The 72,089-nt window shown below is 37.1% G+C and overlaps 1 protein-coding gene across 1 annotated transcript; it reads left to right on the forward strand.

The window, feature by feature from the left end:
* Window positions 1-22,404: 22,404 nt before the first annotated feature.
* On the forward strand, window positions 22,405-47,997 carry LOC149802260 (interferon alpha-inducible protein 27-like protein 1). Its single transcript, XM_089954414.1, has 2 exons — window positions 22,405-22,537; window positions 47,412-47,997. Exons 1-2 carry the CDS (start codon window positions 22,480-22,482, stop codon window positions 47,759-47,761), a joined length of 408 nt encoding a protein of 135 aa, XP_089810540.1. The 5' UTR covers window positions 22,405-22,479; the 3' UTR covers window positions 47,762-47,997.
* Window positions 47,998-72,089: the final 24,092 nt, after the last annotated feature.

The raw sequence follows: 72,089 nt of genomic DNA on the forward strand, positions 1-72,089 counted from the left end.
AAAAAAGATAACAACATGAAACGTTGCATAGTATTGAGGTAATATCACATTCAATATATGGATGTTATATGAAATTAACAAATAATAGTTAATATTAATTACAAGAAAATGTTTCATTTTCATCAGTTCAAATTTAGAAAATTATATTGTAAAGAATGAAACGACACTGCGCCCACACTCTACTGTTATAAAAAAAGTTACATGTAGCATGTGTGTCCGTGTTTGGGTTATTCGCGGGTAATTAGAGATCAGAGTCACTATCGTATATAACTCTCAGTCTCTTTGGACGTGCTGAAACTGTTTGTGACATACTTGTGTGCAATTAATATTGATTATAAAATTACCACCCTGTATGAAAGCCCCTCCAAATACAGACCCTAGCTGATAACCATGTGATGAATTTTCAATTTCAAAATTTCTTGGAAAATTTATATTCTCTGTCGTGGATATATGGCAAGTGTTCCCACTAGTAGTGGAAGGATCTGGTACAGGAAAATTTGTTTTTGGAATAACGTGTGGATTGATAAACGATTCCCTCTGGCTGGTAAGTGCATTATTTGTCCTCAAATATGCATGCACATGTTGGATTCAACTGAGGCATAATGGGGATGTTTAACAAAATTAGAAGAAAGGATGCTTGACATAACATATTTCTGGCTATTACTAAGTTTTCTGTAATTGTTGAGAGAGTTGGGATTTTTGTGGCCAGTGATGTGTATAGCGTGAGTGTCTGGAACATTGTTTTCTATTAGTTTCTGACAGATATATGTTCTTACGCTAGAGTTTGTAATGCGTTTAGAAGCCAAATCGGGCAAGTTTGCTTTCAAAGTCATTTTTTTCATTAGCGAGTTAAGCTTTCGGGCACCAACTGGTGCACGTAAAAACCATTGATCATTTTGCCCAGGTGAATGCACGTAAGTTACAAGGGCAAGGTAAAATGGATGGTCAGGGTTACAAAAATCACTTAAACGTTTGTTCATGAAACATTTGTAGATAGCGGACATTTATCTAGAAATAGAGGGTTAGCGTACATCCTTGGCTTTTCATTTCTCGTGTTTTTTATGTCCTTTCCTGTTCTCGTCTTCGTCTTTCTCTCGTTAAACTCTAACTATTCTAGGTTAAGTTCTCAATCTTGCTTTAATGATATGTCTCCCCACTGTATGTTTCTGTGTTCTTCTCCCCCTCCCCGTACCCAAAGTGTAAAGTATTATTAAACCATAAAGTGTTCAGCAAACTTGACGGTGTGCTGAGGCCCAAAAGCGAGTATTCATACAGTTTTTTTTTATGTCATCATCACTTACGGCATCAGCAGTATTGGGTTTGTTTCCTTTTCCTTTCTTCTTCAGATCTTTCTGTTTACTTTTTAGGGCCTGTCTTGCTTGATAAAATTCAGGGCCATGAAGCAAGCTGCAATTGTATCTGTTTCGTCTCAGATATCGTTCAAAACTTCCCATCATACCTAATAATAAATAATAATTAATTATAAAAAGCCATGTACCTAGGGTAACAAATCTCTCTCTCTCTCTCTCTCTCTGTGTTTTTTTATCATGTGTCAACCATGTTGGCGAGGGCCTAAATTGCTTCATCAGTCAAGTCTTTAATTTGTAAGGTAATAATTTACCTTTTAAAACTATAAATACAATTCTTGTTCATTACATAATATTTTTTGGGTAATTAGTTATTCGTTCTTGCACTCATTTAAAACTTCATTTATATTTCAAACAAATTGAATGTATATCAGTTGCGCTACGCATAATTTTATTTGCCCGTAAATTATTCTTCAAATTTAGTTTATGTGTAATCAGTCAGTGTGTATGCCCTTTTTTACCTCTCAATGTTGTCGGCGCATATTCACTTCCATCATTCTGATGAATTGAAAGGAAAAATCTTGAGAGAATGATGTTCAGGGCAGGTGCCGACACTTGATGTATAGGGCGAGTCTCGTTGTTTTTCTCAAGATATTCATCTAGTAGTTTATTGTGTCCCACTGTCTTGCGTTTGGCATTTACATTTTCGTGCTCTAAAACAAAATTTGTGACAAATTGATCGTCCACTTCTGTAAATCTACTCTCTTTGACCGTTTCAGTGTTTTTTATTTCCACTCCTGACTTTGTTATTTTCTCCGACGATAGATGGTTCGGTTTCAGAGACACATTTATTTCATTTGTTTCCCAGTTACCAAAAAGAAAGGAAAGATCATCTGACTCATGCTTTGGTGAATTTTTTGAAATTACTAGTTCATGTTTAGCATAATTTGCGAAACTTCCATCGGCCAAAAAGCGTACTGTATACATGGAATAGGTACCTAGTGGGTGGTGAACATTTACGATTTTTGGTCTTCTACCTTTAAGAGTTAATATGTTTCCTAGCTTGTAGTTCATTTTCTTTTTGTCTTATCTTTATCGTTTTCTTTCTAAATCTTCTTTTTGTAAGTTATTTTGTCTCTCTACTCCATAAAAATTACTTTGTTAAATGTACCAAAGTGTTAGCGGTTGTTTGATCCGAAATAACTCCATCAGGCCAAGTATAAGACAACTATGGTTGCGTCCCTTGATAAAGTAGTCCGTAGCGCGTGGACACCTTGACTGAGACGACTGGTCTGAGATGACTAGACTGAGATAAGAAAAGTAAGGTTAGCAAAACAGCTAGATTTCTCTGAAGCACATACTAAATCAAACTATAAAAAGTGTAGGGTCGCTAACAAAAAGGAGGAAAGAGAAGCCAGCTACATTCCCAAGTTTGATGCCGACGTACGTAACGTCTGTATATACCATAGCATTGGCTGGGTGGTTGGTTTTAACGGCACTTTCAACACAATATTGACTCTATCATGCCCACGAAATTACACCCGAGTGCCATTCTCTATTGACACACCAGGGAAGCGGAGGACATGTTTGTGCTCTTCTTCCACGACTTCCTGATGCATTTAAAGTTTTAAATTTAAATCTTTACATTTATTAAAAATAAAACGTATATATGTATATGTTACCGCTATATCTTTAAATCTTTACATTTATTAAAAATAAAACGTATATATGTATATGTTACCGCTATATCTTTAAACTGACATACACATTCACATGTCTAGGAAAAGGCAAATGGCAATGTACACAAGAAACTATATTTGTAATGCTATTGTTAAAGCACTTTGGGAAGCAAATACTTTGAAACAAACTTATAAATTCTTGTACAGAATGTTGTTTAAAAGAAATTTAAAAGGTAAACGTCTCCAATAACGGTGACAATTTTGATTTAGATTCTAACTTTTACAATGATGAGATATATCAGCATATGTATTCCAACAAAACAATTCTGCGAACAGAGTGTTGTAAATAGCTAAATGGATGTGCAACAGGTCATACTGGATAAGGACTGTTATATCCACTTGTCAACAAAATGGCTAACATAACGAAACAACAAGGGAAAATTGTAATCTCTTTATTCATGTATTTGCATTTGTCCAATAATCAGAGGCATCTCGAGGAAAACTTTGGAAAACGTGTCATTGAATAAATTGGTTATCTCTCCATGATAACATCAGTAAAGGCATTTAGACTTATAAGCAACTGCCCCAGGCTCTGTTAACATCATTATTATGTATATCTCTATATGGCGATAAAATCAGTGTCTTCTGTAACTAAATATATACATATATATTTGAAACATCCGTGATTTAATAAAGAATAATTTTTAAGTCGCTAAAAGAAGGTTTTTGCATCACAACATCCACATCATGCGGCAATGAAACGTCATTATCATTGCCGATTTTATTGATGGTTGGTTAATCAATTGTTGGTTAAATATATTAATTACATATCAAGATTCTGTGTAATATTTTAAATAGCTGCACTTTTCAATAAAATGAAGATTAAGGTTTTTTGATAGTTTGTGAATTATTTATATATGTACGCAATCAATCATCTTACCTTTATGGAAAAGATGTTCTTCATGAAATGTCTTTATCTTTTAATTTCTATTTCAATGCACCATTTTGCTCATAGTTACGATATTTTCATTTTTGACATTTCACATGACAATTTTAGTCACTCTAATTAATTTATCAGGCCCGTGAATAATAAAGTCATAATTAAATATTCATAACAAGCCTTAGAAACAATTATTTTGAGTTGTTTAAAGTCATCATGTGACTCAGAAATCAAGACGTTGTTAGCGCATAACCGCATAAAGGAAATATTTATTCATGCGCCCTCCTTTCATGTTTTGACAATGTTTGTAAACAGATATAGCTATGATATATATTTCTTTTGATTCGATATTACGGTAATATTTTAACTATTTGTAACAAGAAGAATCCAAATTCATTACCCACAATATTCAAGAAGTGATAAAGTTAAACACTAAACTTGAACGGTCGCCGATTTGCTACGGTCGTTCATGCAGTGTGAAATCGATTTCCAAGCTTCATGAATTCATGCGACCTGTAAAATATGAAGTAAAATTTAAAACAAAACTCAATAAAGGACTTTTACGTAACTTTGATTTTCTAAAGAGTCAATTGCTAATTAATGTGCCTATTCAGTGGGTACCACGTGTGTTAGCAACGATTTCATAATTATCTGATACCGTGTGTTTCATCAAAACCCGGTGTGGACATGCGATTGGATATACTATGAAAGTGTCACCAGTGCATGCCTGATTAGAATTATCTTGTTTACTGTAACTCACTTTGTGCTATGAATTCAAACTTAGCTGTGTTATGCTTTTTGGGAAATACTGAAAGCTGTATTATATTAAGGTTAAAATGATTGCTTGTACTATGCTAAAACATAAATCCGAGGGAGGAGTCAGAGAACAACTGTTTGCTTGTACTTTGCTAAAACATAAATCCGAGGGAGGAGTCAGGGAACAACTGTTTGCTTGCACTTTGCTAAAACAAATCCGAGGGAGGAGTTAGGGAACATATGTTTGCTTGCAGACGAATGTAGACTGTATATCCAAAAGTGGAGGTTAGGGGTTCACCTTTTTGATTGCAGACGAAGGTAGACTGAAACATCGAAGGCGGAGTCGAGGGGTTCAGATGTTCGCTTGTAGACTAAGGTGGACAGTAATCCCTAGGGAGGAGTCTAGAACTTCAATTGTTTGTATACCAAAGTAGACTGTAAACCCGAGGGTTTGAAACTTTAGAATCTTTAGAACTTAGCAAACGAAATATGATCTCAAGCAGCAGAAGGGGCGAATCGGACATTTTCTCCAATCGTCATTTGGCTTAATTAATACCTTCTGCACTCAGCGGATCCAGCGTCGTCAGCGCCCGGTAAAAAAAAACGGCGTCGTCGTCGGGGGGATTGTCCGGAACGTCATTTAGTTTAATATACCTTCTGCACTCAGCGATCCCAGTGTCGTCAGCGTCGGGTAAAAAAGCGCGACGACCGCGTCGATGTCATCGCCCCTTCTGCTGCTAAGTGGCTATTTACAATGAAAATTATTTACAATTTAACCGAATATTTGGTCAAGTCCGATACGATATCGTGTCCGAGGATCATGTAAATTTATCGTTACAAATCCATGTGGGGTCGACTGAGCATGACTAAAAAAGTTTCGAAAAACATTAAAGTCCATGTCACCGCCGCACCATGTCTGCCAAATATTTCGTAGCGTGTGTGTATCAACGCCGTTGAATACAGCAAGAATATTACAGTTATCTCTGATTACTTTTGGAATCTGAGTGTATCGTTGAGTGACATATATCACGTCAGTGTTTTTATGCCTACCTCTGGAAAATATCCTAGCCGGGTTTTTTTGATTGTCTAACATAACATCATCGTACACGACTAAATTGTTAACGTCGCCATCAATATCATCGATACCTGGTGCATCATTGATATCTGTAATAAACTCAATAACATTTTTTTCAGCGATTGCTGATGCATTCTCGTTAAAATCTTTCAACACCTCGTAGCATCGTTGATCATCTACGCTAGGGGCGATTAAATACAACTTATCCCACTTCATCCATCTCATTATTAAATTAAGTAACAATTGCGTCTTGCCGGATCCCGATGGTCCGATGATAATCATCCGGATCGAGTTTGGTAACGCTGCAACATGCTTAACTGGTTCTCTTGTTTTAGTCGCCGAAAAATCAATTATATTCATATCTTTATACATAAATTATGGATCTATCTTGTGTGAAGTGTAGAGTGCGTACTGGCACAAATGATATGACAACCGTTACAACAAGAAATAACAGATCGGCGCTTACTGGTAAGTGTGTACAATGCGGTACAAAGAAATTTAGATTTATTTCTATTAGACCCGGGGGTGTTTTAAAAAAAGCGAGGAGGTGATATTGCAGCCACGTTATCAAAACTCCCCGGAACACCGTGGGCAAAGTATCCAGGAGAAAAGCACCTTCCAGGATATAGCTACTGTGGCCCCGGAACGCGATTAGATATCAGACTCGATGATCAAAATCAACCCCGGCCCGGTGAGTATCCAATAAACGCTATCGATAAGGCGTGTCATGCTCATGATGTTGCTTACTACAAAAGTAGCGATCTGCAACAGCGTCATATCGCGGACGTAAAATTAATTCACGCGTTAAATGCTATTCCTGATAAATCATTCAAAGAAAAATTGGCCTCATGGTTGGTAAAATCGGCTATGAAAGGTAAATTAATGATGGGCGCTGGTAATTAATAACAACATGGAATCCATCTATTATTCTCCGAGAGGATACTGGAAGGGAAAGGCCGCAATTGGTAAGCTTGCAAGCGCTGCAAAAGTAACGAGGGCCGTTGCGGCTAATTGGTTATCCAAACAGGCTATATGGCAAATCTATCTACCACCGCCCCGTCAAATCAACTTCTCGCGCTTTGATGTCAGCGTACCTAATGAAGTTCATCAGGCTGATATACTATTTCTGCCGCATGACAACGGTTACAAATACGCGCTAACCGTAGTTGATGTTGCGAGTCGATACAAACAAGCGGAGCCGTTAAAAACAAAGTCAGCAACTGAAGTAGCCGATGCGTTTGGGCGAATTTATCGAAGAGGTCCTCTGCGCTGGCCAAATCTATTACAAGTTGATCCTGGTAGTGAATTTCGCGGCGCTGTTTTATCAACGCTGAAACATCATAGCGTCGCGGTACGACGAGGTCATACTGCGCTACATCGTGATCAGGCAATTGTTGAACGATTCAATCGGACTGTTGCTGAACGGTTATTTGGGTATCAATACGCGAAGGAATTCATCCAAGAAAAACGATCTCGTGAATGGGTCAAAAGGTTGCCAGGCGTAATTGCCGCGTTAAATAACGAGATTACCCGAGCAATCAACATGAAGCCCAGCGACGCGATTAAAATAAAGTATATACCCAAAAGATCAAAAATAGATAGCGTTTCCAAGCCGATTCTCGGCGATGTCACTGTTAGATATCTATATGAACCAGGAGAGCTTGAAGGCGGTAAAAAAAGAGCTACTGATCCTATCTGGAGTGTTACCACACATAACATATCAACGATAACACGATCAACTGATAGACCACCGATCTATAGACTAGATTCAACTGCCCCACAGCGGGGGTTTGCACGCGAGCAACTACAAGTGATACCTGACGATACTCAATTACCCCCGCGTGGTCTTAACTAGCGCCGTTGCGTCTATTGCACTCAAGACAGGTCAACCTCACATTGTTTTTGACATGACCGAGACTGTTATCGATCCTGTCCACGGTAAATTGGCGGGCGTCTTTATCCGAATAACGCCAACTCATTATACAATTACAACTCGCGCAGTGATTATTCTGTTGTTGTCGTAACGCAATTATTAATTCGGCATCAATATCAAAACGCCGCTGTTTTTTTTTATCCTGTTGGCGGTAACCCGAGAGTTTTCTATCAATGACGCTTGCATCGATGATGTCGTTGGTGACTCCGTCAGTGACTCCGTCACCGGCTTCGTCAATAACAATTCCTCGAAGCTGATTTATCCTCCGTACTCGGGACACTGCAAGATAGACTAGATTTGACCATTCGATGCGATTATCAACCATCCAAACAATTGTGTCCGTGATAGTCAGTCCCTGCGAGGAATGTATTGTTGTTGCGTATCCTAGCGTCCACGGGGATTTATCAGCACGTAGCGCGTCCTCGACGACGCTGATATCAACGAGCACGATATCATTCAGCACGAGAATTTGTTTTTTTGTCCCTGACGCTGTCGGGCCTGGAATTTCAACTTCAATGTTCTGCCGCCGTGTATCCGCGGGTCTATAACATAACGGCACTGGGCGCATTGGAAACTTTTCCTTATGCAACGTAAACAACTTCCGCTGAAGTGTGTCTCTGACTATCTTTCTACTCGCTACAATCAAATCGTTTGGTTTCCATGTGTCCCAAAATTCATTTAACGGCGTTTCCGGAATCACCTCGCGGATTATTTCACATTGAATTCTATCCGGCTGTAATCTGATTAATTTTTTAACCTCGCGCAGTTGTTCATCAAGTGCTCGTTAATCAGTATCGGTTTCTTCATAATAGTCCACAAAGCCCTTTAATCAATCATGTGGACCCTCGCCGACAAATGGTGGTGGTTGACCATGGTCGCCACACATTATCACCGCTGTATTCGCGCGCAGCAACCACTCAAGAAACATTTGTAAAATATCTAACGAAACAGTACATATCTCATCCCAGATGATAACCTCAGGAATAAATTTTTCACCCATTCGATCAGGAGTCCACTCACCACCGCTGTATCGAAAAAAGCTGTGATAAGTAACGGCGTCAACATTTCGTTGTTTTATCTCTCGCGCTAGTCTATGGGTTGGTGTAAGCACGATTATACTTGCCCGCGTTCGAAATAATTCAATTGCCCGAGTCGTCTTTCCTGACCCGCCACAGCCGCTTAAATAAACTGTTTTGTGCCTACAAATTGGATCAGAACACGGTGGTGCATTAGACCATTCTGATAGATTATCACCGCGTAGGTAATTGTTTTCAACGGTGACATCTGCTGACGGGGAATAATCGCGTCGTATTTCATTTTTAATTCTCCATGTACCCCAACTCTCGTCCGGACTAGTAAACTCGGCTATGTTTCCCTTATACTTTACGTCTATGTAAAATGAATCAATCGCAACTCTAACCGCGGTGTCGGGAAATCTATTTATCATCGAGAATAAATTGATAGCGGCGTAACCCAGCATAGATGCCCTCAAATGTGGATATGCCGGGCTGTCTCCATCGCTGTAAGTAACAACTGTACCCAACCTTGTTCCATTGGACAAGAAAGCTGTTTTGCAGTTCACGTATTTATTTTTCGCCACTGCGTCCTTGATTACGAAATCATATTCTGCGTCATCTATAATCAGCCGTGAGCAATATCGTTTGTAATCGCAGTTTTTTCCACCTTGTGTGAACTTACCAATTATTCTTCTACCGAGATCTTTTGCCTCTCTGTTTCGTTGGTTGAATATCTTTTTGGACCATTCGATGATATATTCCTCGTCGGCATCAATGTGTTTTCTGGACTCGTCAATTATGCTATCTAGACGCTCCGGTTCTGGTAACCAGACTTCAGTCTGCGCCCGGTATGATATAATTGCGTCACTGACAATCAACGAAACTAGCATTTTACAATCAATCATATACCGTAGCAACGCTATTGGCAGCCACTTCTTTTCAGACATGTGTCTACCGATCCAAATATAGCAACAGCGATGAAGTCCTGCCGCGAATTCAAATGATACTATGCGAGCGAATCCGGTTAAATCAAAATCAGGCAGTGGTCCATTAATAGCAACACGAGTCATTTCATGTCTGGGGTGTCCAAATCGTTTAAAGCACCCAGCGGCGGATCCATACCCGAAAAAACTCGCTGGATAACAGGCAACCATATCAACGGAAATCATAGCGTCGCGGTTGTATTCAGTGTTCCATAGTCCACCGTGATAGTATTCCAAACAACTGGATTGTACATCCGGTAGAAATTCCTTGCGTGTTGGACTCCACGCATTTTTCTTTGCTGCAACATGAGCCGCAACCGATGGAATCGTAAAACAATTTGTTAGCAGTTGTTCATCATGCTCTCCAAATTCCATGGCGGTTTTTTTCATCTTGTTGTGAAACGCTTCAGTGCGATATAATTCACCGTTTGGTCTTACAAACTGATCAAAGGTATCCGCATCGTTTTCAGCGCTGCGAAGTAACCACACTGACACAGGGTCGTTTTTACACAAGCAGGCAATAGCATCAAATAGTTTCCTCTCCGCGAGAAAACCGTCCTCTCCCAGGAATTCCCCCGGGATATACTTTACTGTTCTATCCCGTGGAAATACTGTGATCGCGGACGTCCATGCGTGTTCGTTATGATCAATAATTTTGATTGGGGCTCCCTTTGATTTATACTTTGATTCGTATAATACTTCACCGGTTATCGTTGTAACGGTGATTGGAAATCTCAACGACGTTTCTAATCTCGCTATGTCGCTGATGGTTGCTCCTCGCTCGCGCACTGTCTCCTCCCACTGGTTGATTTTGCTACGTCGTAAATCAGTCAATTTGTTTCCTCGACATGCATTTGTAAAATGCTCTATTATTCGTTCTGCTACACAATTTATCCCCGTTGACTGTTTCATCGGCGCTAGTTTTCCGATATCAGGTTTCTTATTTAACGGGTATATTCCATAAACAACTGCTGTTTCAGGATACGCTCGTTCATAGTATGGTCTGTCAATTCCGGTTAACAGCCCCGGCTTGGAGTCGCGGCTAACAATGACTGTTTTCTTGTCGCTGAGAACTGGTTCAAATTTATCACGTGTGATCCAATTACCTGATTCCACCCGGACAATGAATTTTACTCTGAAGAAATACTTGCTGGAGCCAAGTTGTGATATTATCGTTGCTGCGCGGTTGTCGTTCATGGTAGCATCAACAACGCCATCAATTCGAAATGTTGACCAACTATGAGATGCACCATCACGCTTGAATTCATTGATACAATCACGGATTTTATTTAACAGGGTTTTATCGTTTATTAACGCTTTTGGTGCGTCTTTGAGGACTCTATCGAGATTAAACCTAACATTTTTCCAGGGCTTAATTGCTGCTAGTTTCTTGAACTCCTCCTCCATATAGTTAAAACAAGTATTTAAATAAAAGAATATAGTATAATGAATAAATGCAAATGGTTGATGATTGGGTCGACAACCCCGTGCAATAAATCATGTAGAGGTGAATTCTGCGGGTATCATTTACAAAGCGTTCGTAATGGTTCAAATGGCCCCCTCCCGTGCTTGGTTTGCCATGTTGGTGTAAGAGGAAAATCGCAGTTGTGTATCAATTGTGGCGGAAAGCGATACAGAGAGTTAAAACGCTATTACGACAAACGAATAAAAAATGCCGTCATTGACCCCACCGCTGACTCCGTCAAGGACAAAATCATCAAAACTCCTCAAGACTACATTGAAAGATTTATAATTAAACCAAATAATGAATTAGACAAGTAGTATTATTATACAAATGAACCAAGAATTTCAGCCGCATCCCGTGCTTGTTAATTACGAGGCATCTCGCGACGGCGTTGTTAGAAACCGCAGACTGAAGAAGCCGGTTGGATGGAAAAATAATCAGGGGTATTTGACATTTGGTGCCGGAAAGAAGAAGTATTATGTTCATAGGATGGTATTTGAAGTATTTAACGGATTAATCGAGAATGGGCTTGTGATTGATCATATTAATAATAATAAGACTGATAATTCTCTTATAAACCTACAAGCTATCTCGCAAAGTCAGAATGTCAAAAAAGGCGGAACTGGTAAATACTCAAGAAAAGCAAAACCCGTAAAGTCATTTGATACAACAACTCACGAAGAAAAAACTTTTCAGTCGATGAATGAAGCCAGTAGATACTTTGACATTTGTGGAGCCTCGATACGATTTGTTGCAGAAGGAATACAGAATTCAGCGATCTCAAAAAAGACCGGACGCAAAATTCGATTTTCATATGTAACAGAATCCTCCGATTATATCAGCGAGTGACGAAGTCACCATGACGAAGTCGCCATGACAGTGCGAACGCTACAATAAATTGTCTGTTCCGGAAGAAATACCGGAAGAAAACGAATTATCCTACGGTTTCATCGAATGTTAACACACCTCGGGATTGATACGCAGAGTTCATTTTGTAAAACATTTTTTTTATATTAGAAATAAGATGTTTATAAGAATATGAATATCGAAGACATCAATAATATATTAACCGAGATTTCAAAATTAAAAAATCAAGGAATTAAATTATCTGATGGTCTCAACAGCGAAAGAATATTATCTGATTATGAGATTATTAACGAACAATCGAAACGGGGGCGTTTTACCCTGGCCCGCGAGTACTCTTTTATAAAACGATTACAACATACGATTAATGAAAACCTGTACCGCAATGACGTAAATGCATTCATCGGGCTATTCACTGCCGTTGAGACAGTACGAAAAAAACTTGGATGTGTTTATGAACGACGCCGGGAGATTTCTAGTAAGATTAAAAACATTAGAAAGATTATAGACGAAACCCCCGTGGAGCCCCCAGCGTAACGGAAGTGGCGCATCGTTGTATACATTTTTTTTCCCCCCCCGATAGGTCGTGGTAACGATAAGACGATTGCGTCTGACGCGACAAATTCCTGCCACAGGGAAATTAGAAATTGCGGAGCAATTTGCAATAATGGTAGGCGAGTCACTTACTACTCAGCTAGCCAGAGAGCGGCTAGCAGCGCTTAAAAAGTTCATACCGTTACGAGACAGGGTCCGAAAACAACTTCAAACGCGGCAATAACTACAAACTGATTTTGCTGTTGGAAGCGAACAACTCTTTGCCCCGGTAAAAAGCGCAACTGTGCCCGTCCTCGGTGCGCTTGAAAAGATAGCACCTCAGACCGAACAAACAAAAAAGTCTCTGGAAACACTTCCTGTGAAAATAGCATTCGCTACAACACGGAGGCCGCCACCACTCGCTATAACGGGCCCACAAGAACCTTATGTTACAATGGCTGATGAAGAAGAACTAGGTGCTATTGCAAGAGAACCAGAAGAAGAAATACCGGAAGAAATACCGGAAGAAAAAAAGAAAAGGGAGAATATACCCCGTAATGTATTTACAAAGTCCGCAATAGATAAAATTAGAGCCTTCGACAGCGATGAAGAATTAGTTAATTTTACTGTTGCAAATTTTGCTAAGGGCTTACGAGATGAGCATGTCAATAGCGGTTACGAGGAAAGTGTAAATTCGACGGAAAAATGGGCAAAAATGGTGTATTTAGCAAGTATTTATAAAGATACAAAACCACATGGTGATACCAATTACGACGCATTCCTCGAGAAAGTAAAAAGTAAAAAACCAAAAAGAGGAAAAGGATACTCTGTTGGTAAAGAATCCTACGGCGTTACCTGTCCTGGTAATGTTCTCAGTGATATATCACGGCTGGAAGTACTAATCGGAGGAAAACGAGCCGGAAATAACTCTCCGGAAATAATCAATGAGGCCGCTGATATTTGCAGGCGGTTATTTGCAGGCGGTATCATGGACATTAATGTATATCGAACGCTCATAGACGAACTCGTGGACGGTTTTGATGACCACGGTCATTACAGCGACTGATCAATCACTGGTGATCAATCACTAATTGGAAAACACTGGTGTTTTTATAATAAAGATGATTATACACTACAACCATGATAAACCAGTCAGCGTCTACGTGGTAAACTCACGATTGCCTGTATACCGCGCGTGGTACGGAGACGGTCTCGGTAGCACCATTGCGGGGTTATTTACAAGAATGGCCCCAAAAGTGGCGCCGTTAGCTAAACAATTATCGATGAAGGCCATTGATGTCATTCGTGATAAGGGAATCAGCGCTATTGGAGATGTTGCCGGAAGGGCGTTTTCTGCAGCAAAGGACAACCTAATGTCGTTGGTGAGAAGAAAAAACAAACGCCGCTGCGTTCTACGACAGCAATGCCTGCAAATGTCAGTAAAGTAATAAATAACGCGGTGGAAAAAAACTAGCGTCGATGGCAAAGCCATCCACCGAGTCATTGGCTTCGCCGCTGGCGACTCCGTCATTGGCGGCAACCCCGTCGTCGTTGATGGCGGAGCCATCCACCGATGCGGCAACCAACGCGCTCATGAACGCGATAGCGGGAAGTGGTCTTAAACAAAATTCAAAGAATTTACGACGAATACGACGAAGCAATTTCAATTGAAAACATCAACATGATAAATAATAAAATGTTTGCGCGAACCGCTGATCCCGCGTTTGATATGGACGCCCCGGTGCGCAAGGATGATTCTGTCCGTGATTATCAATTTTATTCCTATCAACCACCACAAGCCGACCTACGATCGCGAATTGAACTTCAAGTCCAAGATACCAGTAGATACTTTTTGCCGTGTGAAGCGTTTATCGAAATCGAAGGGGAACTTGTAACAAATGCTGCCGATAATGCACCGTACGCAGATGACCCTCGTGTTCGAGTTGGTTTCGTCAACAACGGTATCATGGCGTTATTTGAGAGCGCCAGATATCTTATTGACGGGCGAGAAATTGAATCAATAGAACGCGAGGTTGATGTTGCAACGACGATAATTGGGTTAGCAAGATACTCGGATGATTATACAAGATCGGCGGGCCCATCTATGATGTTCGCAAAGGACACCACTAATAACGCTGATCATATTCAGTACATTAACTTGCTGACGGCAAGAGATAACGCAGTTGACCCACAGGCTGAAGCAACCAACCCAGACCACAGAGTAAGACCAGGCGCTGATTTCACTATTATAAGAAGTGTTAACAGTGATTTCAATCTAGGATTCGCAACACGATTAGGGATGTTGCAAGGACAACGCCGACGTTTTTCATGCGCGATTCCGCTCCATCACATATTCGGATTTTGTAGAAACGTCAGAAAAGTTATCTATGGGGCCAAGCATACAATCGCGCTAACGCGAAGGGGCGATGATAACAATGCAATATGGCGTGCTACTGGCGTCACTAAAGGTAAAGTCGTTTTAACTAAAATAGCATTGTGGATGCCGGTGTTGACTCCATCAGTTACCACGGAAGCACGATTGTTATCATTTATGGAACAGGGGGGAAAATCGTTGTTGAGTTGGCTAGCGGTAACAACTGATGCTAAAGAGGATAATGTCGCTGATACATTTACATGGCACTTGGCATCAAAACAAGGCGTTTCGGCCCCACGTCATATTTTTATAGCGCTACAGAATAGGAATCGATTGGGTAATCAAGAACGCAGCCATATGATATTTGATCGATTAGGAGTCAGGGAGGTTTCGCTGAGAATAAACGGACAACAGGAACCATCCGAGGATATACAGCTTAATTACGACAACAACCATGTCGCACGTGTGTACCATCGATTGCTGTCATATATGGGTCGTGATCAAAACGTTGACACCGGTTTGCAAATATCACAACTTGATTTTAAAAACCTGTATCCGATTTATTACTTTTCGTTGGAACATCTTGATTTAACGAGACAATTCGTCGTTGATATACACTTCCGAGCTCGTATAGACCCGGGTGGTGTTGATTATAGAGCGGTTGCTGTCATTCTCAGCGATAAATCAATGCTGTTGGAAGGTGCTGGTGGACGAATGAGAATCGTTGATGCGCCAGTGGAAAACATGTAATTGAAAACACAAACGCGTTTACAATAAAAATGTCGTATAGTGTTGTCGGTGTAGAGTTGACCGATGGTCAAGTCAAGAAATTACAATCAAAGTCCGCTAAACAATGCGGGACCACAATAACGTTAAAGCCGTCACAGATGACTGGTGGCAAGCATAAGATATCGTTGACGGCGCGTCAAATAAAACATTTTAATGATGCAATGAAGAATAAAAAGGGTATTCAAATAACTTTCTCAGCCGCAGCAATCAAAAACATGGAAAAGACCGGTGGGATATTTCCGTTGTTAGCTGCGATTCCGGCGTTGATTGCCGCGGCCGCACCAGCAGTGGCTAAGGCGGCGGCGTTGGGGGCCGTTGGTACCGCGGCGGGAATGGCATTGAAGAAGGCAACCGGGAAAGGCTATAAAAAAAGAAACGAGGACGACCCGTAGCCGGAAAGGGTCTAAGACTACCGGGAACCCCGTATTCATGGTACTCGGGGAAGGGTCTAAGACTACCGGGAACCGTTTATTAACGCAAGAGTCTATGGTTGAGGAGTCAATGACTCCTATGTCCAATTTTGATTTAATAGATGCCGCAAACGCGTTAGCGATAAAAAACTTCAGAGGTGTTTTTATGAGGGATCAATTACCGACAAAACCAAGGAATATTGAAACCGGTATAATTAACCTCGATAAATCCTCCGGAGCGGGAACTCATTGGGTTGCATACGCGATTGATCCGCGTGCGATCGTCTATTTTGATTCATACGGGTTAGCCCCGCCGAACGAGTTCATGCGGTATATCCGGGCGTGTTCAGCCCCGGTTTTTTATTCCACGCTGCCAACACAGCAATTAAGTGACCCACCGATATGCGGCCGTGAGGTATTGAACGTACTCGCGGCGATTTCATCATCGCGGAAACCACCTCATGTGGTTGTAAACGAATACACTAGTGGGAAATTTAGAGACAATTACATTAGATAATAATGATTGATATCTGGGGACGACCGGTTTCGGCGCTGAAAGAACCCATAACGTCCGCCACCGATGACATAAAAAAACTAATCGAGGATGAAATCGCTGATACGTTAAATCTAACCAGTGTTGACCCAGGTGAAATAGTTGTATTTCAAGACCGCCAGGGTAAATTAAAATCCAGTAATGTGTCGCTGGATGACGTTTTAATACGACAGCGTGATGCCGCCGAGAACACTATCGCGCTGTATACCAGCGACGGACGACTCAAACCGGGTGAATCCATCCTGACAATAACGAATAGAGTAACATTAATCCAAGACGGTTTTATAAGGTTAGATAGATTGGTGACCGAACTTGACGCGCAGGTGAATAAATTCGCCGAGGTGGAAAAGTCTGTCACAGGTATGCAGCTCACTACCGCTAGTTTTTTTGGGACCCCGACGGTGACCGAACCGAATATTGCAACAATAAAAAATACTATTTCGGAGTTTACAACGCTGTCGGGCCAATTTTACACGTTACGAAAAAATGTTAACAGGATCGATGACAACTTTGATAAATTCTTTGGCAAAAAAAAATACCAAGCTGGATGAAATTACAACAACTATAAACGACATCACTGCGTATGGACAGGAAATAAGAACAATCAAAACTGATGTTGCAGCGAACAAAGGGAATATAGACGCGCATACAGGGGATATAAGAACGATCAAAACTGATGTTGCAGTAAACAAAGTGAATATAGACTCGCATACACTGGATATAAGAATAATCAAAACTAATATTGCAGCGAACAAAGGGAATATAGACGCGCATACACGGGAAATAGGAACAATTAAAACTAATATTGCAGAGAACAAAGGGAATATAGACGCGCATACACAGGAAATAGGAACAATCAAAACTGATGTTGCAACGAACAGAAGGAATGCAAACGTGCATGAACGGGAAATAAATACACTCATTTCTAAGGTTGCAGCGCACAGGAATAATATAGACGAGCATGAAGTGGAAATAAGAATGATGTTGCAGCGATTAAGGACAAACTACCGGGAATGACAAGAATAAAAGTCCCTCATGAGAACGCCATCAACACGGTATACACAATTCGGCATGGATCATTCACTTGGACATCTTCTACACAGAATATAGTAAATATTACCGCAACTATTAAAGGCATTTATCGATTGACACTGGTTTCAATGATGCAGTTTAATATATCATCGTCGAGTTCATCCGGGTTTAACAATACAATATCAACAATTATAGACAAGGACGCAACTGAACCGTTTACAATTAGAGCCGTTGATAGAAATTTAGTTAGGGCAAACATCACATGGTATGTGGAATTTGTAGTTGATCTAAGTAATTAAAAACACTAGCTCTTTTAAAATAAAAATGACCACCAAGGTAATTGAATCAGAGATATCACCAACGTCACATCAATATCGATTCGATACCGTAAAAGAATTCTCCGCGAATTTGAAAACGCTTTCCGAACAATACCGTATAAAAATAAAAAAATACCGTCGAAAAATAACCGCCATCGACGCGGCCGTGTACTCGGTGTCCGGTATAGTAGCCGGTACCGGTGTTATTTTATCCACGGTGACCATGATGGCCCCGATCGCTGTTCCAATCGCTATCTACGCGGCGACAACAATTGCTGTAGTCGCCAACGCAATCACTAGAAAGATATCATCGTGTTCTCAGAAAAAACTCAACGAGTATACAGTAAAACATCAAATAGTATCCGACGCGTACTTGAAATTATCCGGGTTGATCTCGTTGGCGATAGATAACTCGTTTGTATCCGATGTTGAATTCTCCACGATGGTCCAGTTGTATGACTCCGCGATGTCAAAAATCGAGGATTTCCAACTGGAAGCTGAAAACCACGTCGCTGAAACCACTTCAATGAGATTAAAACACTCTCCCGAAAACAAGCAGGTTGTTAATATTCGGTGTTGAAATTGAACACTAAAAACAGCGTATAATAATAATGTCGCTGAACCCCGAAGGGTTTCAATTACTTCAACGGATCGCGGAGAATACCACTCCGGTACAAACAAGTATGATATCAATAACATCGACGAAGCCAGAATTCAGTGTGAACTTCCCATCATCGGTTCCAGTGAAGGAAATAGCGCTGGCAAAATTGCGAGTATATCACAGTTGGCCTAATATCCGAGCGGACGCATTTAACGGACAACAACCTAATAACTCGCTGGTTTTTGCATGGACAAATAAACCCGATGGGACCCCAGACTGGAAGGAGGTTACAATACCAACTGGGTCATACCAAGTAGAACAAATCAATAAAGAATTTCAACGCAGGATAAAATCGATCACAGGAAAGGAATCAAAAATCGCTATTACGGTTCATGAACCGACGTTATCGTCGACGATTGAAATAAGCACACCGGGGTATATGGTTGATATTTATAACAGTTCAATAAGAACCATACTAGGTTGGCCCCAAAATCCACCTTATGAAATCCCCGCGGACTTGCACACGAATGCGCAATCGTATCATGAAATTAATCCCAGTTATCGAGATGATTTGTCTATTATAAAAAACACGTTATTGCCCAGTTGGTTTATATTTCAAGACAGGAATACCATGCAATGGTATTTTCAGCATAGGGAAACTCCTGAATCGCTCACCATACTCACAGTTAATTTAAATAATATCGATAGTTTTTTTATCGAGATTAATCGTAATTACCAATTGCAACTAGAACAGCTACGGAAAACAAAAGCACGAAAACACGTTGAGGTGTTAAATCAACTTATATCAGACATGGAATATATTAATGAACGAATCGTTAAAATAATATCCGCTAACAGCAATGATAATAAACAACAATTCCTAACCGAGTATAATATCACAGAAGCCGATTTACCCGATTTCAAGTTTCCAGGATACAACGCGCCAGAACTAAAAAAATCTCTTAATGATTTTCTCGGCCCATCAATTATCCTCAGACACGATAACGGAGAGGGCGGTAGGCATATTGCTCCATACAACGTAAATATCGCATCGGTGATAGCAATCAGTCTAGTGTGTGATGTTATCGAAGGGAGTTACCAGGTGGATACCAAGCAATCAAATCAGGCTCAACAGGGGTATATCCTTTATTCTTTTTCACCAACAGCCCCTCCGGGATTTTTAATCGTTGAGAGTCCGATTAATCCGGTCTATATGCGATGCCATAACCGTTTTTTAACGAGAATTAATTTTAGACTTACCGATCAGTCAAATAACCTAATTGATCTACAAGAGGAGGAGTTAGTGATCACTCTGTTTGTAAGATCATTGTAAATAGCCACTTAGCAGCAGAAGGGGCGATGACATCGACGCGGTCGTCGCGCTTTTTTACCCGACGCTGACGACACTGGGATCGCTGAGTGCAGAAGGTATATTAAACTAAATGACGTTCCGGACAATCCCCCCGACGACGACGCCGTTTTTTTTTACCGGGCGCTGACGACGCTGGATCCGCTGAGTGCAGAAGGTATTAATTAAGCCAAATGACGATTGGACAAAATGTCCGATTCGCCCCTTCTGCTGCTTCTCATTCTTAAATAATTAATAACCAAGTGAGCTTACTATTTACGATTTACGTAAAAAAATAAATGAACAATTCATTGATGTCCGGTGACAACTTGCAACTATGATGTTAGAGTACAACTGACGTCATAAAGTTGACCTGTCAGGTCATGTAATGAAAAGTTTCTGCAAGATAAACCAATAATTTATTAATTATAAATCAGGAATTTATGGGAAAAATAGCAGTCCGCAAGAGAGATATAGAGACACGATGGTACATTTTTAATGGAAGGAATGTTAAAATATCTAACTAGACTTGTTTTGCCCAATAACGTTGTCTTTCAACAATGGCCAAATCTACTCGGATGGTCATCATTTGATGGACCTTGCAAACGTTTTGCATATACGGGTAGTATCGATTATATATCATGGGGATAATTAGGCCGTTACCTACCTTTTGTAGGACTGCTTTGTTATCTTTTGAATGGTGTGTATGTGGAATATACAATATATAGACAGGATCCATAAAGTATATATTCTCCATAACAATACATAGGCTTATTACATCTGTTTAAACAAAATCTGTTAACTCCCCTTTTCCCGTTGGTCTGCTAAACTAGTTAGTCTAATACGTTCTTGCATCATATCAGATGTCACAAAATGTGATATACTCCAGATGATTTGAACCTGCCCAACCTAATTTCTTTTCCGTCGGCCAATTGTTTACAATATTTATTTCCATCTGCTTCACGTCGGTTCCTGTCTGTACCTGGAATACTTCTCTACCGTGGCGTGTACGTCCGCAAAAGACACTTGTGTAGTGGAAATCCCTCGTCCTTAAATGCGGATACAGTGTGTGTGTGTGTGTGTGTGTGTGTAGGAACTTGCACTAAATATTAGAAACTCTTATTTACATTGGATAATTTGGACAATTCAAATAGCTGATTTTCTTACAAATAAGCTACTTGCATAGTAAAATGGACAGGTCAGACATTTTGAAAACAACTGCACGTGTACAAGACAACACGTCGCACATTAAAAAAAAAACCACTGCAGTATTATTGACTGATCGATCAATTTTCAGGGGAGGGGGACGTGGGATTTTTTTATACAACAATTCCGACAGTACATTATCTTAAATGATACTCTTGTTCTCACTTATTGACAAAAACGAACATATTCTCTCCGTCATACACATTGAAAAAACATATTCTTTTCTCATACTCATTGAAAGAACATATTCTTTCCTCATACTCATTGAAAGAACATATTCTCTCCGTCATACTCATTGGAATAAATAGATACTGAGGTAAAGAAATAAGTATGACCGGAAGAAAAATCCAAGCCCTCTCCCCAAAAATAACATGACACAAACACTTGGAAAAGTAAATAGTTAGTCCTTTGCATGAGAGTTGATAATCAAGTACTTATTAGTGAAGAGTACAATCCATTCATATCCATATAATTATATACCAGTATGCAGTCCCCAGACACCATTATTGACATTTAGACAGTGGAAAATAAAGACAGATTTGTTCTAGTCCTAGACAAGTGGTTGGGGACAAACTTGTACAACCCTGAGTGGCATTCATTCAATGTTAAATTGGAGTGGAAAATACGTGTACTATTTAATATCTTGTAAGACACCTGCATGGTGTATATTATGGTTCAAAACTGTTATGCAAGTATTATAACTATTATATATATATATATATATATATATATATATATATATATATATATATATATATATATATATATATATATATATATATATATAAAAGGACATTTCATTACAAATTTCTTAGTTCTGGATCCTTCATCTTTCTCCAGAAAAAGATTCTTAAATTCTTGGACTCCATCGTTGTGCCTTCGATGTTTTTCCTCATGTTTCCTCTCCTCCTGGAATATTGGTATTTCCTAAGATTTTCTTTAAAAAAGATAACTGCTTCGGTCGATTCTCTATAACGTTATACAATTTAAAAAGCACACTGAGTCGAAAAGCTGTGAAAGATTTGGGATGCCATGAGTGTCAGCTTTAGAAAATCACTATTAACTGTTGGCATCGGGCTAATGATGACCCTTATTTCCAAAAATTCTCTGACCCAACTGCACAGATGATTGGCATAACAGCTGTACTTCTTTTATAGCTCATCGTATTTTAGTGCCCCTCTAAAGTGCTCTCAAGAGTGGTGTCCCTTAGTTTCCGAAAATTCTCCAACCTTATTCAATAAGTTATTGATCAGATGAACAAGGAAGAGTGAAGTTATTCGAAAGGTTTCCACTCAGAATGAAGACGCATGTACTTTACGTAATGGTAATTAACATATTGTGCCTTATTCATACAGGTAAGAAACCAATTCCAATGTTCGTACATGAAAGATGCCTGCAAAAATATTGTTTAATGCACTTATCAGCTTATAAATCGGAGGAGAAAAACTTGGTTGTCGTAGGGAAGAAAGCAAAACCATCGTCGCCATGTTGACTTCAAAGTGGTTAAGGTTAGACGAGATTACTTATAAAAGTGTGAAAACTAGCAAGTACTATTTCAAATGTTGCACTGCCAAAAATATATATTGCAGAAAAAAAAATTATATTCAACAGTTCCTTTCTTTAGTCATGAAGTTAACGTATTATTTGAAGTAAACACGGTAGAAAGAAATAGCAAAATAAATATTATAACTTTTATACGGAATTCAAGTAACATTCATGAATTGGTTCGTTCAATATTGTATACATCAAATCGATAGCTTCCTAATTTACGGTAAAGGTATTGAACAAAATACCTTCGTTGAGGATTGTAGTTTGACCAATTTTGAACATGGAAATTTCGATCACAGGAGTCTGACGTTTTATCAATATCAATTTATATAAAATTATCATATGATACAATCTGAAATAAAAAGCAAGTTAAACATTTTATTTTGTGAAATTACTTTCATGATGTTATTCAGTTCGTGGTAGAATGAGCTACTTCAGTCTGATGGATTTTGATAGAAAGGGTTTGTGACCGTAATAGTGAGAGAAGGAAAAAGGTTAGTTCGCCCGATTGGATTCATGCGATGGTCGAACGAGAGTTATGCGTTGGTACGTTACTATGTTTTGAATGGATATATGTATTTTTACAGTCTGCGATAAAAGACGCGTGAGAAAAGTTGAATCGAGAGATGGTTGGGGTCACGCTTGTTCTCGGTGATTTCATCGTAGTTTATTGATTTAACGTCAGACTTCTGTGTGTCGATAAACCAAGTTCTTGCGCAGTTTGCCACTGGCTTAGGGAAATTATTGTATGTCATTTTAGAATAATGCTCATTTGTCAGGTGATCAGTGCATGTACACAAAGGTATAGCTATCCCGCAAGGAAATGGCAGTGCATATAAGAGACTTGGGACTTGGGACTGAGTTTGGTACCTTGATACAGAGGGTTTTTGAACGAGCTTTGCCTAGTCTATGATGTTATTTTGATAAAGCCATACAATCTTATCGGAAGAAAATGTCTTTCCAGTTGACATGCTGATGCTCTAAAACGAGTTTTACATGTGACCTAGTTGTTAGAGCGTCAGCCTCGGATGCGGGAGGTCGTGGGTTAGAACCCCATTCGAGTCATGCCAAAGACTTTTAAAAGTGGTACTACCAGCTCAGCATTATGTGGTTAGTGTTAGAACTGGTCGGTCTGGTGTCAGGATAATGTAACTTAGTGGGACATCATGCTAAATGTCTGCGGCATAATGTCCCAGTGCTTGACATCTCTCTAAGCTGTCACACTGCAGACATTTTGAAAGCTACGTTAAAAATTAAAAACAAATACAATCCCCTCTATTCCCTCCACCGTCAGCATAGGTGATGCAATTCCTCGTATTTTCTTCTTCTAATATAAACGATGCAGCCCCAGTTCTCGTTGTCGCATTAAAGCTGTGGGACCTCCCCATCTAATCATATGTTAGCCAAAGATTTCAATAGTTGTTTAATTTTCATGACTAACTTAATTTTGCAAAATCGGATGCAGAGCACTTAAAGCAATTAAATCGAAACTAATTTATATAAAGACATTATATATATATATATATATATATATATATATATATATATATATATATATATATATATATATATACAGTAATACCTCGAACATTCGCGAGGTTAGGTTCCAGAACCAGTCGCGGATCAGGAGGAATCGCGAATGTTTGGTACGAGTCACTAAAAATGCTAATAAATGCTTATTTCTAGGGTTTAAACCCTAAATATGACCCAAATCATGTTCCCAAAGCACTTTAATTTCATTTAAAAGTTAGCTTAATACATTACCCTTAAAAAGAGAAATAAATGGTTGACGTAAAAATAGAGTACAGTATCGCCTAATGGGTATTTGCCACACTAGCTCATTTACAGTACGGTACATGTATACTAATATTATCCCTATACTAATTCTTTGGCTGCCGTTTTCTTTTGTACTCACAGTAAGGTAAAACCAAGTAACGAATGGGACTGCAAACTTAATGACTGACGTTTTCTTTGTCATTGTCAGGAAGGTAAACTAGGTAAACTTCATATGTCACAGAAGTCATATAACGAAGGTACAATTCAATAAAATAAAGAAAACATGTACGTAGAGGGTACCAATGAAAATTTCGCGAATCCGTGAATTCGCGAATCCAGAAACGCGAATGCACGAGGTATTACTGTATATATATATATATATATATATATATATATATATATATATATATATATATATATATATATATATATATATATATATATATATATATATATGATTGGATAAATTGTTTAATATCTGTGTGGTGCCTAATTGAGACCAATGTTCAGCTTTATAGACTTTTAAAGAGTTCGATATTATTGATGTGGTCAAAAAAATTGGCCCTTGCGTCATTTTAGGTGCAAATTAAGCAACTAATGGTCATATGGATTGAATGACGGATAGCTTTCACAGATATTGGAATCGCACTGTTTGTTTGAATAACAGCAGAAAAACTAGAAACACACACACACACACAGATATATATATATATATATATATATATATATATATATATATATATATATATATATATATATATATATATATAATAATAATAATAATAATAATAAATTTGTATAGCGCCTAATCTTTAGATTGTCTAAGCGCTTTACAACATTAGACATCGCATATAAGATGAAAAACATATATAATGATATGATTCCGAAAACAAACACCATGAAATTGAAAAACATAAAAAATGCTGTGAATACTGAAGGTAGGAAACATTATTAGGTCTTTAAGTTCGTTCATGCAGTCGAAATAAGTGAGTTTTGAGAGCACACTTGAATGGGATCACTGTGTCATTGTGTCTAAGTTCAGTGGGCAATTCATTCTACGTTGCTGGGCCCTGGTATGCAATAGAACGCTGTCCATATGACTTTATTTCATAGTGGGAATAATGAGTATACGATTGTCAGAAGAGGAGCGTAAGTATCTTGCTGGCGTATACACATGGGTGAGGTCGGATAGGTATGTTGGACTAGAGTCTGTCAGTGAAACGTAGCACAGAGAACAAACTTTGTGTTTGATTCTGGACCGAATGGATAGCCAGTGTAGGGTACAGAGCAGCTGGGAGGTGTGCTCTGATCGTGATACTTTAAGTATGATTAGAGCAGCTGTGTTTTTAACTTTTTGAAGTTTCTGGAGTAGATATTGAGATGAACCAGACAGAACTGAGTTACAATAGTCCAGTCTTGAAAGTACTAATGAACATACAAGTGTTTTAATGGCATCAACTGAAAGATATCTGCGAATGGAGCTGATGCGTCTCAGCTCAAGATATGCAGCCTTGCATATGTTCATGACATGTTGGTGCAATGTGAAAGTACTGTCCAGAGTAACATCTAGGTTTCGTACTGATTGTGTGAATGTAATGCTGGTGTTGCTGATATTTATTGTTTGAGGTAAAGGATGTGATTGAGAAAGTCTTTGTGTTGTGATCAGAATGGCCTCAGTTTTATCATCATTCATCTGCAGCCTGTTACATGTCATCCATGAATTCACATATATATCTGTGTGTGTGTGTGTGTGTGTGTGTGTGTGTGTACCACAAAATAAAAAATAGCTTGGCTTTTAAAGCGTTGGTATAAAGCAATCTGACATATCAATACTGTTGTTATATGAAACTGTGATCCGCCCATGGCGCAATAATGCACATATATAAACATTCTTGAAACTTGGTGCTGTTGATTATCAATGATGAATTTCTACTCATTAATCATTAGTGACGTATGAAAATGACGACTAAAAGTATTAATAATTCCTGATTTCTAAATGAATTTAATATGGTACAAAATGTCATCGCAATCTTTTCTACCTTTCGTTCCCCCCCCCCCCCGCACGCATAATGGACAAAAGACGCAGAAATCTGGAGTGTGAGAGAAAAAGAGTTTAGGCTGAACGAATACCTTAAAACTTAACTTACACCAAGTAACCTACAAGAATATGGTTCGTTGTAACGGTATGTGTACACTCTCCTTCGGATTTAACTTCAGTGTTTTTATAATACATGATACAAAGTAACAATAGCCTGCCGATAATATACGGTAAATTTCTTGGTTACAATGCGCACATACTGTAATGTATGTATATGTCTACTAAAGTATAATACACTCTGTATATCAGAATGTTAATTTTTCGCTAAATAACTCAGAAACGTGTATTAAAAATGCATATTTTAACTCACAGAATAGAAAATCAATATACTTTGTGCACTTATCGATGTTTTACGAAAACGCTCCGGAAATATTTGTATACTTACGGTGATAAAAAGATTTCCGGAAGTGACGTTCTGTCCGGAAGTTCGTCAAGTTGAGAGTATGTGGTGATGATGGCTGAATCTAGTGATGATTTTGTCGTGTGAGGAAGGTGAACCCCTAAGAGATGGTGAACGTAATGAATCTTAAGAAGATTCTGCTCGTGAGGTTAGACAATCAAAGCCCGAACGAGACGAGAACGTGGTCAAAGACGAAGACCCTAAAAAGACAATAAGGCATAATGAGGCTCAGCAGCGTTTGTGCTATTCATTGTGGAAGTTACTATTATCATTATGGGAATTATTATTATTCTTTCATTAATGTTATTATTTCAAAATTCATAATGAAAAGAGAATGGCACGAATTTGGGCGAAACTTGGATGTCTTCAGAGAAGATTATCATGTGGGCTTGGGTCGTCAGTAACTTGTGGTGTTAGAAGTTAAACACTTAAGACTGTGAGAGGTGTAGAAATATATGCTTTATTAACGTTATGATTCATGTTTGTTCTTTTAAACCGTGATAAAATGCAGACCCCGAATGTACTTTGGGTGTGATTGTTTACTACCCTCCACAGATAGCAAAATGGAAGAATTTTATTAAAAAGAAAAAAGTAATCATAGACCTGGTGTATCCCCATGAGTAACAAGCATGTATTTTCTCTGTGGGTCTAGGTGTATAATACTAGTGGCAGAGGAAGTCTACAGATTTACTGGAAACTAATCTTGAGAATAATACATTGCTGATTAAATGTTTGTGGTACAAAAGTAGAACAGTCTAACCATGTATAACATATACATACATGTTATAATTTGACACTCAGGAACTTCTCATACATTTCACCCACAAGTTTGCTGTCTAACACAATAATGAATGATGGAGTGTATTTACATGTATATTGGTGTACCTGAGCAGCAGAGAGGGCGAACAGGCTCTAAATGGTTCACCCGTATTTTCGCAACATACGCCTTCCTGGAGAATCGCAAAATATCGCGATTTTTCTAAGTATCCGCGCTGAGACGGTGTTGTTCAATGAACTTAATAGACTCCAACCCCACTTACTGGTTATCGCGATTACCAGCCATACATCGAAGGAAAATATGCGATTGTGTCGGTGACAATTTGGAGGCGCGCCCTCTCTGCTGCTGTTATCGATAAATTGTATCAAGACCGACTGGATATCGTGCTCGAGGATCGTGTAAATTTATTGCTATAAATCCATGTGGAGTTAACTGAGCCTGGCTAAATAAATTTCTAAATTTAATTATGCCCATAGCACCAAGTCTGATGAATATTTCGTAACGTGTGAGTATCAACTCCGTTAAACACCGCAAGAATATTACAATTATCTCTGATCACTTTAGGAATTTGTGTATACCGCTCGGTTACATAAATCACATCTGAGTTTTTGTGTCTGCCTCTGGAAAATATTCTAGCAGGATTTGATTGTTTATCAAGCATCACATCATCGTACACGACTAAATTGTTAATAAACCCATCAATGGAATCAACACTCGGCGTTTGATCGATATCAGTGATAAACTCGATAACATCATCGCCGTTTTCATTTAACGGTTTTGCATTTTCATTAAAATCCTTTAGTACATCATAGCACCTCTGGTCATCAACTGATGGTGCTACCAAATACAGCTTATCCCACCGAAGCCATCTCATTATCAAATTAAGTAGCAGTTGTGTTTTACCACTTCCAGATGGTCCAACTATGACCATACGGACAGAATTTGGTAGCTCAGCATGATGCTTGACTGGTTCTTGTTTTCGTGTTGCAGAAAAATCAATTACATTCATGATATATATAAAAAGAATATGGATTTATATTGTGTGAAATGCAGGGCGCGTACCCCAACAGGTGATCTAACAACCATTACAACAACAAATAACAGATCAGCGGTTACGGGTAAGTGTGAACGATGCGGTACAAAGAAATTTAAATTTATTCCCGCACAGTCGGGTTTAAAAAAACGAGGAGGTGATATTGCAGCAAAATTAACAAAGTTACCAGGGACTCCGTTGGCTAAATACCCTGGAGAAAAACATCTTCCAGGATATAATTACTGTGGTCCTGGAACCCGACTTGATATCAGACTTGACAACCAAGACCATCCAAAAGCAGGTGAGTATCCGATAAACGCTATTGATAAAGCGTGTCATGCTCATGATGTAGCTTATAAAAGTAAGGATCTGCAAGATAGACATATCGCAGATGTGAAATTAATTCACGCGTTAAATTCTATCACTGATAAATCTTTCAAGGAAATGTTAGCTAATTGGTTAGTAAGATCCGCCATGAAAGGTAAATTAGCGCTAGGCGCTGGTAATTTATAAATGGAGTCGATTTATTATTCCCCAAGAGGATACTGGAAAGGTACCGCAGCGATTAGTAAACTCGCTGAAGCAGCAAAAGTTACGTGTGTTACTGCTAAAAAGTGGTTATCCAATCAGGCAATATGGCAAATTTATTTACCGCCACCTAAGCAAATTCTCTTTGCACATTTTGATGTTAGTGTTCCTAATGAAGTTCATCAAGCTGAAATATTATTTCTACCACATGACACCGTTAAAATCCAAAGACGTCAAATAACATACAAGTATGTGCTAACTGTAGTCGACGTTGCAAGTAGATACAAAGAAGCAGAACCGTTGTCAACAAACACAGCAACTGAAGTAGCTTCTGCGTTTAAACGATTTTATCAACGAGGACTCTTGCAATGGCCAAATCTGCTACAGGTTGATTCTGGAAAAGAATTTCAGGGCGCAGTATCATTGTTGATGAAACAACATAACGTCACCATCAGAGGAGGACATACTGAGATTCATCGTGATCAGGCAATTGTTGAACGATTTAATCGAACACTTGCTGAGCGGTTATTTGCATATCAATACGCGAAGGAATTCATTCAAGACAAGAGATCTCGCGAATGGGTTGCAAGATTACCAAGCGTAAATAATGAAATTACTCGAACAACGAACATGAAACCTATCAACGCAATTACCAAAAAAAAAATACCCGTACAACGACGTGATTTTTCAACACAGACAATGCTGGGTAATGACACTGTGAGATATTTATATGAACCCGGTGAACTTGAAGGTGGTAAAAAATGAGCGACTGATCCTATCTGGAGCATCACTACACACAATATATCTAGTATAACTAGATCCACTGGTAGACCCGCAATCTGCAGACTGGATTCAACTGCTCCTCAGCGCGGATTCACACGTGAACAATTACAAGTAATTCCTGAAGACACACAATTACCGCCCAAGTCACTTAACTAGCACCCCGACGTCGATTACATTCAAGACAGGTCAGCATCACAATTTCTCGTGTATTACCGCGACTGTTATCTTTGCAATCTACGGTAAATTGTCTTTGATCATTACTCGAGTAATTCCACAGCATTACACAATTACAACTTGCACAGTGATTATTTTGCTGCTGCTTTAGCGCGTTGATAAATTCAGCGTCAAGATCAAAGTCGCGATTATTTTGTTGTCACTTTGTTTATAACCAGCTAATTTTTTTCTTATTATATCCGTTCAATATCATCATTTATCACTGACGAATCCATTACGATCCTCCGCAACTGAGATATTTTTCTAACTCGAGACACCGCCAAGTAAATTAAGTTCGACCACTCGATGCGATCATCAACTATCCAAACAACTGTGTCAGTGATAGTCAGTCCATATGATGAGTGAACTGTCATCGCATGTCCTAGCGTCCACGGAGATTGGTCAGCATGCAGCGTATCTTCAACAACACTGACATTGACTGCGACAATATCAATTAATACGAGATTCTGCTTCCTCCTTGACCGTCCTGGTATATCAACGTCAATATTTTGTAACCGCGGTCTATAACACAATGGCACTGGCAGTGTTGCAAATTTTTTCTTGTGTAACTGAAATAACTGCTGTTGAAGTGCGTCTCTGACTATCTTTCCACTTGCCACTATCAAATCGTTTGGTTTCCACGTTTCCAAAAAGTAGTTCAAGAAAGTTTCTGAAATCACCTTGCGCATTATTTCACATTGAATTTTATTCGGTTGTAGTCTGATTAATTTTTTAAATTCCATTAATTCTGCATCAAGAGATCTGTGATCATCAGTTATCTCCGAATAATAATCAACAAAATTCTTCAGCCAATCGTGTGGAGATGGTCCAGCAAACGGAGGTGGCTGACCGTAATCGCCGCACATAACCACTGCATTATTTTTTGTTAATAGCCAATCAAGAAATGTTTTTAATGTTTCTAGCGGCACTGTGCACACTTCATCCCAAATAATAACTTTTGGAATATATTTCTCTCGCATTCGATCAGGAGTCCACACACCACCGCTGTATTTGAAAAAGCTGTGATAAGTACAAGAATTGACTCTTCGTTGTTTTATCTCCGTGGCAAGTCTGTGTGTTGGTGTCAGCACAATCATATCTGAATTCTGTGGAAATAATTTGATCACTGGAGTAGTCTTACCAGAACCTCCCGGCCCGTTCAAATAAACGGTTTTATGTCTGGATACTGGATCATACACAGACGGCGCCAACGACAATTCTGATAATTCTGATTTGCAATAATTATTTTTAACCACAACATCAGCTGATTCACAATAACAATGTAACATTTCTTGTTTTATTCTCCGCGAACCCCATGATTCATCAGTGCTTGTAAAACGAGCCAATAATTCTGAATATCTTTTATAGATATAAAATGAATCCGTGGCAAGTCTAACTGCAGTGTCAGGAAATCTATTTATCATCGATAGCAAATTTATAGAAACATAAGCAAGCATCGAAGATCTTAGATGTGTGTACTGGGGTGATTCTCCATCAATGTAACTAACAATTGTGCCTAACCTTTTCCCGTCGGATAAGTAAACATCTTGTCAATCACAAAATATATCTCTCTCTGCTGCATCAGCGACCACAAATTTATACTCGGCGGGATCCATAATCAATCTTGCGTGATGCCGTTTATGATCATATGCACCACCCTGAGTAAATTTACCGATTATTCTTCTACCGAGATCCTTTGCTGTTTTTTCACTGTTACTGAGCTTAATCTTAAGAATGTTAGGAGCATCATTAACAATAACATCAACAGGAGTATTTGGACATTGCCGGGCATATTCTTCATTGACCTCATCTACGTTGATATGCTCTGATGTTGGTAGCCAAACCGAAGTCTGCGGCCGATATGATATAATTGCTTCACTGACCGCCAACGATATCAATATTTTACTGTCAAGCATATATCGTAATAACACTACTGGTTCCCAACGTTTCAGAATTAGCAAATCGGTCGATTTCCATGATTTTTACATGCTAAATACTTTCCGAATTAGCAAATCGGACGATTTCCATGATTTTTACTAGCTAAATACTTTCCGAACTGAGAGCGTCGACAGATTTTCAGTAAAAAATAAATTTCTTATAATTCTGAGCGACAGTAAAAAAATATCCACGTTGACAGCCAGGGTAATTATATTTTGGCACTGTTTTCTTGAATGAGATCCTTAGGATCGCACAAGTAAATTAATATTTACCGTTTCAATTCCTCAAATCCAACAAGTGGCCAGACTGGTCAGTTACTTTAAAATTTATTCTTGATAACAGTGGATTATGACATCGTAAATAGACCGGATTGACCGGCTCTTGCACAGTCAGAAATCCAGATGGATCTTGTGGCGAGAATGAATAAAGAATGAATCCTTGCTGGGCTTGATTTGATAATGTTGTGTCCATGCTGTAGCTGTTATCAATCACATCACACACAAGACTGACCGCGACCACTGTAGTTATATTTGTGATTTCCGGAGACACATGTCGTCCTTGCCCTTCTAGACCATTATTGTACCGGAGAATAGTTGCCGGTGGTAGTGTTTCTTTGTGCCGTGTAAGTATTTTAGGAAAAAACTCATCAATGATTTTGGTGGTGGATTTTCTCAATTCGTCTGCGTTATATCCGAGAAATTTATAATTTGGCAGCGTAGCTTCTGTTAACGAGTATGCAGCTAAATGCCGGTGTCTGTGGCCAGTGAGATCATCAGGAGATCAGTTGTTGTCTGGACTATTCACTGGTTAAGATATTCCATGTCGGATACAAGTTGATTTAATATTTCTACGTGTTTGATGATTTCACTACGTAGCGTTAAATCAAAAAGGTGTTCTTGGAAACTTTGCCGTAGTTGCCCTAGTTGTGTTTTATGTTTTTGTTTAATTTCATCGAAATATTCAGTAATTTTTATTAGGTCAATAGTCTCAAAATATCTATCAAACTCGATTATTCATCGATACACTCCTCGTTCACGAATAAATTTCCAATCTGCATAGTTGATGCTATTAAAACTCCCAAAACTAAATTTAGCACCCAACTTTGCACTTGCTATATCAAGCAGATGTTATTTGTTACGTGGTTCAACATCATGGTATGATTTATTGTCCGTGACATAGTCAGACATTTTAGGTTCTGGTGGTATTGGTGGCGGCGGTGGTGGAATTTCATGCCATCATGGCGCTGTTCTGATCGAACTCTGATTTATATTCACGGCGTAGTCCGGAGATTTTATTTCGACTGCAGAAGACAGCGCTGGTTCATGAGTTGTTATTTCTATTTTGGATTCTTTACCCGGCGATATTTCTTATTCGACGTTGTATTTCCTCATTGATTTCATCAATTTGACAAGACACGGTTGGTATTCCAAAAACGGTCCAGTCGGGTTCGCCCGTTTTTGGGTTGTTTTTATTTGCAAACACAAACGAATTATTTGCTGGTAACCCGCCAAATGATTCTGCTCTGATATTGGGCCAACTGTGATATACTCTCAACTGTGCCAGTGCGATTTCACTTACCGGAATCGCAGTTGGAAAATTAATACTGAATTCAGGTTTGGTTGAGCTTACTGTTATCATTGAAGTTTTCACGGGGCTTGTATTTGCGGCTATCTGCTGAAGTAATTCTGTCATTATTCATTTACGTTGTTTTGTAGTCTTCGTATATCTTTGCCATGTTCGTGAATTCGCAATCTGATATCGTTGTATCGTCGAGGCTTGATTATATCAGTGACGATAATTTCAAGTATGCTGCTGATGCTGTGTTTAACCGCGTGACATAATCGTGCACTTTTGTGCTCGTGCACGTTGGTATCTTTTTCGCGATTATATTAAAAACATCAGCCGCGGCCGCTGATGATGAAACGCATATTGTTACCGCAATTGCAGTTGTTACTGGCGTTAGCGCTGATAATATTACTCCAGTGGATGCAACTAACGCGGATACTGAGTATACTATAGTATCCAGGATAATTACACGCCGCTTGTATTTTTTTACTTTCATTGTATACTCGTTGATGGTATTTTTTTAAACTCTGACTGCCATTCGCGTACTTGATCGTATCTATATTGTTGCGGATCCAATGTTGTTGTTGACGCTGTCAACGCCATTTATTATTTTACGCGGTAAAAAATTGAGGTGTTTCAGCTACGAATTCCAAACACTACCAGTCAGATGTTGCGGTTAATTTCTTATAAGCCGCCAGTATAAATGTTTCTTCATTTCCGCTATTTAATGTGATAGTCACAAGCCCGGAAAACTTGTCGGTGGAATGTCGCCAGGGATACGTTGTAAATATCTCAAATTTTGCAGCACTGAACACAGACAGTCTATACACTCCAGTGACTATTGCGGTATATTTGATAGTATTATTTTGTTTTGACCATGTTGCGAATCTCGATGATACCGTGTGTACTATGTTGGCAATGTGCCCGGGAGATACTCTAGGTGGGACTTTAATCAGATTAATTTTGTTAACGATCTCATGAATTCCACTTACGACATCTTCCAGTGTTTTTTTGGTTGTGTCAATGTTAGTTTTGATATCAGAAAGTTTTGCGTCAACGGTGAGCGGAGCACCAAAGAATTCTTCTGCGGTTTCATTAATTTTTCTAAAGTTTCTACGGAGATTTGCAAACGGGTTTACGTGAACGTCATACTCGGCCCGCAACGTGGATAATTTACCGTCAACGAAACTCGTGATTATGGTGAAGAGCATCATATACAAATAATTGATATCGCTGCTATAAATAATCATCAGATGTTATTTACCTGATAAACTCTTCGATGTAGACAGATATCAAGATCCACTGAGATAAACGACCATCCATTGTGGTTCCCGTAAGATGATAGTAGTATCGGTCGCAAATCTACCCTCATCCAGAGAGCAAATGAATAATTAGTTTTGGCGTTTGATTTATGGCAATATTCTCATTTCTGCATGCTGACATAAAAAAAAATTCTTTCAGTTGTTGAGCGCGCTGATCAATAATATAAATTCTTGTTTGTATAGGGAACGGTGCATTACGTATTCTGGAAACTGTTCGGTTGACCTTATATGAGTTCTTTTTCTGTGTATAAGTGTTCCCAGTTGCCTGACTGGTTAGAGAGCTGCACTATATTGTTGATGAAGGCGTTTCAGGTTTAAATCGCGCTAAAGTTAAAAATGATTTTTTTTCCTTTTTATTTGAGGAGACGGATGAGCTTTGATTGGTTGCACATGATATGATAGACAGTTTGACGATGATCGTCAGCATTAATTACCTACAAATTAGTGGTCATAAGCTTAATCCTAAATTAAATGTCAGTTCAGTAAAATGGAAATTTGAACAAATCAAACGACTACGTTTCACAATGTCAGACAAAAAGGAATAGCCTGTAAACACACCACAAATGTCACATAACTCCAACGAAGTAAAATTTATACTAATTTTACACCGATCTTATCGATGAGGAATCGGTATCCGATTTTAATCTGATCTGGTTCTTCAACGTCTTCAGTTTCTCTTCTCGATAATGACACGAATTATTTAATACGCCGTTATTACGCTTTCGTCCAGCGCGTCCAAATACAATCTGGTGATTCTGGATAGACTGATATCCGCTGCGGTCTTGTTTCTTTTGTGTTTTCGCAATTTACATAATAACATTTTGCATAATAACAATTTACATGATAATAATTTACATAATAACAATTTACATAATAATAATTTACATAAATTTGCATTATAACAATTTTCATAATAACAATTTACATACATTTACATAATAACAATTTACATAAATTTACATGATAACAATTTACATAAATTTACATAATAACAAGGTATGAGGATACTTATTTGCTAAATTACGAGTAAACAGATAAAACCATGGCTTCCATTTAATGGCCGTCAGCTGTAACCCTAACGTGCAGATAGGAGGAAAGACTGATTTTCGAATTGATTCAATTAAAGGGCATCACTTCGGGTATTTATAATGTACACGTTTAAAACTATTTGTAAACGACGTGGCATCTCCCAGTTGTTTCTGAGATAAGAAAATGAGATATTATTTTTCAGTGCCTATACCCACAGACTTTATATATACACACAGACACACACACACACTATATATATATATATATATATATATATATATATATATATATATATATATATATATATATATATATATATATATATATATATATATATATATATAGATAGAGAGAGAGAGAGAGAGAGAGAGACAGTATGAATGGGACAGTAATATATATGCTCCATACATGGATGAACAAGATCAATTATAATTAGCTATTAATAAAAATAATTATGTGATGATTTTCACGAGAACGACTTAAATTTAGTAGAACTAAGTTATCATCTGCATATGAAATGCACAGGTAATAAATATTTTTAGTAAAAATGATATTGACTTAAAGCAGCAATAGACGTTGGATAAATAAATAAATAAATAAATAAATAAATAAATAAATAAATAAATTAATAATATACATGGTATTACACTCTTTCAAGATAAAGGATATCTGCATAAATCGTGTTTCATTAATCAATTTTTTACACAAGCAATCTGTTAATACTATGGACGTTCTATGTGTATAAAAACGTAACACATCCTTGTTGCATTTTTCATTACTCATTTTGACTATATTAGCTGTAAAATGCAGTGCTATGTATGTGGATTCTTTCTCGTTGCAACAGCAGCTCGAAGCAAAATTTTACTTATTTCAGGGTTTTGTACAATGATTTTTTACTTCATTTGATTATTGTACAAAAATTAAACATCATGCTGAAGGGCGTCAAGGCTTAAATAAATTGTTGCAAATATCAGATTCTAAGTAGTTAATTCAAATATCAGTTTAATTATTTGTTTTACGAGAAATTTGCATTTTTATAAAATGGAGGAGTGGGAAGTTTATAGTCTTTGTTTATTATTGCTTGGTGTATTGAATATATAGTTTTTGATTCCAGACAAAGTACATGCGCCTCAAGTGTGGTCCTTTCACGTATAATGAATCTCTCTCAATCACATTCACTAGTTTAACAATTTTGTTTCCGAAATCCCATGTTCATCTTACTATCCATTCAGGAGGGAAAGAGATAACAATACTGCATGCTTATCTATTGAAGATACATCGAGAAACACTAAATATATTTATGAAAACTCGTTTATGTCGTGACTGGTACCATTAACAAGGTTTTAGAAAAACGACTATTTTTTTTCTCCAGTTAGTTAAAGATCAACTTGTCAGAGCTACCTCTAATACTCTAATGAGGACGAAAGGAATGGTTATCATCGTCATTTACTTGATTATTACATTGCCGTGCTCCTTTTCAATAATGATGATGACAATTATATTGGTGGTGGTGGTGGTGGTGATGATGATGAATGGTATTAATAGACTTTGTATTACTAATAGCAGTAATATTGTGATAAAAAACAACACAAACGCCGAAAATTCTGTGCAACTAGTTTCGCATTTAATTTATGCTTCTTCAGGCACGAAATGTTTTGAAAGTAACGGATGATTCATCTAAATATAACAGACACCGGTGCTCTCAATGTGTAAACGTAAGAGAAAGTACTTCTTTCAGTAGTGCTAATACAAAAGAAGTATTTTCTCTACGCGATAACACTAACTGCATATCAACTGATGTGATTGATTTAATAACCTGTAAAAAATATAGCTCGCAATATGTTGGACAAACACTGCAACAAGTTTCTAAGAGAATGAATAATCATTGCTTTCATATAAAAAATTATAGAGATCCTCAGTTTTAATCTAATGTTTCAACACACTTTAACACCAATAATCACTCTCTACTTGATTTTTCTTTTATGCCATTAGATATTGTGCATGGTGACATGAATAGACTCATAAAAGAAACTTATTGGATTCATAAGTTAGATACTTTGTATCTTAATGGACTTAATGCCAATGCACTATATAAAATTTTATAATTTAAATTGATATATTGTAAATCCTTTATAACAATATAATTATATGTATGACTGTTTGTCTCTATTTTATTTTATTATTTTACTAATAGCAGTAATAGAAATACTGGAGTCAAATATTTAAACTGCATACATAAATACTAAATCACCTTGGCATTAATAGACTTTGTATTACTAATAGCAGCAATAGAAATACTGGAGACAAATAGTTAAACTGCATGCATAAATACTGAATCACCTTGGCATTAATAGGCTTTGTATTACTAATAGCAGTAATGGAAATACTGGAGACAAATAGTTAAACTGCATGCATAAATACTGAATCACCTTGGCATTAATAGACTTTGTATTACTAATAGCAGTAATGGAAATACTGGAGACAAATAGTTAAACTGCATGCATAAATACTAAATCACTTTTGCGACAATGTTTTCTTGAAAATTCAAACCATAACATATTTGCTGACAAGTACGCAACAGTAATCTTTGATACAGCACCTTTTACTCCATTCATGTTTTGAATACTTTTTCAAGCTTTCGTATTTTGCGATGTATTTCTTTTCGAAACGCGGATGGCTCAAATATACGTAAAAGTTCCAACGCACAAGCAGAGCTGAAAGGTTAGAGTATATTGCCCATCGTAACTTTTTTTAAGAATATTTGCATAAATCTTGTCTATTTATTTAAATAAAATTTTGTTCACGAGATTTACAAAATCGTCTATTCAGTTATCATTCTTGCCCTATCTGTCTGATTTGGTGAAAGTGTATTATGAATGGCGTGCTATCCATAAATCAACACATAATCGATCTTCCTGTCCGCTTTTAAAAGAGTCTATTTATGTATTTGTTAATCCATGCATGCCTAATTTAAATTCTGTTACATCTTCTTGATACCATCATCAGTAAGTAATTCAGTAGCAAAGTGCGCGAGAAAGCAGCGGAGCTAACAAATGAACATTTTACATCTTTAATGGAGACTCGGTTTTTGACAGATATACACGATGTTTGGAGTCCAGTGGGACATGTGTATTTTTGTGTATGGTATGATATGAAAAATACCGACCAAACGGCGACATAAATATGCTTATATCAAGTTTATATCACTAAATAAGGCAGGCAGCAAAACAGGGGCGACCACGTTCCGTTGTGTCCCAATTATGTTGGCGTGAACTCTCACAAATGTCCCCTTTTAGCCCGATTTGCAAGTGTACACACACACACACAAACACGCGCGCGCGCGCGCGCACGCACACACGCACACACATTAGACTGTGAATTCTTAACAATATATTATTCTTTAGAAAAGTAGAAAAAGAAAAAAAAATAGTTTTTATTTTTTAAAATACTGAAGCAATAGATAATTTCTAACGAAATACAACTGAACTTTGTTTTCTGAAATCGATAAACTTTTGGAGTACAACCCCGTCAAAGTGCAGGTCATTGTGCCCTATATTACACACGCTTTATTGACGTTGTTGAAATCTGTAGGATACGTCTACTTCTCGTGCTATTTTCATGATAGAATCATCACAACGTATGATTGTATGCATCCCTGTTAATACCACAACCTTACCAGGAAATAATATCATTATGACCAACATTTCACATTCTGCTGGCTCTGGGTTTTATTTGCATTAATCCCGTTACATAATATAATTTTAGCACCTGTTTATATACGTAGATTCATAGAAGTTGGTGTGGAGACGCATCTTGACTGTATTTAGAGAAAGTAACTCCGTGAACTTATCTACACTGAGTTCACCTGTTATGTCTGAAACGTACAATATATATAGCATAATGTCATAAAATGTGGATTGACAATAAAATGTTGAATTATTCTGAAAATCAAGCAGAGTTTCAGGCCTGTAACGTAGACACGAGCATCACTGAGTACATATCATGTATATAATATCATACTGTATTTAAAAATTAACAGCGAAATATATGCATAAGCACTGAAAAGCCGGAATTATTTATATTACATTGAACTGTTCCACTGTCTTAAGATTTTCAGCATCTGAGACTGTTATGTATTTATAATTTGTATTATTTGTTGGCTTTTCTTAATGATTATGTTATATACATTTATATTTTTTACCTGCCTTTCTCGAAAATCATGTTCACTGTGTACCTTATTAGGGACATTAATGTTGCAAACAACATAATACATGGCTTTATCTGAGGATATATTAAAAATTAGGATCATTATCAGTATAGGTTAACTTGTTTATTTTAATCTGAATCTATGATATTGTAGCTTCCTACTCTATTTTTGAGTCTTAGCTTTTTATATAATGTTGTTTTCTTGAGCAATTTCTCATTCTTGCCTTAACATCTTTTAGCAGAATCAGTCCTTTTGTTCTTTTCAGATTTTCGTTTGGGTGGAATTATTTATTCAAAATATTATACACTTACAACACAAAGTGCTCATCAATAAATTATTTTGACAGACATGTTAATTTGGGATTATAGTAAATTCAGATAAAGGCATCTTTAGATTATATTATTGTAATACATGAAATAAATTTAGTACATCACAACAATCCAGAGATTGATTATAAAAAGAAGAAACATCACGAGCCCGCATTTTGTCACTGGAAATATTGTTATATAGCAGTGGATTTGTATAGTTCAAGCTTGTTCTAAATCATCCTTTCTTTGTGCTGGATGTAATGAAATATTTCGTTCTAACGGACTTTAACTTTGGAGTACCATCAGCGTCTCTTTGGTGAAAGATATTGCTTAGGTAGACAGTAATGGTTTTTCTGGACACTTTATACAAAAATTTGGACTTTCCCAAAAATATTTTTTTAAATATTAGTAAAAGTTTATCTATTTATTGCATCATGAAAATTGTCTATTGACTGATCTTGATTTAAAAGGCATGCCTTTGGAGTCTCAAATTTTTTTGTTATGTATGAATTAGAGATATTACGCCACATTATATTAAAATAGTCCAAATGTGGCTGAATTTAACTTTTAAAAAATATGACAATGAATTAATGTTCTGATTCTCTCTTTTAAGTAGCGAAAAATCAGAATGGATTATTTTTAAAACAGAGTTAATGTGAACATACCAAGTTATGTTATCTTGTCATAAAACACGAATGTTTTCATGAGCGGTCAAATCAAGGTTCATATTATCAAATAGAACATGGCGTTTATCGCCATCTTGCATTGCCCGTTTTATTATGTTGTAAATATAAGGGTTTTGTGCTGTATTTATAATAACACTGTTTTACTTGCATCTTGTAAGTTATTCTATAGTTCAGTTCTGGCATTACCTGACTCAGGTAGTGTAGTGTGGCCTGAAGAGAGTTCGGTAATATGAAAAAATAATTTCCTACCATAAGTCATTAAAAACGAGTGAAAAATATTACTGACAATTTAGAGATGCTTAATACATACTTTCAGTTAAAAAAAATGACTTAATCAATTAACTACAGCGAGAAGAACGCAATTTTTTGAGAATCGATGTTTGAGTGGCCAAACATTACCAGTTGTCGGAACCGGATTTTTTTTGTCCGGATTTTGGCCTTTTTGGCGTGATATCTAAAGTAGACCGGTCCGAGCAGTAAAACGACTGGTCAACAATAGCAAAAAAAGAATAAATTTGAGATTTGCAGTGTAAATTGGTCAGAACACGAAAATGATGGGTTCAAATTGCAACAAAGTAAGATTGAAATAGCCGATAAAAAAAATTCTTTAATACATTTAGGCATCCGCCTGAACGGAAAAAATCGGAAGCAGATTCTCTTTTGATGAAAAAAAACGCAAAAATGCCTCTCCTAGCCCCGTTTCAGACAAAAATGACCAAAATCTACAGGGGTTAACGAGTTAAAGAATCGTCTTTATATTGATAGATTATCAGTTTTTCAAGCATAACTTCATGGTCTACAAGATCAAATGCTTTATGAAGATCATCCATGATAGTGCAAACCTTATCGCTATTATCTAATGCTTGTATCTATTTGCCAGTCGCAGATATGAGTGAAGTTTCAGCTGAATTTTTCTGTTGAAAGATAGACTGATTATCATGACAAAGATTGTTCGAATAGTCGAGAAAAGAATCATGTACATGTTTGTTTTGTTTGGGTTTCTCTTCTTCTAGCAATTGGAAAAGGCGATAATCGTCATATGTAGGTCTGTAGTTATTTAAATGATCTCCTATTCTTTTTTTTATTCTTTTTTTTTTTGGGGGGGGGGACACCAGACAGATGTCCCCCACCCACCTAGCCAAAAAAGTGGAAATTGTTTATGTATTGGTGTATCCCGAAAGGTGTGTTGTATGTGTTCTTTTTATAAAAAGAATTTTGAAATAAAATATATTTTTTTTTAATTTAGAAATATTGGGGTATTTCTAAGAAGTCCCTAGTGTATCTATAAGGTTGTTCATCCGAGAATGGTTTCTATCACCTTCTCGGAGTTTCCTCCCTAGTTCTTTATAGTTGACCTTTGCTAGGGGTCACCTGTGTCCCATGTGTGCTATATGTGTATGCTATATGGTATGATTGCTATATATGTTTCTATGTTGGGACAGCAACATAATTATTAAATTCAGGTACCCAGTTGTCCTATCTTTTCCTATGAGTATTGTTCTCAATAGGAGATTTATAGAAAATTTTGAATTTTGGCGAGTCAGCGATGTGCTATTATATAAATTAAAACCTTAGTGGTTTATATGTGTGCTATTTTGTGTTCGCTCTCGCTTTTTTCATGAGAATAACTGCTCGATGTGGGGTCCATACTTTGTTCAATTAATAGTAGTTCCCCATCTCGAGCAGGTTATCTTTATTTATTTAGTTGCCAAAGTTTCAAAATATTTTTTAATATATATATATATATATATATATATATATATATATATATATATATATATATATATATATATATAAGGAAACTAAAGTGAGGTTTGTGAAGAAGAAAGAAGATTCCTATATATGGGGTTAAAGGACTTTCCGTTTTAGTTACCCACTGGGGGTATGCAGTAAGTGCGTGAGCTGTACTGGTATTAGTTTTTCCTAGAGAGATAAAATCTTTGTTTCTATGATTTGTACGTATCGATCTCACCTATGGGGTTGTTTTTCCCTACTCTTCCGTGGGCCTGTTCACTTCGCGTAGCGCCATGTGACATAGCCTCAAGGCGTCATTATCTCTTACTTTCCCCATAGGTGGTCTCTGTCCCCCTCGTTTCGAACCAAATAATTTTCATTAGAAAATCTTAAAATTTTGACAGACTACTGTTAGAATTCAAAAAGTTTAAACACTAGCGGGGGCGGGGGGCTATGTCCCTTTTGGGTAACTATCCATTGGGGATAGCATCATTGCCCCTACCCCTCCCCCTTTTTACCCCCTGTACCTATCTGCCTATAACTATTATTTGGCCACAGGCCTCATTGTTGTGACAATATAGTCGGTTATCGTATATATGATTTTTTATTAAAGTTGCCATCTAAATATAAAATGTTTTGTTTTCTGTAATTATCGTTTTTATTTATTTCTGCTATGGCTTTAATTCTATTATCCTTGGATTTTTCACACTGTGTCAATGTGTGTGTTTTGGTGAAGGGCCCTTTTTTGCACAGTGGACATTTAGGAGGTACTCTGACCATGTGCCGTCTCATTGCAACCTCTCCCATAAACCATGCATCGTGCATGTATTTGAAGCAGAGGCTTTGAAATTTTAGGGAGCCTAGTTTGATCCAGTGCCCCCATGCTCTGTTCCAGTTTATGTATATGTTTTGTTTCTCTACTTTGCTTTTTAAATTCTTTGTAATGTTTTCTCTTACCCAATTGTATGTTAATTTTTCCTCTAGATGTCATAGATCTTTTTTGTCCCTGTATTTTAGTAATAGTTCTTTGATATTTCTGAATTTTCTTGGCATTTCTAGTTTCTTGGTAAATTTATTATTTTTATATATATTCAATCTGTTTCTTAATGTAAATCCATACCAGTATATGTAAATACCTTCGCATGGTGACTGGGGTTCTACTTGTATCTTTTTAAATCTGTTTAAAATATTTGAACCTTTTAGTAGTATGGGGCTAGGTAATGCTAGCCCCCCCCCCCCCCCCCCGTTTCTCTGGCCCTATATAAAGTTTCTTTATTTATATAACGCATTTTAAAATCCCAAATAAAATCTGTTATTTTATTATCTATTGTATTTAGCGTTGCGTTTCTAATATCTGTAGATTTTAAGATATAGTTAGTATTAGCGTACATGCACGTTTTTGCCACATGGGCTCGTTCCATAAGGCATAATGGCGTTAGTACCCAGATTTTCACTTTTTTTTCAATTGCTTCTTTCATTCTATTACAGTTTTCCTTCTCATCGCCTGCTCCAAAATAGATTTCTAATGCTTTGACCTTTTCTCTGATTAGGTGTTGGGTAATACTGGGTGATTTCCCCTCCAGTTTCCTACTTTTAGTATTTCAGTTTTGTCATAATTGATTTGGGATCCTGACGCTTTTCCAAATTTTTCAAATTCCTTGATCAGGTGTTTAAAGGAATTCGGATCCCTTAAAAGTTGGTGCAATCATCAGCATGTTGCAGCATTTTTACTTCTTCTTTTATATTTGGAATTTTTATACCCTCAATGTCTTTGTTTAGTTGAATTCTTATACTTAGAATTTCAATTGCTATTACGTATAATAGCATAGATAGCGGGCAGCCTACCCTCACCGATCTTTTAATGTCAAATTTACCTGTCTTTGCTCCATTTACCTGCATTTTTGAGGTTATTTTATTATACAGGCTTTTAGTCCATTTCTAGAAATTGTTTCCAAATCCAAATTTTTCTAGCACTGTTTGTATATAGTTATGTTCCAATCGGTCAAAAGATTTTTCCTGATCAAAAAGTACCATGCCAGCGTTTTGTCTGCTTTTATTTATGTATTCTATAATTGCTTTAATGCTCAATATATTGTTTTGAATGTCTCTACCCTTCGCTCCACATATCTGATCCTTATTTATAATTTTTCCCATTCCATTTTGTATTCTTCCCGCTAGTACTTTACTTAATATTTTATAATCCGTATTTAGGAGGGAGATGGGCCTCCAGTTTTTTAAATCCTCCCTATCTCCTTTCCCTTTATATATTAGAGTTATAATCCCTTCCCTCATACTTTCTGTCATTGTATCATGGCTGTTACTTTAAGCTTTCTTAAAGCGCGTGACTTTCTCCCAATAGTATCTAACTTGTATGGGTAGACAATTAAAATAGTTTTTCAAGCAGAATTTAACAACAAGGATTTTATTTTAAAAAATGAATGCAATAAAAGATTGATCTGTTTATTATCAACTTGTTACCTCTACTTTTACATAACAGAACATATGTTCTTTTTTATTTCTTTTGTGTCTTTTATACCCTGCAGGTAGACAAATGTGATTTGGATGTGATTTGGATTTTTAACGTAGCTTTTAAAAAAGTTTCAGTCATATCGCTACGATGTCTGCAATGTGGCATTTTATCGTGATGTCTAGCACTGTGGTATCATGTGCAGACATGTAGCATGATGTCACTCCCACCCAGTCACATTATCCTGACACCAGGCCGACCAGTCCTAACACTAACCTCTTAATGCTGAATGCCAAGCAAGGCAGCTGTTAGTACTATTTTTGTAAGTCTCTGGTATGACTCGGCTGGGGATCGAACCCACGACCTCCCGCATCCGAGGCGGACGCTCTAACCACTAGGCCACAGGAGCGATCGCAGGTAGTCAGATAGCAAGTAGATAGTAGAGCTCGGTGACACGAAAAATTTTGTACTGCGGAATTTCTGAACGTAACACGAAACGTACCACGGTATCTATCAAGGACCAAAAATGTAATAACAATTTAATGCTGAGGGGGCAGAGGCCTGACACTTCGTTGAATAGCTGGAAAAATATCCTGTTCTGAGTTATGGTAAAATTTAGCCACAAATACCGCGGTAAGCCAGTATACCGGTAATACAGTGCATTTCAAGTAGATAGGTAGATGGGTAGATGGGTGGGTTTCTAGGTACGTAGGTGGTTTGACAGGATATTAGCATAACAGGGAGCATACAGTGCCAATAAAAAGTTCAAATCTCAAGTTTTAAAATGATCTTAAATTCAGATGTAAAAGATAAAAGATTGCAAACATATCTTTTGTTGGCAAAGAGGCCGAGATCACTTTAGTCTGAATTTATTTTCTGTGTGATAATGTTTGTACAGGTTAATGGAGACTAGTACAAATGGAGATGAGCTATGTAATCTTTGCTTACGTTTTTACTTATATTTGTTTTTCGCTGGAACTTTATTTACATTAAGATGACAAGAAATGAACCGATATGTGTGCTATTTCAACATGCGTATGTTTCGTGTCTCAATGTTCTATTTAAAATGAGAAATATGAAATTGATGTGTCCAAGTTTTATACCCCCACAAAGTTTAAACTGTCATGTATCATTGAATTTTCTCCATAAACTGACTGATATTCGTGGACCTTGTACATGCTCAGGTAGTCTTTAAGACTCTACAGATCTGATGTTTATCTAGAGGATGAGGAAAGTTGTTGTTTTTCTGTTTTCGGTTAAAATATAAATATTGTTGAACCTCGGAAAGTCTAAGCTCTGATAAAGTTTTGGGTTGTGTGTACTTCCAGTTTTTCGCGTTGAAAGATAATACAGTGCTCATAACTCGGCGAGTAATTTGATTAATGTCTATTCATCGAATGAATACTGTTTTACTGTCCAAAATTGTATGCTATATCAATTAGCTTTCAGTATTTAAGTTTTAAACATATTTTAATTAATATTGCTGATCCATTCCATATCTCACTAATTACAATCACCAGCGTTATAACAATAAATATTCATTATTGGTTGGTCGTGCCCGTGATTTCTATTAACAATCTGCTGAACTTTTAAAAATGAGGAAAGGTTATATGTTACATCTATCTCTAGTTTCTTGGAGAGTTTTATTTGAGCACATGGTATTACATTAAAACGCTTTTGAAATTCCGTTCATTTCAGGTTAAGTCATGCCACTGAAGGATTTATCTAAGCATAGGATTCTTCTTTATTAATGAAACATATTAAGAAAAAGAAATAAAGTGACATTTAAATAAAATCTTGCTTTTTGTATTTTAGGGTCCGTCCATGGCGAAAAGGAAATGAGCGAGAAACAATTCTGGTGTATATTCAAATGCCTTGGGGGCATCTCTGCTGTTGGGATAGGCGGCATACTGGCCCTAATTGGACTTGTCACATTCGGACTCCCAGTTATCGGATTTGGGGCTGCTGGAATTGTAGCTGGATCTTTGGCGGCCAAAATCATGGCCCTTTATGGGGGCGCTGTGGGAGCTGGGAGTGTAGTCTCTGTTCTGCAGTCTGTAGCAGCAGCTGGTATCGGCTGGAAGGCCATTCTGGGAGCTTTCTTCGGCAGCAATGTTGTGATGGAAGCAGTGACAAGAACCTGCGCACAGTGCATCGACCAATAAATTTTAATCTTTCAAAATTTCTGTTTTGTATTACCAGTAAAAGTGCATCATGGCTTGTACTTTTCTTGCCACATTCCTTAAAATTCAAATTCGGCCAAAGGCATTCCTATGATGAGACAAAATAAAGGCAGACAAAATTAATAAAGCCACTTTAGGTGCTTGATTAGTTAGAAGGTATTATTCCAGTTCACTGAATTTTCTTTGTACACAAAGTTTGAATATAATTTTGGAACCAATGCACGTCATTATTTATTTCGTTTTGTTAAACTATGATCAAGTCTCACTGTTTATTTCTTGTGTCATATAAGTACTTAAACGCCACGAGGCATAAGGCAATCATTCTGTAGGAAAAAAGGCAGCAAGAAAGACTAAGAGACAGCCTAGGTAATAGTATTTGAGACAATCTGCGTTTCTAATTAAAGTATTTTCTGTGTGTAGAAGTTTGATATGTAAATTATTTGTGTAGAAGTTGGATGTGTAATTTGTCAATTCTAATCTTTTTCAGCATGTATATTAGACACATTGAAAGCAGCTGTCCGACTGATAAGGTTTTCAAATATTTTACAGCGACAGATCGTTAACGATGTTTGTAATCACATACTGGTCGATTATCTTCTAAACAAAATACACAATTCACCGGCTAAAATGATAAATACAATAGTCTTATCATTCAAACACATAGCAAGATGAAAAGGATCATGTGTACGGCCTTTTCCAGGAGAATATATATATATATATATATATATATATATATATATATATATATATATATATATATATATATATATACATATATATATATATATATATATATATATATATATATATATATATATATATATATATATATATATATATTACTAGTTCATTGGAACATTACTCGTGTTTATGGCCTCTCTGGTGGTCTACATGACTGAAGGCGACTGAAAATTGTTAAAACTACGTTAAAATTCCAAATCATACACATAAATCACATGCTTGTATTCATGAATTTCCATCCTTTAAAATGACAAAAACATTCATCCAGACAAGGTAATATGTCTCACTTTACCTATATTCCAACTGGCCAGTTCCATTTATTTATTATCAGAACATCTGGCCCAGTATGTTGAAAGTTGTAAGTACACAATTCATTGTCTGTTGTAAGACAGCTGGGGGTATTTGACTTTGTTTCTAGATGCAGCCAACATCCGGAACTTAACTACACTTTGCCGCGCCAGGGCACTAGTGGTTAGAGCGTAATACCTCAAGAGCGTATTGTTTTATAACAAGAAAGAGATTAATTTCTCAATTCGATGATATAGTGGTTGGAAAAGAAAATAAAAACAATGCAATACTATGGGAAATTTATCAGTCCTGTTCAGTTCCCACGTCTGCATGCAGATGTGGGAAGAATGTCAACGTAACAGCAAATTCTCAGGATTACATTTTTGTCTCTTTGTGTCGAACAGTTTATGATACAGTCAACAACTGAAGTATTTGCAATCCACGTACATTACGAATTATTCACGTACAATTCTATCTTAATCTGACATCAAACCCTTCTAAGTCCGTCTTATCAGGTACACGAAGGATGCTGTAGAACATACGACATCCGAATGTACGTCTGTTATCAAATGTATTACCGTATTTGTACACCAGGTGTTCCCGTGCTAAGCTCTGAGCTCCCGCACAGAATCATTCCCAATAAAGACGACATATCGACATTTCAAAATGAAACAAAAAATCATTTATATTGTTTAGTCCTTAACTATATCTTTAGTGTTGTGTTAAGTAAACATATGAACTTTGATCTGAGGATGGGTCTCTCTCTCTCTCTCTCTCTCTCTCTCTCTCTCTCAACTTTGAAAGATTCACCCTCAAGAGGTAATCATTATTATTGGTATTTGCAAGATCATGCAAGCGATGCCTACAATAATATTTATATAGTCTGAGGAAATTCTGACTCGGAGAAAAACATCAATGTGTATTATGTCGTTCTCTTTAGGTTTACTCGCCCCTCATTTAAATGAAAGCTGAAGAACATGGGAACAAAAGATCCACCTGTTCATAATCGGCCTTGTCGCATTGATAAATTAGCGTTTCTGTTCATGTATAATGTGTGAATTATCTCACTTAAAAAATACCACGTACATTGCATCCACATGGCTATGCATGTTTATTAGGCAAATCAGGTTTTGAAACTATTTATGGTTCAAACGGACAGACCATTATGGCCGAGTTATAATATCAATTAAGAAAACTGTATGTACTTCATATGGCTTGTAAAGAAAAACAAAACCAACAGAAAAACATTGTTGGAAAGAAATCCTAACAGCAATAAAGTGCCTTTCGAAAATTATGAATATATGTTCCAGGTTTGTTATAACATTCATTTCATAAATACCGTCGAATGTGCTCTAACTAATGTATTATCAAAAGCACCTTTCACTATTTCTCTCTTATATTCGTTTCCAGTTTAAAACATCTATTTGAGAGAATTCCTACGATCCAGTTGATCGGTCCAATATATTCTATATTTTCTTTTAATTCTCTTACTTTTTCTCATCTCTTTTTTTATCAGACGGTGGATTTTTATTCTTGTCTTTCCTCTTTTCACTCTGCGTGTGTACCGATGTTGATTAACAACGCAAATGCTTGTTACGTCTCTTAAAAGCATCAGAAGGTCATAACTGTGTATCAGTGGTTAAATGGTCCAATTGAAAACTTTCTTTTTGTGGTGCCGCAATTTACAGGTACAGCCTCTTTAAGCAAATTTATATATGACAATATGCATGAGAGGCGTTCTGACATGCCTAACTCTTGTCACCTTTCGAGGATTAATTTATTTCCTTAATTAAACAAAGCAGACAAAGATATAAACTATACTAATAAACATCGGTATGTAAACCTCCAGCCAGATTATGGCCTTCCAGGGCCCTTAGGACTGAAAATGGTATGGTGTCCCCCCCCCTTTCTCCAACATGAAACTGAAGAAAAAAAAATGTTAAAAGATAAAAACAATTAAAATACTCGTACTTGCAGATCGAAATTGTCATATATAATTCATTCAGTTGTATTATCAACAGTGAATTTGATTTTTTTTTTAGTTGTTGCCCTGTTGGGCTGGTTCCCTAAGCAAGTGATATGTGTGCTTAATGGGTAATCCTGCTCTGCAAATAATGTGCATGCACAAAAATTGTGTTTCGAAACTTAAATCTTCCCAACTCTCAAGCTTTCAACCACAACAAGGACACAAAATGTCAAGCAATTCAAGGCATTGGTTGGATTTGTGAATGGAAAAGGCACACAACATTATACTGATTTCCGTTAGGAGATCCATGTCATTGAGTCATTCGTTCAATCAAACAGTAGTATCTGTTTTGCTAGCTGTTCCTAATTTTATCAATTTGTCCGCAATTATATATCATCTTGACACTATTGATTCGCCTGCTTTTCTAAACTATTTGTCTTCTTGAAATTTTAATATTGCTCGTAAAGTAATTTTCAACTCTATATTGCCCGTCTTAACTGATGCGGTTTTATGAGCCACGTGTGTTTTCCAACGCGCCATAAATTTAACAAAGTATGGGTCGATTTCAGAAGACAATTTTTTATTCATATCTTTCAGGTTTTTTTTCCCACAGCAGCAGAGAGGGCAAACAGACCAAGCAAAAGAGGGGTCCAAATGCCGAAATAAGCTTTCCTAAAAAAAAGATTAAAATGACATGAATGACCTGAAAATCAAAATAACTAACTACACTGAGGATTCTCTCCAAGAGGTTAGTTCATTTTTATTTTTTATTTTCTCGAAATGAAAACTCATCAAGATAGGGCGCGAATATATTACAAAAATAAATCCTACAACAGGTATTCTCAAACATGACAATGGTTCATACGGAGGCGGTCGTCATATCTCACCAGGAATAGTCAATATAACATCAACGATCTCGGTTAATCTTGTTTGTGATATAATCGATGGCAGCTATCAAATAGATCTGGGAAAGTCAAATCAGGCTCAACAAGGATATATTTATACACATTCACTCCGCAAGTACCTACTGGAGATTTGATCTTGCAAGAACCAGTCAATCCTGTTTATCTACGGTGTCATAATAATCGTATTATCACCAATAAATTTCAAACTTACTGATCATTTGGGACACTTAATTGACCTGCCTGGGGAAGAATTGATTATAAATCTGTATGTGAGATCGTGAAAATTTGAATGATGCACAAAAATTATCCGTTTTTTTTTTTGTTTTCTGAACTATTTTTATTGTTTTATTCTGAATTTCATGAAATTTAGTAAAATTTATCATTTTTTTCGGTTATTTTATTCGATTTTAACGAGAAAAATCTGTCAAATTTCCAAAATTGTGAGGGTAAAACCTCAAACGATTCTCTAATTGATTTATCAATATATCGCTAAAAATCCTCCTTTTTGTCGAAAATCACCAGAAAAATTAACAACATTCGCATGAAAATCTTCGTTTTTTGAGCTAATTTTACTGCTTTTTATCGATTTATCGATAAATCAATTAGAGAATCGCTTAAGGTTTAGCCCAACGAAATTCTGTAATTTGGTGAATTTTCTTTGACAAAATTGACTAAAGTAGCCGAAAAAAAACGACAAATTTGACTAAAAATATCGGATTGTCGAATACAATTCAGAAAAAAAAAATAAAAAATATTTCAGAATAATAATACAATATTTCTGATGATAATTAAATAACTATTAATACAATATTTCTGATGATGATAGTTCTGATGATAATACAATATTTCTGATGATGATAGTTCTGATGATGATAAAATATTTCTGATGATAATAATCAATTAATAATAAATATTTCTGATGACGATATATCTGATGATAATAAATAATTCGGAATAATAATAAAATATTTCAGAATAATAATAAAATATTTCTGATGATAATAAATAATTAATAATAAAATATTTCTGATGACGATATATCTGATGATAATAAATAATTCGGAATAATAATAAAATATTTCGAAATAATAATAACATATTTCTGATGATAATAAAATAATTAATAATAAAATATTTCTGATGACGATATTTCTGATGATAAAAAATAATCCGGAATAATAATAAAATATTTCTGATGATAATATTTGGTATGATACTATTTCTAATGATAATAAAATCTTTCTGATGATGTAATCGACGTCGAGGCGCTATTTAAGTGATCGCTCTGGTAATTGTGTATCCTCAGGAATTCCCTGTAATTGTTCACGTGTAAATCCACGTTGAGGAGCAGTTGAATCTAATCTGTAGATTGCGGGTCTATCTGTAGATCTTGTTATACTAGATATCTTTTGCATCGTAATACTCCAAATAGATCAGTTGGTCTTTTTTTTACCACCTTCAAGTTCACCGGGCTCATAAATATCTAACAGTAACATTACCTAATACTGGCTGCGCTGAAAAATCACGTCGTTGTATTGGTATATGTCTTTTTGTAATTGCCTTTATGGGTTTCATGTTGGTTGTTCGAGTAATCTCATTATTTAACGCATTTATCACACTTGTTAATCTTGCAACCCATTCGCGAGATCTCGTATCCTGAATTGTTTCCTTGGCGTATCGATATCCAAATAACCGCTCAGCAACTGTTCGATTGAATCGTTCAACAATTGCCTGATCACGATGAATTGCAGTGTGTCCTCGTCTAATTTTGACAGTATGGCCCTTCATCAACGATGATACTGCACTAAGAAATTCCTTGCCAGGATCAACCTGTAATAGTTGTGGCCATCGTAGACCACCTTGTGGTCCAGATCCTCGTTGATTAATTCGTTCAAAGGCAGAAAAAACTTTAGTCGCTGTTTTAGTTGATAATGGTTCTGCATCTTTATACCTACTTGCAACGTTAATGACAGTTAACGCGTATTTGTACGTTATTTGACGTCTGGTGTCGTGTGGTAAAAATAAAATATCCGCCTGACGAACTTCATTAGGAACACTAACATCGAGATGTGCGTACTGAATTCGTGTCGGTGGTGGTAAGTAAATTTGCCATATTGCCTGTCGTGCTAACCACGCTGCGGCGGCAGAACGTGTGACATTTGCTGCATCAGCGAGTTTATTAATTGCTGCTCTACCCCTCCAATATGCCATTGGACTATAATAAATTGATTTCATTTATAATAATTGATTAAGCAATTACCAGCCCCTTACGCTAGTTTACTTTTCATCGAAGATCTTACCAACCAATTAGCTAATGACCCTCTGATATTTTTTTTTTTTAATGGAATTTAGCGAATGAATCAACTTCACATCTGCAATATGCCTATGTTGTAGATCTTTATTTTTATAAGCCACATCATGAACGTGATATGCTTTATCAGTATCGTTTATAGGATATTTACCTGGTTTTGGTTGATCTTGATTGTCAAGCCTGATATTAAATCGAGTACCAGGACCACAATAATTATATCCTGGTAGATGTTTTTCTCCTGGGTATTTGGCCGATGGGGTTCCTGGAAACTTTGACATTAATGTGGCAATATCACACCGCTTTATGCTGAATTCTGGGTAAAAACGAAAATTTATTTCTGTTGCATATTGCACATTTTCCACCATATGATATTCTTTTATTTTTTGTTGTAACAGTGGATAAATCATTAGTTGGAGTTTTAGCTCTACAACGTAAACAATATAAATTCATATTATTTATAATATGGATATAATTGATTTCTCAGCGACACGAAAGCAAGATCCGGTTAAACACCATTCAGCGCTACCAAATTCTATCAGAATGATAATAATAGGTCCATCTGGATCGGGTAAGACACAATTGCTACTTAATTTGATAATGAGATGGTTAAAGTGGGATAAGTCGAATTTAGTAGCACCGGATAAGGTGTATTTAGTAGCCCTGTCAGTTGATGATCAGAGATGCTATGATGTACTTAAAGATTTTAATGAAAACGTAAGATTGTTAGATGAGCGCGGTGATAACGTCATTGAATTCATCACTGATATTGATGAAGCACCGAGTGTTGATGATTTAGACGGACTTATTAATAACTTAGATGTATACGATGATATGAGGATGGACAAACAATCGAATCCAGCTAGGATTTTTTCTCGAGGAAGACATAAAAACACTGATGTGATTTATGTTACTCAGCGATACACACAAATACCAAAAATTATCAGAGATAACTGTAATATTTTAGTTGTGTTTAATGGAGTCGATACACATACGTTGCGAAATATTCATTAGACCTGGTGTGCGGTGACATCGATATAATTAAATTAGAAAACTTCTTTTCGCGAGCACAGTCAACCCCACACGGATTTATAGCAATAAATTTACATGAACCCAGAACAAGATATCGTGTGGGTCTTGATAAAATATTTGGTTAATAGCAGCAGAGAGGGCGCGACCTCAAGTTGGTTCGTTTTCGTAATATATTCGCGCCTATCTTGATGAGTTTTCAGTCAGAGAAAAGAAAAAAATCAAAATAACTAACCCCCAAGAGGGAATCCTCAGTGTGGTTAGAATATCTTGATTTTAAGGTCATTCACGTCGCTTTAATCTTTTTTTTTATAGGAAAGCTGATTTCAGCATTTGGACCCCATTTTGCTTGGTCTGTTCACCCTCTCTGCTGCTGCTCCCCCTGAGTATTATGTTTTAAGGAAATACCGACACCGATGACAACAGCTGTTTCCAGTGATGATGTATGTTTCTCACTAAGTCCTTGTACTTATTAATCTTCAATAACGGTGTAATTTTCAAACTACTTCTGGAGTATATTTTTGATGCAAATGCCCTCCTGAGGACAGATCCAGGGGTTTTGTATTAAAACTTAGATGCTTTATATTTTCTTTGACAGAGCTCAATGTACACAAAATGGTAAGAAAGTCAATTTATTTATGTTTACTTTCCCGCCCTTGAAATACTGTGAACAAAACTACATCGCAGCCGACTTAAACTATGGCTAGGCGTCTGAAAAATCCACACTACAGCTGATTAGTAATCTAATGACACTGAAGATACAGCAGACGATTCAACTGACACTGTCTGCAAAATCTTCAACTTGTAAGTTCTTCTTTTATGTTGAATAATAAAGAACAATATATATTTATAAATACATGGCGCATTAAAACGCATACATAAATGTTGTTTCAAAATGAGGTTTTATTTCAACACTATTTCGCCAAAAATCTGTGATGAATTGTCACTGATTAATCATTGGCGATGTAGAGAAAATAAAGACAAAAAACCACTAATAATCTAGTCTTTTAAGTGGGTTATACATGGAAAACAATTTCATCGAAATCCTCTCTTCTCTTCTTTCCCATCTCTCTCTCTCTCTCTCTCTCTCTCTCTCTCTCTCTCTCTCTCTCTCTTGCATAAGGGAGAGAATACCGGAAGTGTAGAGAGAAGAAAGATGACTTGCACTGAGTAACGTACAAGAACCTGGGTCTTCGCAACGGTTATATGTACAGGTTCCATGAAATTTTAATACAATATACAGTTTCATGGGATTTTAATACAGTGTTCATGTAGCATGATGTCCCACCCAGTCACATTATCCTGACACCAGGCCGACCAGTCCTAACACTAACCTCTCACTGCTGAGTGCCTAGTGAGGCAGCTGTTAGTACCATTTTTAACCGACTTTGGGGTTTGAACCCACGACCCCCGCATCCGAGGCGGACGCTCTAGCCATCAGGCCACCGGAGCGATCGACTAATAAAGAAACATAGAGCAAAAAAAAAAAAGGAGCGTGGAGTAAATTCGCTGTCATGCGATGATGCCTCTGGACCGCTGAATGATGGAAAAATATTGTAACACGAACCAACGGAAAGCGGAAAGATAAAAATGGAGGAATAGAAACAAGGCTATGTTCGGTAGTAATTTAATGACTTAAATCAACTGTCATACATTTAAATGTTGGAATTAAATCTTGCTGGTTTCTCATTTCTCTAAGTTTATATTTTCCACTCATTTCAATATGCTGCACGATTAATGTTTAAGTATTTAACTATGCTGTGTTTGTAGTTCTCTGCTTTCTTCATTAAAAGCATCTTTCAAAGTTAAATCATACGTTTGTCTTATATTTATTTAATCAGTATGAATAAAAATAGACGTTCAAAGACTAAAAGAAGCATTCGTCAGTGGCGAAAGAGATTGCAATTATTCACAAACGGTAAAGAACCACATTCCTTAGCGGATACACTGGAAAGGATTGTGTAAAGTTCATTGATTCCGTCAATACACAGTTGCTTGCAATCAGTCTTAACTGGGTTAGAATTGAAAATATGTGTATTTGTACATGTAAATAAATACATGTATGGTATGTACGCTGCACCTTTGATATACCACTCGCTGTATATCTTTTTCATAAAAAAGAAAACTCGGCAAGCTTCGTTTCCCTTTAATGAGCAATTTATGCATCTCGTGTTATATCAATGACACAGCGTACATACTATATATATATATATATATATATATATATATATATATATATATATATATATATATATATATATATATATATATATATATATATGTGTGTGTGTGTGTGTGTGTGTGTGTGAAAACGATTCTTAGTAAGTACTAAACTTTCGATATAAATCGGATAATATCAGTGAAGACAAGACAAAGGATCATTATAAAGTTCTGGTTATTCTAACCTTACAATGATCCCATTCGGTAAACCCGGAGTCAGATATGCTGAGATATATTGGAATTTGCTTGTAATTACTTATTACTATAAACAATAGACAATGTACACTCGTGCTGCTGTGCAAATGCCTGGCGTGAATTCCGGTTGAATATAGTAATGCTTTTTAAATCTCAGCTTCTTCTCATCTTGTCAAGTTAAAACAACAGAAAATATTTTTTTTTAATGTTTCTTGTGCAATGATGAGATGTGATTCTTAAAAGTTGAACTAAAAGAAAAAACGGTTGGTGTCACTGATGTTGGTCATAGTTTATGCACCTCAAACGTGGTTTCATGTTTTCTTAGGTTTCCTTCATATGGACTGCATGACCAACTGAAATTGATGGCAAAAACTTTGCCGTTATGCAGGAAAACAGATTTAAGACCCATCTTCAATGAATCAATGAACAGTCTCCACTCATCTGGATCATGAACGATGTTGAGGGCTGCCATCACAACATCGATGTTGTTGCAGGCCTCAAGATCACCTTCAATGAAGAAGAATGGGACAATATCTTTTTGACCGTCACGGAACATGAAACCCTAACTTCACCTCCAAGGAGACTCCACTTCTGTATTCTGGACCCCAATAGCTCTGCGTTACTCCTGGATAGTTCAAAATCCCTGACAAGGTCATTCAGTTCACCATGTGTTATTAGGTGTGATTTAGAGAAATAGGATGGGAGAAAATCTGGGTCATGTGACATTCATAGTTCAGGACTAGAAGATGCATCCTCTTCCTCTTGCTCGTCTGACTCAAGTGAGAATGGTTCTGGTGCATCATGAACCGGCAGTCCTTCTCCGTGGGGTACTGGACGGATAGCTGATGGAATGTTTGGATAATGCACAGTCTACTTTTTCTTAATTGATACACCTTTCCCAACTGGAGGCACCATGAAGAAGTAACAATTCCTGATATGATCTGTTGGCTCTTTCCAAATTATTGGCACTGCAAAAGGCACACATCTCCATTTCCTGTTCAACAACTGGCGAAGATTTGTTGCACAAGTGTTGCAGCAAATGTGTTGGGCCCACCCTCTTGTCCTGATCTCCAATTCTGCAGTTAAAATAAAGGTGATAGGCTTTCTTTACCATAACGGATATATTGCGCTTTTGTGATGCAAAAGTCACTTCACCACAAACATAGCAGAAGTCATCTGCATTGTTCACACAAGTATAAGGTATCTCTGCTCACTTTGACTAAACAGAAATGTGTCCCTTTGCAAAATCAGATTCTGACAAATTAGAGAGTACGACACTAGAGCTGATATCGGGCAATTTGTTCAGCAGAGTGATGTAAGCTTAGTTATGTTTGCATCATCCATGACTTCTAGGAATAACATGATGCAATTCATATCATGTATGACGCAATACTAGCTTCAGATTGAATCATTCATTGTTGTGCCTAAAACGCAAGTACTGTCCAAACCCAGCCACAGATTTAGTCATAGATCCAGTCAAAGATGTATTTTTGTCATTTCTAGTTTAAATTGAGATCCCTTCTCTTTATAACTCGCTTATCCTTAGCCATTCACAAATCAAGGGTCACATATACTAACCCAGGATCATATCATTATAAATAGAGCCAATCAATAATTTTAAGCACCATTTTCGTTCTTAGGGATCCATAATTAGTCAAGTTTGACCACATTTATTTCGGAAGCATTTTGGATGTAGATCAGTGTTAACTAAGCTGTTATAAGGAATAAAATGATGGTGGGCAACGATTGTGTCTCCGTGACTGTTCAATTTTTGGGTTACGGATAACCCAGTTATGTACAACAGGATAAATAGACAAAGTCGCACTGGTCAGCTCAGGAGTTTTGTGCACTAAAGTGGGTGTATCTTGGTAAGTAAGTTATTTGACACTGATTGTCGCATGTGAATACAGATGCCTCTTTTTGTTGTTTGGTAAATTGTTGGGGATGAATTATGTACAGTATTAGCTTCTAGTGGATAAAGTTAGAAGTCGTTTGTTTGCTGATTTGAGGAAGAATCTTGTAACATAGGATTGGTGATGAAGTTTTACATAGACGAATTTTAAGTATTGGTTGTTTAGATGCTACTTAATGGTTCTCTGTCGCTGTGACGCTTGCATATTATTAACGATGAAGATGTGAGATACAGTGTCATATGGAATGGTCTGATAGTTTTAGTGTTGATTGCAGCGTGTCACGAGCAAATTTAGGTTTTGGTTGAGATGCGTGGTCTTTAGGATACATAATATCTGTACCCGAGTTTTCTCCGTGGTAAGCAGGGTGGCCCTGTGTTCTTAACCTGTTGAAAAACTTTTTGTTGAGCTTTTCCTATGTGTACTTGAAATTTATTGGATACGAGCTTAGCATTAGTAATAGTCTGCAATGGTTTTCATTGTTCATTGATTAAGTAACCTTTGTTTTCATTGTTCATTGATTAAGTAACCATCTTGGGAATGTCAGTGTTTATTTGGGAATCGCCGAATGATTGCTTATAGTACACTAAAATCAATTAAAACCATTGATAGATGAATCATCGCAATCTCGTGTTTATGACTGGTTTGTTTGCGCTGTAAAAGAGGTAATGCTGCGTATCCTTCATTGTCTGTATTCATGTATTTGATAATGTTAGGACTGCTCTTTGGCTAAAAGCTTCTTGGTCCGGCAGCAGCATAACCGACTAATACCTTCAGGGGTGACATGGCGACTTTTGATAACTGGAAAAGAGACATATTTGGGACAACCTTATACAATTTTTGACATTCGCTTGGTGAACTATTCACAATAATATCAGTTTAGAACTGTATTCAGCATCTGGGTAGGGATTTTGTTTTACCGGAATGGGCTTAAATGAGCCCGAACTACTAAGAAATTCTCTGTACCTGTAATGAATAGATTATCTACTTAGTCATCAGATTGATTTTCAAATTGTCAAAGTTAGGAAAATATGTGATGGTAGAATGTTTTATAGCTGCGAGCTCTTGCCTGCTAATTTCGACATAACATATATATTTATTTTGTCAAAATTACAAGAATGATGTTTAAAATAGTTAGGTAAAGGGGTGTTGCACAGGAGTATGAAAATCACCAAAGAGAAGATGCACTTCTAAGATATTCCTCTCACGTTAATCTATATTATTTATATATAACTAAAGCATTGTCGTTTCTTTTTCCTTTATTGTTTTCTTTATCTCTGAACAGAGGAAATAAAGATTGATAACGTGGCTTTCGATACTAACCCTAACTAACAACAAGTATTTACTATGGACGGAGATTTTTGGGGTGGATGAGGCTAGAATTTACTGCGTATCACCTCTGTTTTTGCCAACTTTTTCAATATTTGAATTCTCTCTCTCTGTCTCTCTCTACCTGTCTCTCTCTCTCTCTGTCTCTGTCTTTCTGTCTCTCTCTCTGTCTGTCTCTGTCTCTCTGTCTGTCTCTCTCTGACTCCGTCTGTCTGTCTCTGTCTGTCTCTCTATCTGTCTGTCTCTGTCTGTCTGTTTCTCTCTCTGTCTCTCTGTCTCTTTGTCTCTCTCTGTTTCTATGTCTCTCTGTCTATCTCTCTCTGTCTCTCTCTCTGTCTCTGTCTGTCTGTCTCTCTTTCTCTGTCTTTCTCTCTCTCTCTCTATCAGACTCTGACACAAAAATGAAGGAATTGGAATTAAAATACAAGATGGAATTGGAGTTGTGGAAGCTGGAGTTTGAGAAAGATAAAGAAGAAAAACAAATGCAAATGCAGTTGGGAAATGAAAAAGAACACATTAAATTGGTGAAAGAGAAAGAACAAATGAAATTTGAGAAAGAGAAAAAACAAATGAAATTAGAGAAAGAAAAAGAACAAATGCAATTACAAGAAAACAAATGCAGTTACAATATGAGAAAGAGGAGAGAGAGAGACAGGAAAGAGAGAAAGAAAAACAAATGCATTTACAAGCAGAAGAAAAAGAGAAAGAAAGACAAATGCAGTTATAAAAATAACAAATGCAAATGCGAAGAGAGAAGGAAGAGAGGGAATATTAGTGTAGAATGAAAGAAATGGAACTTGCAAGTGAAAAGCACATTCATACTCCAAATTTAAGTCTTGATCTTGCAAAGAATATTAGATTAGTGTCCCCTATTAGAGAAAAATAAGTAGACAAATATTTTCCTTATTTTAAAAAAGTTGCTGAAAATTTGAAGTGGCCAAGGGAGCATTGGACTCAGTTACTACAATGTATACTCACTGGTAAAGCTAGAGATATTTACCATTCACTGTCAGTTCAACAAAGTGGTGACTATGATACGGTCAAAGAATGCATCTTAAAGGGTTATGAGTTAGTCCCTGAGGCTTATAGGCAAACATTCAGAAACTATAAAAAAGAAGCTGACTAGACCTATGTCGAATTTGCATGGGAAAAAGCACGACGATTTGATAGGTGGTGCTCTTCTAGAAAGGTTAATAAAGATTACGAACGTCTCAGATAACATATTGCTTGAAGATTTCAAACACTGTGTCCATAGTGACATTAAGTCTTATCTTGATGAGCATCAGATTGAAACCTTGGAAAATGTTGCTCGTGCTGCTGATGAGTATTCTTTAACTCATAAAATTTATTTTGTAAATAAGACTTCTACTCAAAAGTCGTTTGGCAGAAAAGTATTCCAGCCTAATACAAGCCTTTCTAAAACTCAAATGGCACAACTTCTAAAAATCAAACTTCAGAGAAGCTTGATTCAAGATCCTTGTCTCTTCCTAGGTGTACCTATTGCAAGAAAGAAGGACACGTTATTTCTGATTGCTACAAATTGAAAAATAGGCATCAGAATCAAGACAGACCTATTCCAAATGCTCTTATTTCTAAGAGGTCAAGGTCACGGTCATGTATTGAAAGCAATACATTTGTTGGGTCTAACAAACCCCAGTCTGATCTGATTATGGAGAATTATGAACCATTCGTATCGAAGGGTTCTATATCACTCTTGGGTGATTCGGCCAATCCTATCCTTGTTAAAATTGTAAGGGACACAGGAGCTTCTCAGAGTCTTTCAATGTCGGGTACTTTGTCTTTTTCTGAGAAGTCTTCTTCTAACGAGAGCGTTCTTATTCAGGGAGTAGAGTGTGGCTTTGTTAATGTTCCTCTCCATGGTGTAAATGTGTCATCAGACTTAGTTTAAGGACCTGTGACAGTCGGAATGCTCTCTGTTTTACCCATTCAGGGCATTCATTTATTACTAGGCAACGACCTAGCTGAGGCCAAGGTTGTGGTTAATCCACTTGTAACTGACAAGCCTTGTTTGGATCAGAAAGTCGATCCAATTGAAAAAGAATTCCCTGATGTATTTACAGCTTGTGCAGTTACCAGAACTGTGGCAAATAAAGCTCTTGAGAATGATGCTAATAAAGAAAGTATTCCTTTAGCTGACACATGTATTGGCCAGGTTTTTGATGAGGTGACTTTCACTTCTTGTTTGGATCAATTAGAAGGTATTGATCACAGTGATCCTCTTTTAACGAATCATTCTCTTTATTCTAATCAGGGCGATAAACGACAATCACTTGCCGTCGAACAAGAAAAAGATCCTGAGATCTCCTGTTTGTTTCAGAAGGCCATTAGTGAAACTGAAGCTACTGAAGTTCCTGTTTGTTATTTCATTAAAAATGGAATTCTTATGAGAAAATGGAGATCTCCCGAGGTACCTGCTGATGCCGAATGGTCAGTAAACTATCAAATTGTACTTCCAAAACTTTACAGACAGGAAATATTTAGTCTGGCCCAGGAAACTCAAATGGCTGGTCATTTAGGGATCATTAAAACTTATCACAAGATCTTAACTCACTTCTATTGGCCAAAACTCAAAAGTGATGTTGGTAAATACTGTAGATCTTGTCAAACCTGTCAAATGGTAGGAAAACCAAATCAGAAAATTCCCAAGGCTCATCTCCAACCTATTCCTGCCTTTGACGAACCATTCAGTAGAATTATGATAGATTGTATTGGTCCCTTACCTAAGACCAAGTCAGGTAACCAATGCCTGTTAACCATTATGTGTACATCAACAAGGTTTCCAGAGGCAATTCCTTTGAGGAATATAAAATCTAAAATAATAGTAAAAGCATTAATAAAGTCTTTTACTCAATTTAGGTTTAACTCTATCAAATTCGGTCAGGGGTCAAATTTTAGGTCTGGAACTTTCCAGCCTGTTGTGCTTGAATTTGGCACTCAGCAGTTCAAGTCAAGTGCATTTATGGTTTGACAGAACTAAAATGGAAAGAAGTTTTTTAATAGTGGAGTGCTGTCTCTCTTGCTCATTCTTCAAATTTGTCTTCAGATTAGATATTATGGCCCTTACGAAGTTAAGAAGAAAATGAGTGAGTTAAATTATAATATTAGTGCTCATGGGATCAAAATAAATTATAGGAGTACCAGTATATTGAAAGAGATAGTCAGATTAAACATGCAATTAATTTAGTTGTATCCGTTCCACTTAATGAAGATTTAAGTGAATGAATATCATCAGATTCTACTGACATTGGAGTGACAAATCTTCGGAATTCAGAAATTATGAAAGATCTGGACCAGAAACTTTCACATTTGCAAGAGCAAGAAAGAAATGAACTTAACAGCTATTATTTGAATATGAGCACTTATTTCCAGATGTTCCTTCAAAGACAAACAAAATTTTCCATGACGTTGAAATTGTAAATTCCAAACCTGCCAAACAACACCCATACAGGATGAACCCTCTCACACAGGAATACTTGTAAACGGAAATTCAATATTTGCTGGAGAATGATTTTACCATGCATACTTGTTCCAAAACCAGATGAAACTCCGTATGTGTACTGATTATAGGAAAGTGAATAGTGTGACAAAAACAGATTCATTCCCATTACCAAGAATCGATGACTGTATTGATAAGACTGGGAATGCCAAGTATGTCACCAAATTTGACCTTCTGAAGGGATGTTGGCAGATTCTGCTAACGGAAAGAGCAAAGGAAATTTCGGCATTCGTGACTCCTGATGGACTTTACCAATATAAAGTAATGCCGTTTGGGATGAAAGGGTCGCCAAGTACATTTCAACGCCTCATCAATATAATTACCTCTCGTCTAGACAATTGTGATGCTTATGTTGATGATGTCATCATCTACAACGACAATTGGAAAGAACATTTCGCAATAATTCGGAAATTCTTTAAAAGACTCACAGATGCATGTTTGACAATTAATTTATCTAAAAGTGAGTTCTGCCGTGCTAGTGTATCTTTTCTAAGACATATTGTGGGGCATGGACATGTTAAACCTATAGATGTTAAGGTCAAGGATATCTCTGAATTTCACGTACCTGTTAATAAAAACCAACTGATGAGATTTTTAGGTATGGCTGGATACTATCGGATATTTTGTTCCGATTTTTCTAACATTGCTGAACCCTTGACAAATTTATTGAGTAAGAAAAACAAACTCCTTTGGACTGAAAAATGTAAGCAGGCTTTTGACAAGTTGAAAGCCATACTTATAAGCGTGCCAGTTCTTACAGCTCTAAATTTCAGCCAATCTTTTAAACTGTCTGTTGACGCAAGTGATGTTGGGGTTGGAGCAGTTTTGATTCATGAAGATGAAAGTGGTATTGATCATCCAGTGTGCTATTTTTCCAAGAAATTAAATAAACACCAAAGGATGATGTCCACTCCTTCTTCGACAGAAGTCAAAAAGAAAGAAGGGAAACCAGAAGTTGAAAAAGTAAAACAGACTAAAGCCATCCTATTACCATCACCATCGAAAAACCACTACCCTCGACTTCTAATCCCGTGGCACATCGGAAACGTAAAGCCGTTTCCAAACCACCATTTCGCTCCATCCAAAGTAGCATCAGCGAAGAGTGGGTGACTTATTAAAAACTGTAGAAGGTGTTAGCCGGCATTTACCACGATCCATCCCATGCTGCAGGTTACGAGGGTGTTCAGAAATTGTATCATGCTGACAAAGCCCGACTGAAAAGTGTCAGGTTACCCCAAATACAACGCTGGATACAAGAAAGCCACTTACACCTTACACAAACCCATTCGCAGAAAGGTTTCCAGAAGTCACACCAGAGTGGAGGGCATCGATTATCAATGGCAAACCGATTTAGCCGATATCTCATTTGGCCACCTACAATCGTGGCTACAAATATTTGTTTTATGTCATCGACGTCTTTTCTAAATTTGCCTGGGTCGTGCCATTGACTTCCAAATCGAGCGGTGAGGTAGTGCATGCCCTCAAGACGGTGTTGAAACGAAGCGGTCGTCACCCTGTACGATGGCAAACCGACAAAGGCACCGAATGTCTGAACCAAGCTATCCAAAACAAAAAAAAAAATGAAAGAAACGTGACATTCATTTCTACACCACCACGAATCCCGAAACCAAAGCCGGCATCGTGGAACGTTTTTAACTCACCTTGAAAGAACGCATATTGAAATACTTTACACATCAATGCACTCTCAAGAACATCGACGTCTTACCGCATTGGATGTGCACGCCCCGCCCCCCCCCCCAAAAAAAAGTGAATCCCAACAACGAAGTGACTGTTTTTGAGCCCATGTTTGGTACGTGCCGACTGCCTGCAAGAATGGTGGAGTGTTGTCAGTAGTGCATTTGTGCCTATTGACACAGTCATAATTTGAGCAGAACGACCGCCAAGTATCCGATACGACGAGTGGAAGTGAAAACTTTCACCACTCCTACGGATCAGCAATTCATGATCGAAGATCATCTATTCTAAGGACAGTTACCCAAACGTTTAATCATTGGTATCGTTAGCAATGCAGCCTTGAATTGATCCCACACTGCCAATCCTTTCCAGTTTAAGCATTACAAAGTGTCCAAGATCGAAGCCAGTCGCGATGGCAAGACCTTGTGTACCAGGCTCTTTGAACCTAAGTTTGGTAACAAGAAGAATTACTTGATATCGTACTTGTCCCTGCATGAAGCCACGGGAAAGTTAGGGACCAACACCAGCCACGGCATTTCGTACGAAGATTATTCAGGAGGCTAAGCTTTGTGGGCTTTTGATTTCACTCCTGACCAAGGCAACAACGATGGACAACACTAACCGAGACGGTGAACGTCCTCTTTTATGACGAATTTGATAATACGATAGAAATCAACAGTTTGAGAGAAGTCATTCTAGACTATTAGAAGCAATGGAAGATTGTAATTCCTCTTTGAATCTTGAAGAATCTTTGGAAATTGAATAGGAGAATATCGTAGAAGTCGTGGAAGACAAAGGAGCCGTGGAGGACATAGAAATGAGGTCCAGACTGCAAGAAAAAGAACAACCTTTAGTCTCCCGTTTTGACAAACACTACGGAATTGATCAAGACAGTTTGCAATGGATGTAAAAATCATCATCCCAGTCGAATTCAGCACGATAAATATATGATGATGAGTCAAGAAGAAGAATTGAACGAGTATCTGGAGGACGCTTGGAGTATCATCTGAAAAGAAGCAGTGTTCCATCAGTGGCATAAAGACTTGTGTGATCATTCTTCTCCTTCAATGATTGCTCTAGACATCCATCACATTGAAGTTGTCTTCGTTCAGAGCGCGGAGACGAAGCGAAGAAACGGTTAGTTGTCAGAGATTTTAAAGCTGACAGTCAGTATGGAATTATTGACTTATCATTACCTGTGGAATAAAAACAAGAACAAAAAATAAAAATGGATACCTGCGAACATTATTACCTTTTGAACAACAGTTTGTATACACAAGACTGGGTTTTAGAAATTAAAGCCACACATGTACCAGTTTGTTACTTTGTGAAAAATAGAGTCATTATGACAAAATGGAGACACATGATGTTCCTGTAGGTGATGAGTGGTCAGTAAGCAATCAAATTGTTGTTCCAAAGTCGTATGGAGAGGAAATTCATAGTCTAGCCCATAAAACTCCTTAAGCTGGTCATTTTGGTGTCAATAAGACTTATTATAAGATCCTGGATCATTTTTATTTGCCGATAATAAAAAGTGATGATTATAAGTACCATAGATCTTGTCACACTTGTCAAATGGTAGGAAATCCCATTCACAAGATATCTAAGGCACATTTGCAACATATTCCTGCATTTGACCATTGGACAAGCCATTTAACAGAAAAATGGTAGACTGTCGGTTCTTTATCTTATACCAAGTCAAGCAACCAATACTTGTTGACCATAATGTGTCCGTCCTCAAGATTTCCATAGTCTATTCCTTTGAAGAATATTAAAGCAAAAACTGTTCTAAAAGTGGAAACAATGTTTTTAACACTTGTTTGCCTCCCCAGATCTGTCCGGCAAACTTTATGTTTGATTATTTCCAACAACTTATGTATGACTTAGACATCCAACAGTTTAATATTTTTGTCACCCTGAAAGTAATGGGGCAAGCTCAAGACTGTCCGAAAACACTCTCACCTACCCAGGATACATGTATAGCATTATATTCAATCAAACCTTAAAAAAGACAGTGATCAGTAAAATCATGTATTGTATAATTACCGAGTAAGATCAGGAGATTTTTTTTCCCTATTTTGGTATTTATCTCCGAATTAATGACCCCATGACTACCCTAAAACAGCAAAAGACTGTCCCAAGACACCCTCAGCTACCCAGAAAACACATAGGCAATTAAATAGAATAAAACCAAATAAAAAGACAGTGATCTGTAAACTTCTATCCTGTATATTTATCGCGTAAGATCAGTTAAGTTTATTCTTCTGTTGGTACTTGTTGAAGACTGTCCCAAAACACACTCATCGACCCAGAATACATTTATACAATTACAATAACTTAATGAAATATGCAGTTTTCTCTCTCTTTCTTTGATCATAGATAATTCACTAAACTACTTTCTTACTGCAAAGAGCAGCACAGTTAACAAGTTAGAATCATGCGCACTACATTCATATTTCAACATCCTTTAAAGCTTCTTTAAATCTTTAATGTGACAAAGAACAGCTGAATAATTAGAACAAAAGGGTGTTATATTTATATTTTTAAAATTCTTGAACAAAATTATTAATTTTAATTGGTTTGATAATGGTAAGAATTACAATAAATAAAAGTAAAATCTCCTGTAACATCTTTTGTCTTTGATTATTTCCACTTTTAGAGACTAAAGTTTTAAAGGATGCAATCAAGTTTTAAAGCTGTTTTGGGGGATTTTGTTTATAAATACTTTCAAAGGTTGAGGTTCTGTACATTAACAATGCAAATGAAGTATTGAAAAACAGTCGTACACTAAATCTAATCTTTCTAATCGCAAGTAAACATTTTTATCATGATACGAACATGACTTTTCACAGTTTGATTATTTCTGTTTTGGGGCAAAATATGTTCCAAAATGAAGATCGTGATAAGAATAAGAACACCTTTAAGGAATGCTTAATTTTTTAATGTCATTTTACCTTTAAACTTTTGTATGTGCTATTGATGTTGCTCTGAAATATTTTATTTTTGCGGGAGCTTATGTACAAGAGTATCACGGGAAAAGATAGACGTCTGTGAGGTGCGTCAAAATGGGTGACGTACAATACAATCCTTACAATCAGGGTTCATCTGATAAAAGCCTGTTAAGAAAGTGTACGAGGGAATATATCGTTGTCATCTCTGATCCTTACTTTGCTAAAATAAATAATGTTTCCAAAGTAATGAGAGATATCACTAAGAAGTAGATTTCTTAAACGGTGAAGGTAAATACTTAAGTGCGTCAAAACTGGGGTTGAAAAAGATGGACCACCCTGCTGCACAGTGTGTGCGTTTTTGTTTTCGTAAGGTGCTATAAATCACTTAGATCTTCTAAAAAGCATATGGTTTTAGAGGCGAATTAAAACTTTGTTGCTAACGCAAACCTTAAAAAAGGGACTGAAAGAGTTATCGACACAAAATGAATGCCATGAAGCTCCGTGGAGAACATTCATTATATCTGATAAAGGAAAAACTTTAGAAATTTAGAGCGCCGTCTGTTATCATGTGATGTGATGTGATGTGATTTTGATTTTTAACGTAGCTTTAACAATTTTTCAGTCATATCGCTACAATGTCTGCAATGTGGCAGTTTATAGTGATGTCTAGCACTGGGGCATCATGCCGCAGACATGTAGCATGATGTCCCACCCAGTCACATTATCCTGACACCGGGCCGACCAGTGCTAACACTAACCTCTTAATGCTGAGCGCCAAGCGAGGCAGCTGTTAGTACCATTTTTGTAAGTCTTTGGTATGACTCGGCCGGCGATCGAACCCACGACCTCCCGCATCCGAGGCGGACGCTGTAACCACTAGGCCACCGGAGCGGTCCGTCTGTTATCATAATGTCATACTTATCTCTAGTATGCCATTGTGACAACAGATGGCGACACGAGTTGGACAACAAATACGATACTGATAAAACGTAGTATTTACATTGTTGCAAGGCTAAATCTGTATGAAAACAGCAGTTGTAATGATGTAATTGTAAAGTTTATAAACAGAATATACAAAACTTGTAATAACTGACATAGCGTTTGTCATACGACAAACTACAGAATCAATTCAGTAGTTGATATATCGCAAGATACAATGACGCAGAAGGAAAGTAGATCGAAAAACTTAAAAGCAACAATTTTAGCTTGGATCAATGAAAAACAGAAAATTCATGACTAGAATTATGAATGTAGCACTTGCAAGCAGTCATTTACAATAATGCAGAAGGAAAGTAGCACTTCCAAACTGCCACGTACAATTTGCATCAATGCAAATGCATTATACATTGATAGAATTATGAGTAGTGAAAGGGGTTAGTTTAGCCTCAATGGGAATTAGCATTACAGACCCCCCTGGGTAAGTTTAGCCTCAATGGAAATTTAACATTAACCACCCTGGGCAAGTTTAGCCTCAATGGAAATTTAACATGGGCAAAAAACCCTGGACAAGTTTAGCCTCAATGGAATTTAACATTGGAAGAAAAAGACGTTTGGACCTATTGAGCCTCAAGGGGAAATGGAATAGGGTTGGGACCCTATTTTTTTTTCAAGGTAAAAAAGGGTAGGCAATGGAAAGTCATTCTCTTTTCGAGACCTATGAGTGGCCCTGAAAAGGGCCTTTGGGTTTCTTCTGCTTCTAATTTCTTCTATTTCTCCACCAACTTCTTATTTTCTGTCCTACACTCTTTCTCTTCTTTTCTTTCTTTTCTTCCTTTTTTCTCTTCTTTCTTCTTCTCCTTCTCTTCTTTCTTCCTCTTCTCATTTTCTTCTTCTTTTTCAATTTTTTCATTCCATGCTCTTATCCTTTCCTCTTCATCCTCCTTCTCCTCCTTTATTTCTTTCATCACATCACTTATCATGTCCTTTACTTTTCGTAAATTGTTAATCTCCATCTTCACTCGATGGGGGCTATAAGAATAGTGATCTTCATTTAGCCTCACTAGCATTTGTTCCATCATGCCCAAATTGTCCAGGACGTCTTGCAATGTTTGCATTTTATCGAGGTGGTTTGCAGCCATCTTCTCTGTAGAATGGTTTGAACGACGAATACTGTGGGTTCTTATAGTGAAAGCGCGGACGTGATGGAAAACATCCCCCTAAGACATAAAATTGATATTACCTAAATCATATCCAAACAACGCGCGGACGTGAAGGAAAACATCCCCCTGCTTTCTCATTTCATATAATCTACTATCCACATAAGTGAAGCAACATTTAACAAACCCCAAATCTACTATTTACACACTCAAATCATTAAAACAAAATCCATAATTTACTATCCACACAATCGTACGTGAGCGGTTACAAAACCCAAACTATACTCTCCACATACGCTAAGAAACAATAAACAAACCCATAATCTACTATTCACACAAACGTACGTGAGCGCTTACAAACACAAACACACAAACACATACCCTCACACTAGGAAAAAAAGAGTGTTTATATTCACACTACTATACCTACACACATTGGCAAATCGATTGTTATTTCTTTTCTAGAGTATTGGGTAGCCCTGAAAAGGGCTGTTTGTTTTTTAACTCCAGATGCACCTATCTAATACTGGCACCTTCATGGTCTGGCGCCACACACACATCTTCTTTCCCAGTCTCCTGTTACCTTTTTTCTTGGGAGTGCAGAGGCGGGATAAGTGGCTTCAGAATCCCAATTTTCTGTCTCTGGGATTCTGAAATTTCTTCTCTCCTTTTCCTCCACTTCTTTTTTTCTTCTTTCCTCCTCCTTTCTCATCCTTCCCTCTTCGACAATGGCCTCCGCGGCCAGTTCATTTAACAGGCGCCTGGCATATTCCAGGTGCATCTGGAGTTCTAGCAGTTTCACAATTCTGGTGTTCATTCTGGTGGTGTTGATCAATCAACAAGGGTACCTAGACTGCCGAACGAGTTTCAATTTATAGTAAAAGCGCGGACGTGATGGAAAACATCCCCCTAAAAACATAAAATTGATCTTACCTAGATCATGACCAAACAACGCGCGGACCTAAAAGAAACACTCACTCACTTTTTTATACTACCCATTACTATTCTAAAAAATTTTCATTAATCACTTCAATATACTATCCACATACGCAAAGAAATCAAACCCCAAATCTACTCTCCCCACACCTCTAACAGCAAAAAAAAAGACATGATCTTAATCTACTATCCACACCAACGTACGTGAGCACTTACAAACACAC

The sequence above is a fragment of the Sinohyriopsis cumingii genome, chromosome 4 (genome assembly GCF_028554795.1).
Source record: "Sinohyriopsis cumingii isolate HCF-2022 chromosome 4, ASM2855479v2, whole genome shotgun sequence".
NCBI lineage: Eukaryota > Metazoa > Mollusca > Bivalvia > Unionida > Unionidae > Sinohyriopsis > Sinohyriopsis cumingii.

Bases quoted from the DNA above. Each gene is read 5' to 3' on its own strand.
- LOC149802260 (XM_089954414.1), top strand. From the start codon at position 22,480: ATGAAGACGCATGTACTTTACGTAATGGTAATTAACATATTGTGCCTT. The intron at 22,538-47,411 runs GTAAGAAACCAA...TTTGTATTTTAG, and splicing joins ATTGTGCCTTATTCATACAG to GGTCCGTCCATGGCGAAAAG.